General features: G+C 40.8%; 4 protein-coding genes across 7 annotated transcripts in view; 3 read left to right on the forward strand and 1 right to left on the reverse strand.

The window, feature by feature from the left end:
• The first annotated feature begins 590 nt into the window (after window positions 1-590).
• Window positions 591-10,723, forward strand: LOC118556620 (striatin-interacting protein 1 homolog). Its single transcript, XM_036152046.1, has 20 exons — window positions 591-728; window positions 2,411-2,480; window positions 2,592-2,666; window positions 2,743-2,877; window positions 3,048-3,168; window positions 3,469-3,644; window positions 3,737-3,864; window positions 3,950-4,132; window positions 4,493-4,713; window positions 4,891-4,956; window positions 5,043-5,106; window positions 5,186-5,257; window positions 5,360-5,434; window positions 6,492-6,589; window positions 6,859-6,985; window positions 7,082-7,182; window positions 7,261-7,327; window positions 7,714-7,818; window positions 7,897-8,101; window positions 9,562-10,723. The coding sequence occupies exons 1-20, from the start codon at window positions 615-617 to the stop codon at window positions 9,807-9,809; spliced, it is 2,451 nt and encodes an 816-aa protein (XP_036007939.1). The 5' UTR covers window positions 591-614; the 3' UTR covers window positions 9,810-10,723.
• Window positions 10,724-13,720: 2,997 nt separating this feature from the next.
• On the forward strand, window positions 13,721-20,605 carry LOC105927088 (tripartite motif-containing protein 16). Of its 2 annotated transcripts, none has more exons than XM_012863691.3 (7): window positions 13,721-14,244; window positions 16,927-17,022; window positions 17,101-17,334; window positions 17,407-17,575; window positions 17,651-17,725; window positions 19,371-19,436; window positions 19,522-20,605. In XM_012863691.3, the coding sequence occupies exons 1-7, from the start codon at window positions 13,789-13,791 to the stop codon at window positions 20,067-20,069; spliced, it is 1,644 nt and encodes a 547-aa protein (XP_012719145.2). In that variant the 5' UTR covers window positions 13,721-13,788; the 3' UTR covers window positions 20,070-20,605. The 2 variants fall into 2 exon arrangements, with proteins under 2 accessions (XP_012719145.2, XP_036007935.1); XM_036152042.1 differs by having other exon boundaries at window positions 17,651-17,710.
• A 3,220-nt stretch (window positions 20,606-23,825) lies between these two features.
• Window positions 23,826-54,329, reverse strand: LOC105927211 (sodium-dependent neutral amino acid transporter SLC6A17). Of its 3 annotated transcripts, XM_012863854.3 has the most exons (12): window positions 54,036-54,303; window positions 47,440-47,924; window positions 41,626-41,783; window positions 38,038-38,164; window positions 36,001-36,182; window positions 35,813-35,923; window positions 35,481-35,722; window positions 32,985-33,177; window positions 32,711-32,903; window positions 32,291-32,450; window positions 31,312-31,474; window positions 23,826-27,703 (listed from the first exon to the last, which is right to left on the reverse strand). In XM_012863854.3, the coding sequence occupies exons 2-12, from the start codon at window positions 47,720-47,722 to the stop codon at window positions 27,287-27,289; spliced, it is 2,229 nt and encodes a 742-aa protein (XP_012719308.2). In that variant the 5' UTR covers window positions 47,723-47,924; window positions 54,036-54,303; the 3' UTR covers window positions 23,826-27,286. The 3 variants fall into 3 exon arrangements, with proteins under 3 accessions (XP_012719308.2, XP_036007936.1, XP_036007937.1); XM_036152043.1 differs by lacking the exon at window positions 31,312-31,474 and having other exon boundaries at window positions 27,496-27,703; window positions 54,036-54,311; XM_036152044.1 differs by lacking the exons at window positions 23,826-27,703; window positions 31,312-31,474; window positions 32,291-32,450; window positions 32,711-32,903 and having other exon boundaries at window positions 32,990-33,082; window positions 54,036-54,329.
• A 14,299-nt stretch (window positions 54,330-68,628) lies between these two features.
• LOC105927198 (RNA-binding protein 15-like) overlaps window positions 68,629-71,101 on the forward strand; it is a 3,147-nt gene continuing 674 nt past the window's right edge. The window contains exon 1 of the mRNA XM_036151377.1: window positions 68,629-71,101. This exon is cut by the window's right edge and continues 674 nt beyond it. Coding sequence (XP_036007270.1) covers window positions 69,066-71,101 — 2,036 coding nt within the window. The 5' untranslated portion in view covers window positions 68,629-69,065.

Below are 71,101 nucleotides of genomic sequence, written 5' to 3' on the forward strand. Positions count from 1 at the left end.
CATTTATTTTACAAGAATTGTAAGAGTGCGTCTAAAATCAATGTTTCATGTAGTGGCTGCATCTCTGAACCGAACACATTAAAAGTGGTGTTTCCATGTGGAAAGAACGGCTTTAAAGGATGTTTATAAGACAACCTTCCTGGCCATCGCCATATTGGAATCCTATTTATTTTGTTTTTATTTTAGAATCCCGGCTTCTCCAACTGTGTTAACTGGAATGCTTTTTTTTTTTACTTGCGTTTACCTCATTTTCAGTCCCTGTTTTTGATTTCCGAGGTAAATGGAATGCAACAATGGAAATTCCTTGCAGGAAGGTATCACGCCAGGGTTTGACTTGACCCAGGACCTTTGTTGCAACGCAATGTACATCCGACAACTTCTTTATTTCATCATATGCAGAAAGAGCTTTTAATTTTTTGATTAAATGTATTATTTATGAAACGAATAAATACATTTATGTCATTGGGTGTCACCAGGTAACGCGTTTTTACTGGAAATAAGGTGCTGTACATGATTCCAAAACATTCTTTACAAAAAAAAAAATTGTAAGATTGTGACGTCAGAAGCAACTTCTCGCAGGTCAATTGCCATCTCGCGAGAGTACACGGCGAATAATGGAGGTCGGTGGGAATGGTAGTGGGCTTCCTGTAAACAATAAACAGAAAGCGATGCTGCCAAATAAAGGAGGCAGAGGCGAATTCCCTCGAACTCAGAGGAAAGACTCAGAGGTACGAGGGGGATGAACAAATGTTTGTAGTCGTCATTGTTTTTCAGAGAATAACAAGCGGCGGCCTTTCCTCCCGTTGCTGCCCCTGTAACGACAGCTAGCTCGGTCCGTGTGGATTAACTGATCATGTTAGCGCGAATGTTTTAATGTCAGAACAGAGTAACTAATTAATGTAAATGTGTGGAGGCTGTGTGTCGTTACAGCCGTTACAAGTTAAGTAATTGTTTATGTTTAACATCGTGTTTCTGATATTAAACGCTAGCTAGCATACGTTAGCTAGCTACTCACAAGAGGCCATAGCTGTCACGGGATTGGTTAACTTCATGTTTTACATCTTTTTTTTCCTACTTTCTGACAGCTAACTGGGCAGCGCAACTTCATATGTATTAGGACTGATAGCATTTTAACAGAAAACATTTTGGGTTGTCCTTATGTGAAATCATAGGATATAACAGGATTACTGTTACATCATGTTTGAATGAATCAGGAGCTACCTTATTAGCATGCCACTAATCGGTGACTTGTTATTACTAGTTTAATTCAGGGAGGTGACAAAACATCACTGATCCTCAGAGCCCACTGTCTTACATGCCCAGATGCAGATGATGAGGGGTTAGCAGTTGTGTTTCTCTGGGTACCTGCTCATATACGAGGGAAAGGAACTGAAATAGCAGATAAGAAAGCCCAAGGATCTACAACCCGGGGTCACAATGGTGTAAGAGTCACACGCAGTCGGAGGTTTAAAGCAATTATAAAAGAGGAAAATTTAGGGAATCGGGATTTGGAGTGAAGGCATGCTTGTATACAACAATGATCAGTGATTTACCATTCAATAATTAGCAGCATTGAGAAGAGTATAGAAAAGAAGTCCCAGGGAAATCTACATAACACAGATAATGAGTTTCATAAAATATGGGTCGAGCCACATATTTTCTAGAAGTCGCAGTTTGGGACATCCAAAAAACACAGATTGGCCAATTTAAATTGAGGAATACTCTAAAACGCTATATAACTAAAGCTGAATGCAGATTTTGGAGCCAACCTCTACTAACTCAGCAGGGTCTGATAAATTAACTTAATTGGTGTCTTACTGCATTTTCTTGCTCTGATCTATCCCTTGATTGTTAATAATAATAACATTTTATTTAACAGTGTCTTTCTTGACACTCAAGGTCACTTTACAGACAAAAAAATACAAATACAAATACAGGGAACATAAAAACAGTTGTGAAGAGGGACAAGAACAGTGTACAAGAATGTTGACTAGAATCAGGATGTAGTCGTTTTGGCATCGAAGTAAGAGTCTGGCATCTTTCTTTCCAAGCGGTTTTCACGATGCGGTATTGGGTTGCAACATAACACAGATGATTGTGTTTATGAAGGACAGGGAAGCTGAAAAGGTTATTGGCGCGTCCGGATCCTCTGTCCAGGATCTGTGCCTGATCCACAGCAGGAAGATGGCTCTGAACAATGTTAGAGGCTTTCCATGAATATTTGGAACTGCTGCCGTCATTATGAACGTCACAGCTTCATCAAAAGCAGAACCTCCAAACTGCTACACAGCTTCATGCCTCTTGTTGAACGCCTGTTAAGATTTGGTAGTTTAATAAAAAAGACAAAGAGCTGATTGGTTGTGACTGCAGCCAGCGGTCAAATTGATGCAAGCTGTCATGTCGCTCACAGGGCCTGTCTGAGTCTCCAGATCTTGAGTTTGAGTATTCTGATACAGATAAGTGGGCTGCAGAGCTGTCAGGTGTGTATGTTTAAGATTTCTAAATGCCTCATTTTTTCAGACTCAAAACTTTGTTTGACATACATTTAAAGGTTATTTTTTTATTGTGCTAATTATTTGCACATCTTTCAGAGCTTTACAGTTACACTGAAGGACCTGAGTTTGCCCTGAACAGGAAGTGCTTTGAGGAGGAGTTCAGAGCTCATGGTGTGTATTTATTCCTTAAAACTACAATTTAAAGTATTTTTTATAAAACTGTATTCTCCGTTTCGCTGGCCCTCAGTGTCGGATAAGAAGTGGACGGACCTCGATGCAGCTCAACACAGAGCCCACGCCATGCGTCTCCTGGATGGTCTGGAAGTCATCGCCCGTGAGAAGAGGCTAAAGGTTGCCAGAGCCATTCTGTACATGGCTCAGGGTCAGTGCAAGTCATGTTCACCTTGATATATGTTGTTTTCCTCCACATGTTTCTCACATATATATATATATATATATATATATATATATATATATATATATATATATATATATGTGTGTATATATTTTATTTATTTATTTATTTATTTATTTATTTATTTATTTTCTCAGGGACGTTTGCTGACTGCAGCTGTGAGGCTGAGGTGCAGTACTGGATGAGATACAACATCTTTCTGCTGCTTGATGTAGGGACCTTCTCCGCTCTGGTGGAACTTCTCAACATGGAGATTGAGTATGATAAACGTTTGTTAAGCTAACTTATGATTTTCCATCCATCCGTACATCTGTCCTTCTTTACCCGATGTACTTAAGACCTGATCTCAGATAAACAGAAGACTATAAATAAATGAATGGATGGATTTTAGATCTTACCACTGTAGTAAACCCAAACCAGTTTTTTTTATTTATATTTTGAATGGAAACTTTAGTCAGGCAAAGTTTGGGATTTGGACATCAGCAATGTTTCAGAGTCGTTAAAGCAAAAAAATGGCGGCTTCGAGTGAACAATACTGATCTGTTCTTTGTTGTTCAGTAACAGCGCTGCCTGCAGTAGTGCGGTAAGGAAGCCAGCCATCTCCCTCGCTGACAGCACAGATCTCAGAGTGCTGCTCAACATAATGTACCTGATGGTGGAGACCATCCAGCAGGACGACCCCGCCGACAAGCCGGAATGGAAAATCATGAAGGAAACCTTCAGAGCAGAAATGGGTAAGCAGCTTCAGAAAGGCTGCCGTCATTTTTAAGGTTGTGTTGAAAGTTTCATGTGGAAGCTGATTACAACTTGGTGATTTAACTCCCAGGTTCCCCTCTGTTCAACAACGAGCCCATTTCTTTCATGCTCTTTGGGATGGTTACCAAGTTCTGCAGCGGCCATGCCCCGCACTTTCCCATGAAGAAGGTGTTGCTGCTGCTGTGGAAGAGCATACTGGTGAGGGAGGAAGTCCATTCATACTGCGTCTGGTGCGTCCTTTACTGCGTTGTGTTGCAAAATCCTCTTTTCACGTCTGTTTCAGTTCACGCTGGGAGGGTTTGAGCAGCTTCAGAGCATAAAGATCCAGAAACGCGGGGAGGTGGGTCTCCCCCCTCTCCCAGAGGACAGCATTCGAGTCATCCGCAGCATGAGGGCGGCGTCTCCTCCGGCGTCGGCGTCCGATCTCATTGAGCAGCAGCAGAAACGGGCTCGTCGGGAACACAAGGTATCTCAGGCAACGTTAAACCGTCTGGACCAGAGGTTCTCAAAACTTTTATTCAAAGGTCCAAATCTGACTTCTAGATGAGATCAAAGGTCCGGAGCAACTAGTGATGAGCAAATCTTTTTTCTTTCATTTCGTTTACAGCTTACAACCCTGCAGATGTCCTTTTATTACCCTAAATTACGAACATTTTATTAAGTTTAATAAAAAGGAATCTTAACTTAAACTGGATCAACTTAATTGTCAATCCTCAACAAATACGAAGCCTTTCTTAGCACATGAGAATAAAAAAAAATAAACTAGATTTTGTACCATCAGAACAACTCTGATGGTTGTAATATATTTTTTTCTCTTTTTGCTCAGGCGCTGATTAAACAGGACAACCTGGATGCCTTCAATGAGAAGGATCCCTACAAGGCGGATGACTCTCGTGAGGATGAGGACGATAACGACGACAACGACAACTCTTTGGAGGCGGAGACTTTCCCTCTGGAGCGAGACGAGGTGATGCCTCCACCCATTCCTCATCCTCCGTCGGAGAGGGTTTCCTTCCCTAAGGGATTGCCCTGGGCTCCCAAAGTCAGGTAACACCACCGGCATGGCAGCTTTAGCTAATACTTCTAGTAAAAACATTGTAATTAGTCTCTAATTAAGTACAACTCATGTGTATATTTGTTGTTATCCCTCAAGTTTGCAGCTTCCACACTCAGCATGCATTTAACGAGACGTTACTGATGGCATTTATGTCTTTGCTCCAACAGGGAAAAAGATATCGAGAACTTCCTGGAGTCCAGCAGAAGTAAATTCATCGGTTACACGCTGGGAAGGTAAGTTTGGGTCCGTTTGAGTGAGAAACTACTGAAAACTGTACATGCAGGCGTCATAAAGCTCCCCCGTTGTTCACTTCTTGCAGCGATACGGATACAGTGGTCGGTTTACCCAGGCCCATTCACGAGAGCATCAAGACGCTAAAGCAGGTACTGCAACACCAGGAGCAGCACATTGTTTATGTGCTTAGCGCTGTCTGTGGTTTTCATTTTCATCTCATTTTTCCAGCATAAGTATATTTCTCTAGCGGAGATACAGATGGCGAAGGAGGAGGAATATCAGAAAACACCTCTGTCTGTGGTAGGTGGGAACCAAATGTGTAATAAATTGTCCTGAAAAATAGTCTATTAGAGGTAAAAGTTGTTGTTTTGCACTTCTCTGTTCCTGTTTCCTCGTGTTTAGGGTGAGGAGGAGGTGGAGATGTGTGCCACCGAGCTGCTCTATCAGGGAATCCTGCCCAGTTTGCCTCAGTACATGGTGAGCACTGCCTGTGGCTTTAAGCACACGTTATATTTGGGGGGCGGCTCACGTCACAACCTTGTGTTACAGTTAAACTCCCAAAAATTCTCATCCCCCCTGCATTTTCAAAGAGGGGGGCCAACATTTCCAATCCACCATGTTTGGTAGCAGTAGGATATTTTAGAAGGAGTAGGTTTCCAAAGGAAGCATTGCAGCTTGGCTGTAATGGGTTCAGCTGTACTTCCTGTTTAAAGCTAACAGGAATCAATAACCAACGTTCTTACACAGACAAAAACAGAAGTGTGTTGGCTTTTAAATAGCTGGCAAGTGTCCCTTTAAGTAGCCTACCTGAAAGATGTCATTTAAACCTATTTTAATTCCTTTTTGTATCTGTTTTCTTTACTCTGGGTTAATTTTTAAATAACAATTTAAAAAACTGCTAACAGTGTAACTCAGTAACAATGTCCACACCAAACAGTGTTGATGTTTGTATAATCTTAATCTTATAGCTGATATAATTGTTCAGTTTCCTGCTGGTCTGTCACTGATCAGAGCTGAAAAATATGAAAATGACCTGATTCTGGTCAGTGGAAGATTTCTCTGTGCATTTGTTTTGTTTGTTCTGTTAAAGCCCCAAAAGGTTCTCTCACATGATCCAAATCAAACAAATATGGTTTCTGGGATTTTTTTATGTTATTTTTTTCCCCCTCTGTCCTTGAAAAAATAATATTATATTTTTAAAGAAATTTAAGTATAAACGGGAAACAGAATAATTTTCTTTGTGACCACCAGGGGGTGCTGTGACCTTTGAATGGCCTATAGGTTTTAATATTGAAAAATCTATGGTGGTACAATATTTACAACACAGACGGCACAAACCATTCACTTCCTTTCTGTTTGTGAAGGAGACAACTTCCCTTTAGTCGGCGCTTGAAAACATAATTTCAGTTTTATTTTTTTCCCTTGTAATAAATATGTTATATTTAAATTGGTTGTGATCACTTTAAATCATGTTGACGGTCACATTTGACCTCCTCGCCACTCTGACGGCGTGCTTTGCCTCTCTGACCGGTAGATTGCGCTGCTGAAGATCCTGCTCGCTGCCGCGCCGACATCCAAAGCCAAAACAGACTCCATTAACATCCTGGCAGATGTGCTGCCGGAGGAGATGCCGTAAGTGACCTAATTGACAAAAACACAAATATCAGAGGCTTTCTGCAGACGTACGGGTAGTTAAATTTGTCTCTAACATTATCCAATGACGAGCTAGTTTGTTTCCTATCTCTGTGCGTCTGTAGAAATGAACCTCCGCAGTGTAGTTTGCCAAGGTGTCATAGATAAAACATGCAAAACAAAGCTAAAGTAATGATTTTAGATCTGGGGGCTTTGAGCAAACGTGGGTTTTTCTGCGGCTTCCTGATGTCTCGCCGGTCTGTGTGCAGGACAACGGTTCTGCAGAGCATGAAGCTCGGCGTCGACGTGAATCGCCACAAGGAGATAATTGTGAAAGCCATCTCTGCCATCCTGCTGCTGCTGCTGAAACACTTCAAACTGAACCACGTCTACCAGGTGGCAACGCGTCGAGTTTAGCTTCTAACCGTCTGAAAATGTGGATTTGCTGTGCAAAGAAGTCATTATATTGTGTTTTTCTTTTTTTTTTTATAGTTTGAGTACATGGCTCAGCACTTGGTGTTTGCCAACTGCATCCCGCTCATCCTGAAGTTTTTCAACCAGAACATCATGTCTTACATCACAGCAAAAAATAGGTACTTTGATCCGATCATTTCTGTCTTTTCTTTTTTTAACATAAAGCAGCCGAGCTTTAATGGTGTTTTTTTCATCAGCATTTCAGTGCTCGACTTTCCACACTGTGTGGTCCATGAACTCCCGGAGCTGACGGCAGAGAGTTTGGTGAGTTTTCTGACTTCAGTCGTAGTTCTGCACTGCAAAAAGAGAACTAAAAATAGGTAAAATTTTCTTGAAATTAATGTATTTCTCCTTGATTTGAGCAGTTAAATAAAATTATATGCCAATGGGATGAGTATTTTTACCCCTATAATAAGATAATTAGATATTGTGCACTTGAAATAGGATGATGGAGATGAATTGTTCTTATTTTAAGTGAAAAAAATCTTATTCCATTGGCGAATAACCTTGTTTACCCGCTCAAATCAAAGAAAAATACTCTCATTTCAAGAAATATTTTCTTATTTTTAGTTCTATTTTTGCAGTGTGACTGCTGGTTTCAGAACTATGTCGGCACTTATTTTTTTTACTTTGGCCGATTTCTGTCTCAGGAAGCGGGAGACAACACTCAGTTTTGCTGGAGGAACCTGTTCTCGTGTATCAACCTGCTGAGGATCCTGAACAAATTAACCAAATGGAAGCACTCCAGAACAATGGTGAGCCGGCGTCACGTTGAGCTTGTTCAGACGTTCCTGTGACGATACGCCCTTTATTATGATGCCGTTCGCCACCAGATGTTAGTCGTGTTTAAGTCGGCTCCCATCCTGAAGAGGGCGCTGAAGGTCAAGCAGGCCATGATGCAGCTCTACGTCCTCAAACTGCTCAAAGTGCAGACCAAATACTTGGGGCGGCAGTGGAGGAAGAGCAACATGAAGACCATGTCTGCCATCTACCAGAAGGTGCGACATCGCCTCAATGACGACTGGGCGTATGGAAACGGTGAGCTTACCGGCCTGAAGTTATCTAACTGAACCAAATTTACAGTTTTGTTAACGCTTTACCTCCTACATCATTTGGTTATTTCGTACTTACTTTTACACTGCAAAAACGAAACTAGAAATAGGTAAAATATTCTTTAAAATTAGTGTATTTGTCCTTGATTTGAGCAGGTAAATAAGATAATTTGCTAATGGAATAAGGTTTTTGCACTTAAAATACGAACAATTCATCTCCATCTGCTTATTTTAAGTGCTGGATATCTAATTATCTTATTTTAGGGGTCAAAATACTCATTCCGTTAGCAGATAATCTTATTTACCTGCTCAAATCAAGGATTAAAACACTAACTTTAAGAACATTTTACTTATTTTTAGATCCGTTTTTGCAGTGTGTGCAGTGCTTCTCAAATAGTGAGGCGCTCCCGCTATTAATAAACTCCTAAAAATGTACAAAATCATCTCTTGAATGTAAATAGTTTGATATTATTTTGCCATATGAGGTTCATTGCTTGTTAAAAGTTGAAAGCAGATGTAATTGAAACTAAAAGGCATGTAAATTGTTGTTAATATTACATAATTAGTGTGGCTATGTTGAAACATTCTAGTTGTTAGAAACCACCATGTTATATATTTTAGAAGCATGTACAGGACTGACTCAGAAAATTAGAATATTGTGATAAAGTTCTTTATTTTCTGTAATGCAATTAAAAAACATGAAATGTCATACATTCTGGATTCATTACAAATCAACTAAAATATCGCAAGCCTTTTATTGTTTTAATATTGCTGATTATGGCGTACAGCTGAAGAAAACTCAAATATCCTAAACTTAAAATATTAGAATATTTCCTCAGACCAAGTAAAAAAAAAAATTATAACAGCAAAACAAAATCAAACATTTGAAAATGTCCATTAATGCACTCAGTACATGGTTGGGAATCCTTTTGCACAGATTACTGCATCAAACCCTGCAGTGTTTCGAGTTAATTAGACGATTCAAGTGATTAGTTAAATAGCCTACTAGTATAGATTTTCACAATATTCTAATATTTTGAGATTGGATATTTGGGTTTCTTAAGCTGTAAGCCATAATCAGCGATATTAAAACAATAAAAGGCTTGCGATATTTCAGTTGATTTGTAATGAATCCAGAATGTATGACATTTCATGTTTTTTAATTGCATTACAGAAAATAAAGAACTTTATCACAATATTCTAATTTTCTGAGACAGTCCTGTATATATATAGTATGTTATACATTTTAAAAGGGATTCTGGGTAATTTTCAGAACGATGATTTCCTTTTTTGGCCCATTTTGTCTGAAGGGGGTCTGAAAATGTTTCCTCCTTCGCAAAGGGCGTGACAGAAAACATTTAAGAACTACTGCTTTAAGGGAATATTTAAATATTGCTGTTGTTTTCTGAGCTGTATTGAGTATAATCAGTTTGTCTGTGGGAACAGACCTGGACGCTCGTCCCTGGGACTTCCAGGCCGAGGAGTGCGCCCTACGGGCCAGCATCGAGCGCTTCAACAGCCGGCGCTACGACAAGAGCCACAGTAATCCAGACTTCCTCCCCGTGGACAACTGCCTGCAGAGCGTCCTGGGGCAGCGGGTGGACCTGCCCGAGGACTTCCAGATGAACTACGACCTTTGGCTGGAGCGCGAGGTCTTCTCCAAGCCCATTTCCTGGGAGGAGCTGCTACAGTGAGGCTCAGCCGCGGCGAAACGTCTTTTTTTTTTCGTGAACAGTGTCGGTCTGGAGCTCAGAAAAGACGTTTTTTGTCCCTGATCGAACTCTTAACGCAGCGTTAGTCACACGTTCTGACGTTTGCATTTCCTTCTCAGAGGTTGACCATCAGCTGGGATCTGTGTGGTTTTACAGGTCGCTCAAGCCTTTCGACCAAGTGCTTTCTGACGTAAACTTTAGCCTTTAAGACATTTAGTATTAACGTAAATCAACGTAAAAAGGGAAAAAAAGACAAATATGATCTTTTTTTGTATTAAGGTTCCCCAGAGCCTTCCCTCCGCTGCTCCGACTTTATAGATGAGTGATAATGGTTCAGACCCTCAGTCTTAGAGTTACATATTTCTCTGTGTGCCTCTCGCCTAAGTAGGTCAGAGAATCGTCTGGAAGCGCTACAGCTTAGGTTTAAAGTAACTTTTCTGTGTTTATGCTTCAGTTTGATTTGATCTGAAACAGTCAGTTGCCTAATCCTCTGGGTAAGAATTCATGCATCCTGTAGTCGTCGTCTGAAGCTTGGTTACGTTTTTTTATTTGTTTCACCTGAGCGCTGACTTCCTGCCTCCGGTGTGGGGACCATCGATCGTCGTGCAGACCGAACGAGAAGAAGCTGTAAACTTTTACACGTTTGTTACTGTCTGTGAGTGAGAAGCATCGGTGGTTTCCGATTTCTCGTCGCACTCATCAAAGCAGCTTATTCAAAATCAAACGGCAAGTTAATTAGATGTTATCAAGCTTCAATCTTTTAGCAGTTTGGTTTATTTTTCTTTTTGTTAAAAGGGTGGTGAAGAAAGTATAAATACGTGTGTATCTATTTATCATGACTGTCTTTGTTTTTACATGGACTCAATGTAATAAAATCCTACCATCGTTTATTTAAATCTTTTTTTTTATATATTTTCTGACTGTAAGAGAGGAATTTAGCATGCAACCACTCTCAAGGCTGCATAATTGATGTAAACTGCTGAATATTTCAGCCGCTGTTCATGCGAGGCAACTCAGATGGCTGCACAGAGGGGAGAAATAATCTACAGTCATGGCCAAAAGTATTGAGAATGATTCAAATGTTAATATTTACAAAGTCTACTGCTTCAGTTTTTATAACTGCAATTTGCATATACTCCAGAATGTTATAAAGAGTGATCAGTGTAACAGCAATTAATTGCAAAGTCAATATTTGCCTAGAAAATGAACTTTATCCCCCAAAACACATTTCAACGTCATTGCAGCCATGCCTTTAAAAGGAGCAGCTAACATGGTTTCAGTGATTGCTCCATTAACACAGGTGTGGGTGGTGATGAGGACAGGGCAGGAGATAAATCTGTCATGATTAAGTAAGAATGACACTGGACACTTTAAAAAGAGGCTGGTGCTTGGCATCATTGTTTCTCTTCTGTGAACCATGGTCATTTCTAAAGTAACACGTGCAGTCGTCATGGCACTGCACAAAAATGGCCTAACAAAGAGAATCGCAGCTAGAAAGATTGCACCTCAGTCAACAATCTATCGCATCATCGAAACTTCAAGGAGAGACGTTCCATTGTTGCCAAAAAGGCTCCAGGGCGCCCAAGAAAAACCAGCAAGCGCCAGGACCGTCTCTTAAAAGTGTTTCAGCTGCGGGATCGGGCTACCACCAGTGCAGAGCTTGCTCAGGAATGGCAGCAGGCAGGTGTGAGTGCATCTGCACGCACTGTGAGACGGAGACTCTTGGAGCAAGGCCTGGTCTAAAGGAAGGCAGCAAAGAAGCCACTTCTCTCCAGGAAAAACATCAGGGACAGACTGATGTTCTGCAAAAGGTACAGGGAGTGGACTGCTGAGGACTGGGGTAAAGTCAATTTCTCTGATGAATCCCCTTTCCGATTGTTTGGAAAACAGCTTGTTCTGAGAAGACGAGGTGAGCGCTACCAGCAGTCTTGTCTCATGCAAACTGTAAAGCATCCTGAAACCATTCATGTGTGGGGTTGCTTCTCAGCCAAGGGAGTCGGCTCTCTCACAGTCTTACCTGAAAACACAGCCATGAATAAAGAACGGTACCAGAATATCCTTCGAGAGCAACTTCTCCCAACCGTCCAAGAGCAGTTTGGTGATGAACAATGCCTTTTCCAGCATGATGGAGCACCTTGCCATAAAGAAAAGGTGATATCTAACTGGCTCAGGGAACAAAACATAGAGATTTTAGGTCCATGGCCTGGAAACTCCCCTCATCTTAATCCCATTGAAAACTTGTGGCCAATCATCAAGAGACGGGTGGAAAAACGAAAACCTAGGAATTCTGACAATTCATTGATTGTGCAAGAATTAACTGCTATCAGTCAGGATTTGGTCCAGAAGTTGATTGAGAGCATGCCAGGGAGAAGTGCAGAGGTCCTGAAGACGAGGGGTCAACACTGCAAATATTGACTTGATGCATTAACTCATTCTAAATGTCATTAAAAGCTTTTGTTACTCATAATTTGATTGCAATTGTGTTTCTGTACGTATGTGATGACAACATCTGACATACACACAAAACCAGAGGGCAGCAGAACATGTGAAAATATAATATTTGTGTCATTCGCAATACTTTTGGCCATGACTGTAAATATATGTAGCATTAGAAAATGCAGCTAAACTAATCTTTACACACAGATATCACACTCCAAGACTGTTCAACAAGCATTTCTCATGATTATACATTGACCTAAAATCTCCCAGACTTTGCTCCTGAGATCAAGCGAAATGCAAAATTTATGACTTTAAAGTTATTCTGATAAACTAGAGGCATTATCAAATACCAAATACTGCTCTTTAAAAGGGTCTTTTTCTACTTGTTTTAACTGGAAATAAACAACCAGGGCCCGTATTCACAAAGAATCCCAAGACTAAATGTAGATCTTTGTGAATTTAGGAGAAATCGTAGAAATTCACGAATTGTAAGATTTGTCTTACAAGCGGATACAAGCGGCTGAAATGAGTTTTCTCCGTAGTGTGTCTGGGCTCTCCCTTAGAGATAGGGTGAGGAGCTCAGTCATCCGGGGAGGACTCAGAGTAGAGCCGCTGCTCCTCCACGTCGAGAGGAGTCAGTTGAGGTGGCTCGGACATCTGGTCAGGATGCCTCCTGGACGCCTCCCTGGTGAGGTGTTCCGGGCATGTCCCACCGGGAGGAGGCCCAGAGGGAAGACCCAGGACACGCTGGAGGGACTATGTCTCTCAGCTGGCCAGGGAACGCCTTGGGATTCCTCCTGAGGAGCTGGCCCAAGTGGCTGGGGAGAGGGACGTCTGGGCCTCCCTACTGAAGCTGCTACCCCCGCGACCCGACCCCGGATAAGCAGAAGACGACGGATGGATGGATGGATGGATGGATGGATGGATCTCAAGCAACCAGCTCTTTATTGTGAAATAGAGTTTAAAAGCTTACAAGGAGAGGACAAAATACTGTGTGACATTCCACAAGTCAGCTTTTTGGTACTTTGTTGAAACTATGTGCAAAAAAAAGTGATACTTTGGAAAAAGTTATTGTGTTGTTTGAAGTTTTCACATCTTTTCACTACCAGTAACTTCTTCCCAATTTCAACACAAAGTAGTGCATGGTTAAGAAAAAAAAATGCAGATAATAATCCAAAGAGTGTGATGTGCATGTGTATTCAGACTCCTTTTCTCTGATGCCCCTCATTAACATTCTGTACATGTGACTTCAGAAGTTAGATAGACGGAAAACTGTAAATCCAGCGGCTCCTTCAAGGCCTCAGAGGCTTGTTGGAGACAATTGCCGACATTACAGGCCCCCCCGCCACCCTCACATTAAGTTAACTCCTCTGTTTGGAAGCGATTCAAATATTTCAGTCACACCCACTTGCACTTTGAAACAGATGAATCAAAAACAAAACTGCTCTGAGTCATTTTTCACAGGAAACGAAACCAAGCGCTTGAATAACAAAGCGCGCCGTTTTCCCTCCACGCAAAAAACATGGAGGAGCCTCACATTCCTGTCAGCGTGAACCGCCTCTCCTGTCGGATCTGCAGAAACCTTCTCAGGAATCCTGCAACCATCCCCTGCGGACACAACTTCTGCCTGGACTGCATCGAGGGCCGCTGGGACGGGGAGCAGAGCGACCTCGGCTGCCCTGAATGTGGGCAGAGGTTTCCCTCCAGACCCGGTCTGATCAGGAACACGACTCTGGCCCAGATGATCGGAGACATGGAGAGGAGCAGGAAGAGAAAAGAGGAGGCGGCAGCCGAGTGCCTGCCGAAGAGAGGCCGGAGCAGTGGGGACACACCGGGGAGCGCTTTGTGCTGGCGTCACGACAGCCCGCTGGATTACTACTGCTCCACAGACGGGAAGATCATATGTGCTGAGTGTGCTTTGGACAAACACAACGGGCACGTAGTCGCTTTGGTGAACGAAGAGCGGAGAAGGAAACAGGTAATGCACGTGAAAATCAAGGAGTCTTCCCCTATTGTGAACCTGCTAAGCCGTTCATCTTAAACTCTAGAAAGGTTTCTGGTGCTGATTTGATGGGAGTCATATACAGTGAGGAGTCAGCAGTGGCGGTTCTAGACCAAATTTACCAGGGGGGCCAAGGAGGGGCCAGTGTTTTTTCACAGGGGCACAGAACAAAAAAAATTAAAAACAATAAAATGGCAATATTTAACTGTGTAATAATATTAAGTGAGCCACTTGTGGCTCTGGAACTGCAGGTTTCAGACCCCTGATCTAGCAGTTGTAAACTTTGGTCCCTGCTCAATACGGCTAAAGCTAAACGTAAAACATCTTAAGTTTTAAATTCTTTTTAGAGTAAAGCTGTATAGGTAACAAATAATATTGGTCAAAGTGACCAATCTGTTATGGTTTCTTTGCCATTGCAAATAATTATGAGAAGTTTATTTAACATCATGCTTTTAGTACAGGGGCCATAACAGGGGCCAGGGCCATTTCTACAGGGGCATGGGCCCCTGTTGGCCCCTGTCTAGAACCGCCCCTGGGAGTCAGGACTTTAGTACAGCTGCAAACAAAAATTAATTTTTTTTTCTAGCAATGTGGCAATAGGAATTGATGTCTTAATGCCAGATAGAGCTCGACAGATTTTGCTTTTACAAGTGGAGCGAACAGCTTTCGCCATAGTGCTCCGCTTGATTTATGCTTGCAAATAGCTTTATTGTGCTTCCTGCAGGGAGAAATTCAAATTATATGGACACTACAATGGGAGAGTAATGGAAGAACAAGAAGAGAGAGAGAAAAAAAAGAGAAGAAAGAGGTGAAAGAAAGAAGAGATAAAAGGGAGAGAGTGATAAAACAAACAATGCAAACAAAAATTCAAGTAACAACACTTAAAGCAGCAAAGCAAATAATTCACTAGCTTGAGGTGTGGCCCTGTAACTTAATTTGTCACAGATTACATACCTTGTTGCTAACCGAATGAGCTCCTAAAGATATCCAAGATGCTACTACTCTCAAAAGTTTAAAAGCACAACTTTTATTTCAATGAGAAATATATAAGATGCTCTGCTCACTAAACACAGACTTCTCTTCAATCTGTACTTATAGCTTGTATAATTTGGAAATGTGGGTCTGATCTGCTTCTTGCAGCAGTGGCGCTCCAGAGTGAATTTGCCTGTCAAAATAGCTAAAGGTAGTACTCCAGCACTGCCTGAAGGAGAAGAGGACACTCACAGAACGATCTTACCCTACTTGGCCATCCTATGATGGACAGAAAAAACACACCAAGATCTCCCAATTTTTCGGCGCAGGCATAAAAGTAACATAAAACCTGGACACAACTAGATAAACAGACTCTATTTTTGATATGGTGTTTGTAGGCAAGGTAAGGTAAGTTTATTTATTTAGCACTTTTCTGCAACAAGATGATTCAAAGTGCTGTACATGAACAGAAAAACATTACAAAGGGAAATATTACACAGGAAAAGATAAACATTAAATTAACAAAGGAATAAGCTAAGCAAATCCTTGACTTCTTTAGTTTCACTGGAACAAGCTGCATCAGTAATATTCAAAGCTTAATTGTTTCTATTCATGAATTAACAAACATACAGAAAGCATAAAATCACAGGACTTAATTGTTTTTATTAATTATAAGAAATAAACAATGTAAAACCTTGGGTTTTATCCAACTTATCTAAAGCCACAACTAGAATAACTTGTTCTGTTTAAGTGAATTAAGAATAAGTTAAGTAAATCCTTGACTAAACTTCTTTAGTTTCACTGAAACAAGCTTCGCCATTAATTGTTTTGATCCATAAGAAATAAACTAAGTAAACCCTTGAGGGGGAAGGGGTTCTGATCTAAAGTAGCTAACTTTTCTAAGAGCTACAATTAACTAGATTTACTTTGTTTCATTGTAATAAAAATTAACCTATGTAATCCTAAACTACACTTTATGGTCTCTGATTTGACCCTTCTGACGCCACAGCTCATACGCCCTTCCTTTCTAATGCCGCCCTGCATGGTGTGGAATGTATTAACTTTGATTCGTTTTTTTAGTACACATTTATGAAGGTATAACATGCTTTTAATATGCAATATATTTGCTGTGAGGCCGTGTCTGTTCGTCAGAAGAATAGAATGTGAATAGATTAAGGTTAAACGAGCTGTTTACGAGCAAAAGTATCCAGGAGAGAGTTTCAAGGCCAGTTCCTAGGCAGTGGGAGAGAACAGAAACTCCGGTTCACATGCAGCAGGAGAAAGCAACAAGAGAAGCTAGTTATTAGGGAGTAAGATAGGGATAAGATGTGCGCATCATTCATTGTGTGACTCTGTATAATCTATGTTCTAACTTTAATAAAGTTGGAGAGAGTGAGAGTTGCTGCCCGTGGAGGCTGGCTGGTGCATCTCTCCCCTTTGCAAAGGTGAAATGTAATTCTGCGTCCATTGGCTGAGTTATTATTTTAAAGTCCTGCACACGAATTAACGAACCCGGGGAAGCAGACGGCTTCAACACTGGGCAACTGCCCATGTGACTTATTTGGCCCCTGGGCTGACTCTTTTCAACAAAACAGAGGCGGCTCCATTATGGTGGAAAAAGAGCCTTATTATTAAAGTATTTCTGATTGTGATTCTGATTATTAGTTGTGTTCGGTATATTCTCAGGAGGAGCTGAGGGTCGTGCAGACCAAACTGAAGGAGACGCTTCAGGAGCAGCAGAAACAGCAGGAGAACTTGAAGAGGACGTTTGATCAGACTGAGGTGAGGAAACTCTATCGGATCACACCGTTTACCAGCTCTGAGCTTGGGAGGGAAGCTGATCCTGTTCTCCTAAAACAGAGGCAAGCCGACAAAACCAAGGATGACTGTGAAACGGCTATAGTTAGAGTCATTGATGGCCTTCAGAGACATTACCTGTCTGTGAGGAAGCTGATTGAAGCGCAGGTAGAGGCAGCAGAAGCTCAGATCTGCGCCTCGCTCCAGAGACTCGAGACGAAGATAGAGGAGGTGAAGAAGATGTGTTCTGAGCTGGATCTGCTGGCGGAGAGCGACAACAGCGTGCTTTTTCTGCAGGTAGATCACTGACATCAGAGAAACGCTCACCTGTATCACATCCCCTCCGCATTGACGTGTTTCTTCTCGCAGGAATGGCCCAGTATGCAGAGTGTCTGTGAAAAAGACCTTCTTCTTTCCTTCAGCGAGGCTCCAGAAGATCCTCTCCTCCCCATCGAAGTTACGAAGAGAGCTATAGATCAGCTGGGGAGGCAGCTGGAGGACTTCTGTGACCAACAATTTGCCTCGATCGCTCAAACTTGTATGTGCAGCTAATGTGGAAATGTTTACTAAAATCAATTAATTACAAAAAACACATCTTTTTTGTCTGTTAAAGGTAATGTTGATCAGGATGAATCAGTCGGAGAAAGAGGTGTGGAGGATCAGCAGCAAAGAGGTGAATCGAGCGTTGGTTTGTAAAGATTTTATTTTTTGTCCTTTAAAAATATTTTGTTTATCGGTCACAACAATCCTTTGCTGGCTGTTTTTAGGCCACTTCACAAAAAGGCTCCTCTTATAGATGGCAAATAAATAGTTTATAGATATGTTATTAATCAATCTGTAAACACTTTATAACCCATTCTAAAGTGTTTATTATGCATAAATCAAGAGACAAAACTGAGTGAGTCTTATGTGTTCAACTATATATTTCATCTTGCTTATATTAAACATTTCAGACAAGGTTGTGAGCGCAAACCTAAGCAGTCAGTTTTATCTCCTACTCCCCCTTAATTAATGAACAATAAACACTTATGAATGAGTTATAAAGGGTTTACAGATTAATTAATAGCATATTTATAAATTAGAAATAACGAATGCACGTAGATTACACATAACACGAGACAAGATGTAATGTTTTCACTTTCTTATGAATGCACCGACCACACCTCCTGAGAAGCTTATAAAAGCTGCTAATAGTCCGTAGCATTCGATAAGATTCATGTTCGAGTCAAAAGACAAAAAAACAAAAAGTATTCCCTTTGCAGACGATGCAGATTATCGTGGAGTTGCATGAGCGCATCAGACGAACGCTCACTGAGAAGTTAAAAAGTGTGCAAATAGTCATTGTCAGCAATTGAAACGTCCAAGTTCAATTGTTCAAATGAATTGATGCCCGACACAAAAACCCCGGTAGCAGTCAGTTTACAGGATGGTGTAAAATACTGTGCGACTCGTTTAAATCTTCAAGTTACAGAACTGTGCACTTTGCATGTATGCCCAAACAAACGCTCCCCGACAAACTAAAGTGGTCAAATAGACACTGGCATGTGAGAGACGGTGTAAATAACTCTTATCGGATCAAGAACCTGTGGAACCAGCTGCATGTCTGTTAACATGTTTGTCAGCAGGGGGCGATAGCCCTCACACGTGTGTGTACTGTGCTGTTCTGTGTAATTTAAAGCATTTGGTTCATTTTTTTATCTGCGTGTCCAACGCACTTATATAACCGAATGGTGGGTTGTCAAGATAACTTACTTCTTTAGCTCATGTAAAGGTTTATATAATTTCATGTCCCCCGTTCCATGTCTTCATTCAAAACTCTGATTGGATAAAGAGGGACCAACTTTATGATTGGGGTAAATATTTGAGGTATTACCAAATTGTTCCATTGTGGGACATTAAATGTCTAACTAACAGTTGTGCATTCAGCAAATCTTGGCCCCAGTGGGAGAATGGAGAGACTGTTGTAGTTCAAAAAGAAACAAGAAGCCTTGTTTGCACACAAGCCGTGTGAGGGACAAAGAAAATACGTGGAAGAAGTTGCTCTGGTCAGATAAGACCAAAATTCAACTTTGTGGTCCACATGAAAAAAATAAAATAAAATAAAAAGTGTGTCAAAACCTTCACCGTTAACACACGGTCCAAACCATGATGTACGGTAGTGGCAGCGTCATGCTGTGGTGGGGGATGCTTTCCTTGAGCAGGGACAGAAAACCTGATCAGATGTTATGAGAGTTAAATGCTAGAGAACCTTGTTAGCGGCTGCAGAAGACATTATTTTAAATATAAAAAAACCTATTTACCCAGTAACGATGTGGTCTGATATCTCCTCATAGGTTTTATTGGAGGCAACGTGAGCAAGAAGGTCGAGGAGCCGATAACCAGAGACGACTTTCTGCAGTGTGAGTTGATCTTCAGCTCTTAATGTCCTCAGCTCACATCCTGCCTCTGAAAAGCTACTCCTTCTCCTCTCTCTCATCATACCAGACGCTTGTGACCTCTCTCTGGACCCCACAACAGCTCATAAGGACCTGATCATCTCCCCTGGAGACAAGGAGGTGAAGCTGTCCGACATCAGATGCCAAACGCCGGCCTCGCGTCACTCAGAGAGGTTCACCCATCGGCACCAGGTGCTGTGCAGGGAGGGGCTGCAGGCCGAGCGCTGCTACTATGAGGTGGAGGTGAGAGGAGACAAGGCGGAGATTGCCCTCGCTTACAAAGGGATGGATAGGAGGAGCAGCCTGAGCAAGTCGGGCTTCGGGGCCAATGCAAAATCCTGGAGTCTGGATCGCAACAATTTCTACTCTGTGAGCCACAAATCAGAGAGCGTCCAGCTCACGCAGCGGCCCAGTGCTAAAAAGATTGGAGTGTATCTTAAATTCAAGGAGGGGACTCTGTCTTTCTACGAGGTGTCGGACAGCATGAGGTTTCTGTACAAGGTGGAGGCCGAGTTCACGGAGCCGCTGTATCCAGGATTCTGGCTCGACGACAAATGCTGCATCAGGATCTGTGACTTGAAACGACGGCAGCAGTAGACGTTTCCAGATGTTCAGATACGTCAGATCAGACCGTGGTTTCTGCAGCAGCACAGCTTCCTGGGTTTGGTTTCTGTTGCTCAGATGACTTTTAGCCACGGTAAAATTCAATGGACCCAAGGAATGAGGAAACAGTGAAACATTTCTATGTTTTAGAAAGGTTCTGCCTTACTGTAAAACAATGCACTGAAAGCAATACCGCCACTGACTTTTGTCTTTTTCTTGTGTTTTATGAAAACTTTTTGGTTCTGTTTTTTTTTTTTTTGTTTCCTGTATGGCTTTGTTTGGTGCACATCTGAAATCAGCTGCAGAGTTACCTGAGTTACATCTGAATGGACCCTCATCACAGGTGGACAAGTCTGAATAATTTCCTTCAGTATCAAACTAAAAAAAACAACACAAACAATAATATATGCATTTAAAGCATTTACATTGCCCACTTGCAGCTGTCCAGTACTAATGAAGCACATCCTATCCGACAGAGAGTTTGTATAGTATGAGAGAAAAAAATAAAATCATGGTTGTCTACGCTTGTATTTAATTCTTGTTTTCATTGAGAACATATTTTCTCCCCTTACAGATTTCTGGCAATCCAAACCTAGCAGATTCCCGTGTGAGTCCCCAAAGCCTTACAAATAGCTTTGTACTAATTAAAAAGGCAGATGCTTACTTTCTAAGCAGCTGACAAAAGCCCCATTTCAGAACTTGAAGTGACTTTTTATTTCTCTACTGTTTATTTCTATTTATTTTAAATGTTGTTGAATTTCTTTTGCATGATGTGTTACTTTTTGAAATATTTTAGCCTACTTCCTGTTGTCAGACAGGTTCTATTAAAGGTGTTTTTATATTCTGCTGTTGAGGTAGTAATCGACATTGGGTATGAAAAATTAAGCAAAACCAAAACATGGGTTAATTACGTTTAATTCATGATATTACAAGGTGGGGAATTATATTTTCGCTTAAAGCTATGCTGGTTTAAATAGCTTTTTTTTTAAACTTATGAATGAAATCATCATTTGATAACTGCTTGTTATATTCATTTAGATTATCTTTTGTCTCATATTATCATTTTTTTGATGAATAAACCAGCCTTCTGAGGCCTTTGGAGCATCCTGGGGAACAAAATACAAACCAATAATGTTCGCATCAGCGCAAAGCAACACGAACCTCGTGTTTCTGCTGGTTGAACACTTCAGGCGAAAGAGTTGGAGGTAAAACCGACACAGACGGTACCTGACAACATCTGCGCATGCAAAACGGGACCTTTGAGCAGAAGGCAAGACCATTTAGCTTGGATTTTCCTTTACCTGTTTTTCTTTATTCTCAATAAAAGCTTAAGCTCAGTGCACCAGATAAACGTCACATGACCTAAAAACAAATTATCTTGTCTAATCAAGTGACTAAACATGCTTTCTCATCCTGTGGGCAAGAAATTTTTCAAAATCTTTTCAAATTTAGACAAACTGAAAGTCGAGGAATGTTGGGTGTTCTTCCCACAATCGCTCCAGACCCATAATGACATCAGTTTTGAGGCAAAAAGAAACAAGCACAGAAGCAGTTTGTTTACTCTTTATTTACATTTATATAACTACATTTATACGTTTTACAATACTTGTGAATCACTCGTTCGTATGACTGAGGAGAAACAGAGAGATAGACTGCAAAGGGACGTTTCCAAATGTGTCTCCAGTACAGCTAACACTGGAGATGTGTGCTCAGTAAGGCCCTGCACACTCAAGTCTAACTCTACACACTCACACACACACATCAATAAATATAAACACACACACATTCAAGTCATAATCATTTCTTACAGTGTGAAGATGTCCTCTCAGCCAACAGGATATTGCTTTTACATTGACCTTTAATTTACTGCTATAGTTAAGAAAACTTAATAAACACCAACTTTATTTGCTTTCAGGTGAACAAAGTGCATAAGTCACATTCATTTTTACTTTTTGTCTCTTGTTAAAGACATTGCTATACTTGACAGGAATGAAAACTATAGCTACAAAACAGTTTGGTGACTCAGATGGTTACATGATGCGCAGACAGACGCAGAAATCACGGAAAATAGAGCGACACAACGAAAACGAGACGCAGGGTTTACAGCCACGGCAGCAGTCGCATTTATCCATCATCATAAACCGCAAAACATGTTTGACAAGATCAAAAATCACAATTGCTGCTGCTTCTCAAGGTACATCCACCAATCAGGATGGGAGGCAAACCTTTCTCACATTTTGATCCATGTCAGGCGATTTTCAATACGCCAGCACACACGGCAAGATAGGAAATATATATATATATATATATATATATATATATATATATATATATATATATATATATATATATATTAATAGGCTCCTCTATTGGGACACCTAGTGGATTATCAATGTATTGCATGTAGATTATTTACAACTTTACTTTTTTCTTTAGACTCACCAAATGTTTCTGATTAGACTTAAACCGTTCACAGTGATTGTTATCGCCATGAGTATGTTTCTTCATATTGTTTTATCAGTTTTTCCGCCCTCAAACTAAATAATCCACTGGTCCGTCTGGGAATGAAACATCCGTGCTCCAGCAGTTCCCAAAGTGGTGAGAAAATGATGAGTGGAACGAGTGAGTGATGCCATAAGCCAGAATCAAAAGGTGAATAAAGCATTTGCATAGTGTGGTGTGAGATTAAGTGATTTATTGATTGAGTCTTTGCTGCGACATTTATGCATTTGGCAGATACTTTTAACCACATAGACTTAAAAAAAGAGGAAAAAACAGTGCAGTTAACATCAAAGCTAACAATAAGCTACTAAGAAGGAAGACCAGTAGTCAAAGCCCTCTGCTGCTGTCTAGTGGTGTTAGTTGTGCATAATTATTGGTAATTGTTGCTAATAAGCATGGGTGCAAAACACATGATTTGTACCAATTGTTTGTGCTACAATCATTTTAACAGTCTCTACTTGAGTTTGAATGTGTTTGTTTAGATGATTGTAAATAAATTTAGACAGTTTGGGGGTTTGGGAACTAAACAGTTTAAATCAAAGTCTGCAGGAACATCTGCCGGCATGCTCCCTCACTCCTTCTATATTTCTTCAGCTCCAAAAACTCCCTCTCCCCGATGAGTAAAATCGGGTTAGTATTTAGAAATGGCTTGACATGAAACTTTGGGAGTATTTGCCTGCCGGTGTTGCTGAAACCTCCCTCCCCGTCACGTGAAACAACCTCAGCAGCGTTACCGTCCAGCAGCATTTTCAGAGCTAACAACAGGAACAAGCGACACAAAAAGAAAACACACACAAATGTTTACATACACTAAAGCCTCAAATAAAATGAAAATATATATTCTACGTTCTTATCTCTGCTAATTATCGCTCTTATGGAACAGCAAATATACAATATAATAAAATAAATACTCAATTTATAATTCAATACCAATGCTTTGAATACTGTAATAGAAAAATAAATAAATGTGTAACATGAACTAAAATGTGCTCCATTTGATATCAGTGTGTAGAAAAAAATTAAACCTTTCACTTTGTACATTGTTCCACAACTGTACCTGTCTTCAGTGATATTTAATAACTTTATTAATCTACAAATATACAGACGACTGTGTGTTTACTGCTGTAGTGGTTGTGCAGGTGAACCGTCTAAGGCTTTTCTGGAGTGCGTACTATCAGCTGATAGTTTCATGTTATTTGGGCTTTTACATCTCGCCGTCCTCCTTCCTTTGGTCCGTTCGTCTTATTTTGTCACAGAGGACCAACTTTGTGCATTTTTCGCTTGTGCTCTTATATTTTTCACTCGCCGGCTCTGACGTACAGCACCCTCCACGTTTATCGGCATGCCTGGCAAACGTGTTACGGAGGCTTAAAATAAATCCCTGATGTCTTTCTTTGCTACAATTGTCTAATGGTGCTTTTTATTTAAATTATTTTGTAACTCACTGGTCGTCTCACTCCATCTGTAGTGTTGATTTGACAGTAACCATGCAAAAAAAAGGTATTTTTTTGTTTTTTTAAAACTTCCACACTAACTGTGTTTCCATTACAAATGTGCTCAAAACTTTGCAGATATTCTGCTAATGTAGAAATGTAAAAAAAACAACTAACACAATTTTTGCAATTGCGGTGTTTCCATTAAATCATTTATGCAATTGAAATCCCACATGAATAAGTTGCTCACATGATAACTCATTAAAAAACATGGCGGTGAAGGATGCAAACATTCGTATTTCAGCCACGGCACTGGCGCTCATCATCAGCCATCAGAGGAAACGTTGCCGTCTCATTGAGGTGTTGGAGCAACAAGCCCACCGTACTTGGGAGCGGCTACATATGCGGCTTTTTTGGGTCATTGCATTCTGCGATTTTATGGAAGAGTTATGGATTCAACATTTCCTGTCGTCTTCTTCTGCCTTTTTCACCGGTGATAATATTCGGTTATTTATCATGTGACTCGTGTGAAGCAAAAAAAAACATTGTTTCCATTGCAGTTTTGCGAAACACCAGTTTTGATCTGGCCAAAAAAAAAAGCACCTCATCCTAGTGCAAAAACATTTTGATTGAAAACCGTAAGGTTTTTCAAAATTGGCATTTCCATTAAGCAAATGTATTTTCGTAAGTACAATTTGCGTAATTTGATGGTCAATAGAAACGCGGCTATTGTGTGCCTTTCTTTATAGGCATGTTGTCTTGTCTTTCCGGGTGTGAAGAATGGCAAAGAGAAATTAACTTCTTGACAGGATATATATGTTTTTACTTGGGTTTAGATTCTTATTTTGGTGTCAGGCCTTTTCCTTTCCTTAGTAGATCATTTTGTTCTCTTGTTCACCTCTCTGTGTTCATTACTGCGTTTGTTAATGAAGCGTTCTCCATTTCTCTCATCGTAATCTTTCCCAGCTGCACTGCATTCTGGGTCTTACTTCACTAATCAACCCTCCCAGTGGTTAAAAGCCTGGCTCCATCTGAAATGTTTTAATTATATTATTCATGTATTAATTTATGGGGTCAACAGTGAGAACACTATCGTTGGTAAGAAAAGAGCTTCGGACTGCCGTGTCAATTTCGGACAGCCTTTAACTCTGAGTTCATTACGCGACGGAAACACATGGATGATGCGAGTCAAATGTGGACCAACAGCCCAGATTGACCTAAGAACTAAAAAACACACAAGTTATGACAAATGTGTCGAACGGCTGTAGCTCTCCATTACATTACTACCAAAACTCAAGAAGCCGCGTAAAGTTATGCAGACTTTCTAGTTCTAACAGTAACCAGTCCAATTGTTTGTTATTGTCTTCTTAAACAGTGCTGACATACTGCCGATGATTTTGTAGTATTTATTTTAGTTGTTTTAATTTTATGAATAGGTTTTGTTTTAAACCCGAAAAGTGGTGTACGTATACACATTATATGCAAAATAAACGATGTGTACAACATAAACAAATAATCAGAGTTTCCTTTTTTAGTTTAACGTTTTTATATGTACATTATACTTTGTCACCTCACAACCGCAGATCTTATTGCTTCCTTTAATTTAAAACTTACGTCACGCTCTTAGACCATCTATCGGCTCTTATTTGCTGTAGACAGCAAAGGTGAAAATGGCCAAAGGCCTTTTATCCACATGGGTGACCGACAAGTCGTGTAATGCGTGAAAGGGTAAATGGTTCTACTTACAAGTGTGCGCTCTCTTCTCACCGGACGTTTTCGTAAATTTCTGTGGGGTGGGCTGTGCTTATACGTCATGCAAAGGATTGTGGGATTTCTTATAGCTCCCTAGTGCCGGTAATAGACATGGCGAGGTCCCTATGCTAAAGGAACTATGATAGGGAGCATACAGGCTCCTTTTCCTACCTCCTTCCTTACTGACTGCACTATTCAGACAGCACTTATCATGGCGAACGCTGACGTACGGCCGCTTTGGATGAAGAGTCCTTATTAGACATTTTGGGATGCAGCCCCGGTTAATTTCCTCACCTCCTCACCACTTTCTTCTTCTCTTATGTATTTGATGATTCCAGTTAGTTATTTTCCCCCGGTTCCCCTGTGCCAATGAAATAAAGGTCCCAACTTTGATGTCTGCACCTGGGTCCAACTCAACCACAAATTCTGACACCTCTGTGTCAACTCATGTTTTTACTGAAATTAACTTTTCTAGACTTTTTCATCAACTTAAAAAAAGTCAAGAGGGGGAACAGTAAACAGGTCAGTTAAAGTTTAGAAGAATTGCTAGGGGTGCCAATAATGAGGGCATCTATGATTTTGGCTAAAACAAATATTTTCTAATGGGAATGTTTTTCACCCAATGAATAAGTGTTCTCCAATTAAGGGATTGTTCTCTTAAATTTGTTTTGAAATCAAGCTGCTACAGAAAAGGATTTCATTATTTTTTTTAAGCTCCTCACACATCTTTACCAGGAGAACCAATAAGCGGAAAGGGCGTTATTTTTAATTTATTTTAATTCTGCCCTTTGGAACAATAAGAATCTGTGACTTACTTGTGCTCATACACTTTTAAAAAATAGACTAGTGTGCTTATGTGCCATCATTTGAAACCAACTAGACTTCGGATTAGCACGAGTAGATTAGGCCTTCCATCACACGTCCAAGGAATACAATAGAGGCTTGTGTTTCTTATTATGAGTTTAACGTAAAATGACTAAACTTGACTTTTACTCCAACTCAACAAACATTCTTTGCTTGAATTCAAGCGTTTTGTTTTTACTCTTTGGTGAAGAAACTAAAAAGTTTGACCTCTACAGAAGATGTGACATGTATGTGACGGAACATGACGTTTCTTAATTTAATCTCCGCGTAGGAAAATCTACAGTATTTTATTAACTACACTGTACATTGATATTTACAGAATGAACTCGGGTGGTTAACTTTGGGTCTGAATGAAACAGATCTGTGTGTCTTTAGAGCAGCCTCGTTTAAATATCACACAGAAACACCTTCACAGACTAAATGTAGCTTTTTCTTAGATGTTTTTTTTGTGTGTGTGTGTTCATTTCAGACTCACTGCATAATGATAGCCTGTGTTACCCTGTGTGTGGCTTTGACAGTCTGTAGGATCAAGAAAATCGGGTTTTACTCCACTGAAAAACTAGGTGACTACTGAAGGTTTTGCGAGATTAGCTGGACAAAGGGTTGAAAACTAAACTGATGGGAGGACTGCATGTTGGAGGGGTGTTGGTAAGGGGAAAGTCAAGAGTCTGACTCTGGTGTAAGAGGTGTAAGGGGCGTAGGCGGCGTTGTTGGTGTCGTGGGGCTTATTGCAGCGTTTTGGTAGCTCGTGCCGTAGCAGACATTTGGAGACAGAGAGTTGGGATCCACGGATTTGTTCCCCGTCGGGGTCACGTAGGGTTTGCGGGCCAAACCCGACAGCGGCACGTCGCCAGGCTTGGCACCGAGGATGAATCTGGCCTCGTCCTGCTCCTCGAGGTTGGAGATGTCTTTCATCATGGTTTTACGATAGGAGACGGACAGCTTGTTGGAGCCGTCCGACATCAGGTTGAAGTGGCGCGCGATGAAGACGATCGGGAGGGGAAGCATGGCCACAACGATGAGAGCGAAGCACATGGCCAGAGCCCAGGGCGGGTAGCTTTGGAAGCGTTCCTGAGCCTGAAGTGAAAGACGTGTACAGCTCAAAAATAGACACAAGGAGAAATATTTACATTTCTAACCCTGTCAACTCTTTCGCATTTTGTTACTTCACAGCCACTAACTGCGATGTTTATGTAGATCTTTGAGACTGACCAACACACAATCACAATGTAGCGTATAACTGGTATCTGGCAGAAAAATTATCATTTTCAAAATCCTTTCCAAATGGAAATCTGGAAAGTGTAGCAGGCATATGTATTCAGCTCAGCGGTCTACCTAAACCACAGGTGTCAAACTCAAGGCCCGCGGGCCAAATCTGGCCCTTCAAGGTAAATTATCCGGCCCTCGAGAGCCAAAAAAAAGGCATATATCCTTTTATAGTGTATAATGTGGCTAAAACTGTGCCTCCTGTAAGTGTAACTCACCCCAATATCAACTTTTTTTGCAGATAAACTGTATAAACTGGGCCTAAGAGTGCTGCTTTTATGTTACTGTGCATTTTTATACTACTGTGTGAACTGGAGTGAAATTATGAAATGAAAAGTATCGTCTCTACACATGCAAGCGGCCCTTTTAATGACTTCATGATGCCAAAGTGGCCCCATATAGAAATTAGTTTGACACCTCTGACCTAAAGTGACAGGCTGGGCAAGGAGACAATTCATCAGAGAAACTGTGGCAACTCTGGAGCAGCTGCAGCAAATCTGTTATCAGAATAACTTTGAGCTATGCATTCCTCAAATTAAAGCAAACATGGGGAAAAAAGCCAGTATGTAAAACAAAATGCAGCACATCGCCCTGAACACGATAGCTTCGCCATAAAGCATGGGATCACAGTATTGTGCTGTAGTGATACTTTTCTTTAGCAGGGATGGGGAAGCTGGTCAGTGTTGATGGGAAGTTGGGTGGAGATAACTACATGACAATCCTGGAGGAATAAAATGTCAGAAGCTGCAAATTTGTATATAAGTCACCTAAATGTACATAGGTCATCCTAAATATCTGCTTTATTTCCTTTGTATTTTTATTTTCTTTTATTTCTTATTTTTTGATACACTGTATATATTTGGACACACTCTATATACCTTATGCACCCTCTCCTCCTTTTGGCACCTTCTTTGTTTATTAAGCCGATGTGTGACAAGTGAATTTCTCTACTGTGAGATCAATAAAACCCATCTTATCTTATCTTATCTTATCTTATCTTATCTTATCTTATCTTATCTTATCTTATCTTATCTCATCTTAAAGGTTTCAAGACTGCAGCAGAGATTCCTCTTTAAGCAATAGATTAAGGAAAAATTGGTCTGTTGTTAAAAAAGGAAATGTAAATTGTAGAGTTCAAGTCTAATAAGAGTATTGCATGTTTGCATCATTGAAAAATCGGTAGACAATGTGTTGTACTTTTCTTATTTTGAAAAAAAAAGAGTCTTCTTAGCAAGAGGAGCAGGATATGGGTGAAACCTTCTCAGAAAATGTCAAGTTTAATAGAGCAAGTCTGCCTTTGAATTAAGGTGGCTAGGTGTTTGTGGTCCAGTTTACTATAAAATTAAAATGAAAACAAGAAGATGGGTTTATTAAAAGACAAATCCTGTGTTGTACCTAACAAGATTTTCAATTTAAAAAAAGATGCCGTCAAACTCTCTCCCTAAAATATTTTTTGGTCCATCTGCACCATTCACCTGTGCTTCAATTTGTGGCCATTCTTGAACTGTGGTCACGGGTTGCACAAAATCAATCAGAGGGCTGCAAATGGCCTACTAGTTTATATCTAAATATATTGCTTTGTTAGAATGGCCCAGTCAAAGTTCAGACCTAAATCCAGGTAATTTGAAGTGCTTACAAAGACTTTCCCACCAATCTGAATGAACTTGAGCTATTTTTCAGAGAGGAATGGACAAAAACAACTGGATTGGTGGATGAATCAGCCCGGCATCCAATTAAAGAATGATGTCAGCACTAAGTCTTGTATCGCTAGTGCATTGGATGTACTGCATTTCATTATCTTTTGCCTAAATTTGTCCCCATTTCATTTCAGTTTGCTTATTTCACACTGATATTTAATGAGGCTCCTTCAGACTGCTGCAGAAAGTACACTCAGGGCAGATCCATATCGCAGATTCAACTCAGCTGCACTCTAACAACAGATCAATCCAGTGTGTCATCAGCCTTTATCGTTCTCCTCTATTATCCTTTGTCTCATCCTTACCCTAAAATCAATTTCATTAATACTTTCTTGCTCCTTTTTCTTAAATTAAACATATTTGCAGATTCTTAAAGCAGCACCATGCATCTTTTAGCCACTAGGTGACACTAGACTTGTAAGTTTAAGGTTTAGCTCCCCTAAAAGGCCAGTGGCAACACAATACTGGTGCATAATTAAACAGCCTCCGTGTTTTGAAATCTGATTGTAGACAAGTTTGGACAAGCAGGTTGAGAAGTCATGGAGGCCCCATACACCCCTCTGGATTATCCTCAGAGTCTCCCACTGAAATGGAGAGGGAGCGGTAGAGGCATAGTCAGGGAGAGAGGGAGCGGGAGGGGGAGCTCCAGGAGCCATGGAAGAGAAGGACGGAGCAGACAACAGGCTCAATCTTCTCATTATGAAAAGCTGCAGGAACTTCAACATGTTGTTGAACTATATGTACTGTATTTTGTAATATTAACCATGGTCATGACAAGCTTTGACTCAACGATGAGAAAAGCAGAAGCATGTAAGGTTAGATCCCATGTTTAGGGAGAGATCAGACTGCCGTAAAGCAGCGCTCTAGGTCACATGACCGCTTCAGAGCCACATCCGCACCTCTCAAGTTACATAGGCCAGTTTTTGAGAAGAGCGGTACTGTATATTGACCTGAAAAATCTTTCATTTTTTTCTCAAATTCATTTAATACTTGGGTCAAAACTTACATGGTACTGCTTTCATTAGCAGTGATTACAAATGCTGCCGAACTTGTAGTTTCTAAATGCATTTTTGCACAAATGCCTTTTTGCTCCATACTTTCTGCACATACAAATGGTCTTAAATATTCTCCTGTACACTGTGATCGCACACTGTTCTTTCTCCTGCATTGTTTACATTTCAATTTATACTGTAATTTACAAGCTGTATGCAACGAAATTTCGTTCTGCATGCACTCTGTACATACAAAATGACAAATAAAGATGTCTAAGTCTAAGTCTAAATCTAAGTCTAAGTCTATTTAGTTGCCAAGACAGCCCACCCCTCCCTGAGTCCTCTTCTTAAAGTTTCCAAGCAGGAGACTAGACTGATTGGCTTGAAAACATTTGGACATTTGCCCTGATATCTCTTTTGACTCAACCTCGCACACAAGGACTATACAACAACAACCAGGTAGAAACAGCTTGAGGAACCTCTCTCACCTAATTGCTAAGCCACTCACCCAAAAGCCAAATTATAGGAGTCCTGACAGCAACCTACCAGAACAAAATGTCTCTGCAGTGGTCTAAAACTTCTCTAGAAGCATAACTTGAGCCTAATTAGTAACATGCCAATGGTTTACTAACTGTTGGGTATCTATGGAGCGGTGTTGAGCAGTAAATTATGTTTAGATAATGTCAGAACCCTGCTAACTGTGAGACGACAGAAACATATTGAAACTGACCAGCTCTTGGACCCATGCATTGTATCCCGGTGGGCTGATGGCCATCTCTATGACAGTGGCTGAGATGAGGACGATGAGACAAAGAGGGGAGACGTACTTCCACAGGTAGAAATAGATTATAGATGGTCGAAAACCCAGCATGTCCTCCAGGTCTTGCATGAACCTGACGAGACGATGACAGCAGCATTTGTACAAAGCAATAGAAACGAGTAGCAATGAAGCGTCACAATGTCACATCTGAAGTTTGTTGCAAAAATATTATGACCCTTTAAACTTTTCCATGTTTTTTTTTCACTTAATGATAACAATCTTAATGTTCTTAAATTGGAAGTTTATATTGTAGACCAACATAAGTGGTTCATGATTGTTAAAGGTTTTACAAATAAAATGATTTACATGGGCATTTTTACTTGGCCTTTCAAACCTCCTTGCTGCAGGTACAACCACGGTCTACAGCAGTTTTCCACGTCTAGATACTAATTTGTTTGCCTAGTCTTCCTTGTAAAACAGCTCATTATCATACAAATTGGATGGAAAGTGTCTGTCTGCATACATTTTTAAAGCCTTGCTAAACATTCAGATCTCGTTTCAGGTCTGGACTTTGACTAGGCCATTCCAACGCATTCCCCTGTGCTTCTAGCTGTATATTGTTAACCTGCTACCAGGTGAACCTTTTGCTGAAAACAATAGTAAGCTTTAAGAGGTTTTCTTCCAGGACTGTTCTGCATTGAACCCCATCAAATTGAGCTTGATTTTATTTAGAGGTGTCCAAGTAAGGAATCACCACACATTACAGAATTTTATGTCTGAAAAGGAATAGAAATATTTGTCATTTTCTTTCCACAGTCACGCTCTACTTTTGATCAACTCCCAATACAAGACAACAAAGATTGTTTTTAACATAACAGACTGTAAGGCAATCGGTGGGTATAAATTGTTTTGCAGAGAACTTAATTTAACGACAGACTCACAGCCTTACCTTTTAGTGCCGTACACCCAAGCGACAGAGACGTTTTCCAGGATCACTACGACCGTGAGAGGCAGACCGGCAGAGTAATCATCAAACATGGTGACGAAATAATTTCCCGATCGCTGGACAAACAACAGCCCACAGAGGAAAGCCACGATGCAGCAGCACACTGACGAAACACACACAGAGGGGAAACATTAGTGCTATTCTGAGAGAAATATGGAAAAAGTTCAATAGTACTTTCTAGCCCATTACTGGTTACAAAACCTATTACTGCTTTGGCATTCAGTACTCTTCAAGCGTTGATATATAGCTTAATGCAGGCTATTCCCTGATGTGTTTTAATAACTCATAAGTGCTGACTAAAGAGTTTGTGAGAGAGTACGAGAGGAGCTGGGACAGGAAATTGATGGGTAGAGGTGGGAGTACCTGTGAAAAGCTCTTTCTGAACTTTGTAGGCGTCAAGGACGGGTGTGGTGATGCCAGTCATGGTGCCAATCATGCTACCCAAGCCGAGGTTGATTAGCATGAAAAAGAACATCACAGACCAGAAGGGGGATGCTGGGAAATGGGTCATGGCCTCCGTGAAGGCGATGAAGGCCAAGCCAGTGCCCTGAACTGCCTACAGAGAGACAATCCAGGCTGTGAGATGCTGTACATGCTGTAGTTTCAGCAGATTATTTTACGCGCCAGAAATACTTACCTTGTTGAGTTCATCCTCCAGGAGACAGGGCTCCAAGCCCAGCTGGGCAAAGTCGTCCTCCTTCACCGTCTTGATGACGCTGTACACCTCAGCGTAGTCTGATGGGGTGAGATGGGAAAAGTTCACGTGAGGAGGAATGAGATCGTGACTCAGGAGGTTGGAGTTGAGGTATCCCAGGATCTTTTCTCCATTTCTACAGACATAAAAAGCAGAATGTACCTATAACAAACGTACAGCTAATCAAATATATTAGGCTAAACAAGGCACACTTGGACAGAGAACGTCTTTTCTGTTTGAGGTGTACAAGAAATTAGCTCCCATTTACAGTTGCTGAGTGTTTTGTTCTATTGCTGTTGTATCTTAAGGTGCTGCATTTACAATGGATATACTAACTGGGCTTTAGTTTATATATCAAACAAATAATCAGGAATTTATGTGAAATAAAGTGTTAGTGAGACTTAAAAAAATACAGTTGAAAGGATCAATTGCCGATTATAGTATGGGCAATATCTGGATTACAATGCGCTACATGTTTTTTGCTCTGACTCCAGGTAATAATTATAAATAGGTATTTGCCCTGAAAAACCCAACAAAAACCCCGAAAACATTTTGTCCATAGACATTTCACCCAAAAATGCAGACATACCCGTGCTGCACCAGTAGGTGACAATATCATTAAAAAACTCAAGCCTAAAAGGGAGGAACATTTCTAGCTTAGCTTGATATTTTCCTTTGATCCTTGCTGTGTCTTAGAACATCAGGACTCATTATTACTACAAAAAAAAAAAGGTCTTTGGCAAAGAAGTTGTCAGATAAGGAAATAAATAAATTGGGGATTGACATTGGCCTCCCGTTTAAAAGGCTGAGTGAACATCGACAGCAGAAGCAGCTCCAGTTTGACAAAGAGCTAACTTTTCTCCTGGATAGGTGAGTAACAAATGAAGTCAAATGTTTGTTTTCTGTTGGTGTTACAGTCTTATTAGACTTGTGTTGCTATGTTGATTCAATTCAATGTAATGCTACAATTGTGGCAGGTGGGTTAATTGTTGGAGTTTGACCAGCGATGGGCCAGGCGTTACTGTTATGTGAAGCAAGTAGCTGGTAGCCTAGCTAACATGGTTAGCATTGTTTAATACAGCCTGGCTAGCTTGTGAGCTGCCCAATGTGATCCTCGTACACATTCAGGGCATTCTTTTTTTTGAGAAAAAATGTAAAATCGATACGAATAACTGGTCTGGTGCCCTGCGGTAGACTGGGTGTACCCCGCCTCTCGCTCATTGACAGCTGGAGATAGACACCAGAAGCCCTCGTGACCCCACAAGGGATAGGCGTGTTAGAAAATGGATAGATGTATGGAAATTGGTCTGGTGATTAGATTTTGGAGGTAGAGAGAGGCGTGGCTCGCCACACATCAGATCGGCAGTAAAACTGTCTGTCTTGGTCTACGGACAGTGCTCAACAGCCTGCCTAGAGGTGAAATTTTCCTTATAGACCCTTTAAATCAGGTGTTTTGATTAAAGAAAACATAAAAAAACATAGCAGATTGTTTCTATGAGGCCAATTATCGGTACCAATACCAAGGCTTTAAACATATCAGGTTTCAGATTGCTCTACACTTTAAGGTTTATTTGGAAAGATTCAACTGTCTAGTGTCAACAAACTCAGAAAGTCTTGATGTGGAAACTAAAGAGTCACCATCCATCACTCTTAGGTTTTATTTTGATAGCAGTGTGAATAGACTTTTTTTCCTTTTTGAAACAACAGCAATTAGAGAATTTTAATTTTAATGTTAAGAAATACAACAAAAGTGTGTTACGGTTAGCATATCATTAAACTCTCACACATGCCGATGTTTAGACTATATGTGAATATTGGCCCAATAATGTGCAGTATTTTATTTTTTCCTTTACTTATAACTTGTTTTTTAATCTAGAATTTAACAGTAAATTGACTTGCTATTCATATTACTAATTTAGTGTGCAACTCTGTCAATGTGTTTCGTGCCAACTGCTACATCCAAATTTCCCCATTGTGGGACAATAAAGGTATTATCTTGACAGAATAGATAGAGAGCAGTTTAACTTTACATCTAATTTAAAAAAAATACTAGCCTACACTCAAATTTTAACTTTACACACTAGAAAACACTGTTTCAAAATGTTAGTTAGCATGCTAACAAGCTACCAGTAATATTAGCCCTTAGCTTAAAGCATTGTTGTAAACAGAGCTGCTTGGCTTCTTTGGTTAAATAACATATTTCAATTCAGTGTGTAGCACAAACACAGTTCTTTCAAATTTCTTTAGTTTTTGGAAATATTAAGCAGCCCAACAGTATAGGGCTATAAGAGACAAAATTAAGTTTGCTTAAACAACCTGAAAATGGCGGGAAATTAGAACCTACCTTTTTTATGCCACATAAGCGTCATGTAATCAAAATGTTTTCTTCACATTACAGTTTTGTTTCTTACCGAGACCACATGCAGGTGTTGAACTTACTCGGAAATACACTTTTCATTCATGATGTTGGCCTTGAAGCCCAGCACGGCGAACACCACCAGCGTGGCCAAAATGGAAGTCAAGAAATTGATGACGGAGACGAGCACAGCGTCAAAGTGGCAGTTGTTGTCTATTTTGTTGTAACTGGAGAAGGCTATGACCCCTCCAAACCCCAGACCCAGAGCGAAGAAGACCTGAGTGGCTGCTTCCCTCCAAACCTGCGGCTCCAGCATCTTCTCCAGCTAAATCATGGAGGAAGGGTGGGGTGGATTATCAGGGACTATTCAACTCCAGGATAGTTTCTGGGGGCAAAATGATTTCATTGGGCTCACCTTTGGCGTAAACATGTGAGCAATCCCATCTATTGATCCTTTCAGCATCAAACCTCTAACCAGGAAGCAGAAGAGCACCAAGTAAGGGAAAAGAGAGCTGAAGTACATCACCTGCAGGAGCAAAATAAGAAAAAATGTGCTTTCAGAAACAGAAAACACTAAAATACATTCTAACGTTTTCCCATTACCTTCCCAGAAGAGGCGATTCCTTTAATGACAGCGAGGCAGACGATTATCCAAGCCACCAGCAGAGATAAGGTCATTTTGATGTTGAGGCCACCGCTCTCTGCGATGGTGCTGGTCGTGTTCAGAGTCTGCCGGTACCAGAAATACGTTGTGGCCGAGCTTTTGTCACACTCTGGCTCCACAACTGGATGGAGAAAGGGGAAAATGAAAAGTTAGGAAAGCGTATTCAGAAAAGGTAACAGGTGTGACGATACCAGAGGTCTGCTTTGATTTGTTTTTGAAGAAAAGATCTGAGGAGGGCATGCAGAGGAGAACAAATATTGCCACCGGGTATGTTTCCTCACGTTTTCAATTTTCCCTCTTGTATAGTTTATACCTCTCAGGCGTCAGTGAGCTACACAAGGTCATCTGCAGCTTGATATGCAAAGCATGAACCTCCAATTCACACTGACACCAGAGATTGTTTTCATTATACACACAATAGGCCTTCTTGGATAAATGAAAGCAATTCTTTGCTCATAATTTCACAGTATGGTCCAAATATGTCTGTGCAAAAGAAAAATACATAGGTACAGGTGCAGAAATGTGTACTTTACAAATGAATGCAATTTCTAACACGTGTTTTCTAAATTATTGATGTACATGTTGATCACGCTTATGTTTGTTTTTTATGAAATTTTATTATTTCTCGCCCAAGGGGTTATGTTTTTATCGCCACTAATCGACGAAACTTTTGAGTCCTTTCACCTGGACTTTCATCAAATAAGTCCTGACAGAAAGTTACAGAGATGTGAAATTAGTCTTCCTAAATCAGGGGTGTCCAATGCGATTGAAGAGGCCAAAGCTTTTAACACCAACAAGGCCATGGACCAAACGGACCCGAAGTTTATTTATCAAAGTTAAATGGCCATGGTTTAATCTGAAGAGTAAATTTGTTGGTAAGAAGTTCGCTATTTTAAGATTTTAGGTTTTAAGCTGCAGGAACGTTGAATATTTTAGAGTGGTGCACGAGTAGGTTGGGTTCTGTGGGCTGTCTTGTTCATCTTCATCATGGAGAACAGCTGCTCAAGCAGGTCGGAGGTTTTAGGGTATTGTCTCAGGGCTGCAGGCGGAAAGCTGTGTGGAACCCACAGAGTCATGCCATGCCTCAGGTTCAATGTTACACTGCAGCTCTGTTGGATGCAGTTAGATCTTTATGGACACAAAGTCTGGTCACATCTAAGCTTCCTTGCTGGATCTGACGTTCCCACAAATGCAGCTCGTGTGTGCCCATGCCTAAAGATCCAGGTGTCTGTTGTGTTGCAGCATGGGGTCTGTAGTGTGATTAGTTGATCACATTATAGTTCACATTATTAATAGAAAGATGAAATTCCCCCCCGAGGGCTGGGCACAATAGCAACGAATCAAACAGATAAAATGCAGCATATTATAAAATATTGAGAATTCATTGCTATTAGCTTTTGTTGCTAACTGTAGCTCTTCTGGTCACTGAGCACAATTTGCATGTCTCACTGCAACTTGAATACGGTTATGTTGGGTGGGAAGTCATTCTAAAACCCAGTTTCAAAGCTAAATGGAGTGCAGTCTGCATCTATGTTTCTACATTTTAAGAACCACCTGGCCATTGTTTTTACATGTAAATAAAAAAAGAAAAATCACTATCAAATATGAGACAATATTTTGATAGCCGTCTCTTCAGCACTGACTAATTTGATATACTTCTTTAATTGCATCTTTCCCTACAGCAATTTCATTGCAATTGGCTTTACAGAGGTCATTCTGGCTTTCAGTCTTATTTGGTCGACCATACTCATAACATTTTATATGCATTTATTATCCTTGTCAGAGTTTCCTGCCCACCTCGAACAATATTTGCGTCAGAAAATTCAGATTTTGTGCCAAATAGTCCCACATGGAGGTCGTTTGACCTCATGTTTGCTTGTGAATTGTGTTTCTGCAATTTCACTGTGTCTTTCACGCTCTTCAACCCCTTTATATAACACATAACAGTGAAATGTCTGTGATCTCATGTCACTCACAGGCAATTGTCCCGTTCCTTCGAATCGGACAGTCGCTCCATGGCAGAGGGTGCTGGAAGGACTGGAAAAAGTAGAAGATGCTCCAACCAATGATGACGTTGTAGTAGAGACCCACAAATCCACATACCTAGACAGACAGACAGACAGACAGACAGACAGACAGATAATCAGCATTCTCATGCAGAATAACATCTGTGCAGTACTAGAGCAGCATTGAAATGAGGCAGAATGTTTTTTGAATCTCCGATGCTGCTGTCAGTCTTCTTTGCAGTCTTTCCAGCAAGGACATTCAGACTCTAAATAAGGTTGGGGAACGCATGAATAATTAAAGTCTTCTCCTTTCAGCTGTGATCTTCTGTGGGGTATTTATAGCTACTTCTCCACCAGTCGTGCTACTCTGAATAAAGGCTGCCTTATCACTTCTCAAACGCATAAAAGACGTCTGCGAACCGCAGTGCGAGCACATACGTGTACAGACATGTGCAATTCACAGGTACAGTAGACTCTGTCTTTATCAGCTGCGCACACTGTTGGTATTCGGTTTCACGTTTTGATCACCTGTAGTCGTCTAATTTAACTTGTGTAACTTGTCAAGGATTAATTAGCTGAGTTTGCTGCCTTCCTCTTACCGTGCCTTGTAGAGATATTCATACCCCTCACACTTATTTGTCAAGTTGCAGCCACAAATGTCAATGTGATAGAGCAACATAAAGTAAAACATCATTGTGAAGTGGAAAAAACATGATTTTATCCCATTTACCCTGATGGCCCTAAATGAAATAAGATGGGTTTGAAGTCATTCTGAGACTAGATTCAAGTTAACCCAAAACGCAGGGTGTATCTGCATGTCTATCTTTTTAAGAATCACCTAGCTATTGTTTTGACATGTTGGTGAAACAATTAAATAAACTCCAAAGGTATAAATGGCCTTCAGAAGCCATCAAATTAGTAAATAGACAGAGCAAAAATGCAGAAGATGGTAGTCTGCTAAGGGGGAGAAATGTTCCCTTAGCAACCCATTAAAATAATATAAACCCGTTCTTTTGTTTTCTCTGAATGTATTTTCATTAACATAAATATTTAAAATGCTAACTGAGGTTTATGGAGTCGGAGATGTAGCTCCAAAATTGTACTTCCCAAAAGTTGACACATCCATCCATTATCTGTACCGGCAGAGACACACAGGACCAACAGCCAAGCACACACTCACACCTAAGGGCAATTGAGAGAGGCCAATTAACCCAACAGTCTTGTTTTTGGACAGTGGGAGGATGGCGGAGTACCCAGGGAGAACCCATGCTTGCACAGGAAGGACATGCAGAAAGACACCAGGCCAGGATTCAAACCCAGGACTTTCTTGCTGCAAGGCAACAGTGCCAACAACTGCACCGCTGTGAAGTCCAGATTTGATACAGTGTTTGTGTTTTCCCAATCTCATTCTCACTGCAGAGTAAGGGACTTAGGGGTTTTTATTTAAAAATGGCCCTCTAATGCTTCCAGGACTGATGACTTAGCTGTTTGCACCAGATAAGCAAACGGCTGAAACTTCAGCTTTCACTGAGCTACTCACGCGTGCTGGTGATCTGTAATTAAAGCATTTTATTTGCAGTCCACACGACCTCTGCAGACTTTTCTGGTGCTTGGGCTGGGATTTTTGCCTTTGTTCTGCAACGCTGGTTTCCGTGAAAGGGAACACCTGGGGACCTGATGGGTCCCTCGGCTGTTTAAAGCTGGACTCTCAGCTAACTTCTCTTTACTCTCTTGCTGAAATGTTGTTTTGTTTGTCATGGCTTTGTAAGGTATTTTTTCTATGATTAATTTGACTTGAACAAAGACACACTTTTAGATATTTATTGGTGTAATATCAGCCAATACCTGTTTCATCCTTGGCTACCAGATGCCTGATGGTGCCACATTCATCTGTTTAAACAATTTCTCCAAAGCGTGTGCGTCCCTGCACCGTACTATTCAGGAGGGAGACCACTTCCAGGGAGGGGAATGTGGTTTTGAAGAAGCTGCCTGAAGCAGGTAAGAGTCATTATCCACAGTTTAACGAGTTGTTTAAGGACATAGGACGAAAAGCCACTCAGCAGGGAAGAAGCCATTGCTTTAAAAGACACATAAAAGCCAGCTTGCAAATACCGAGAGGGACAAACATAGTTATTTTAGGGGACCTGTCTGGTAGGCCGGTGAAACTAAAATTAAAGCGTTTGGCCTTAATGACCATTCATATATTTGGAGGAAAAAAAAGAGGGATCCCCTGATTTTAGTCTCATGGAAAATTTGTGGACCGGGCTTAAAGAAGCTATATCTGAATTGATTTTTGTCTGGTTACGAAAATTGCTCATAATGCAATGCATTATGAGCTAAAATACATAATTTGATAATAATAAAAATTGAATAATTGATTGTGCGATCGAGTGTGTCCAGGCTTTTTTTCAGTGGGAAGCAATGAACTGGCAGCTTGGGACGACTTTCTCTGCCAATGGCACAACAAGGAGCATTGACCATTCACATAAGAAAATATAATTTACCTAAAGGTAACCATTTATGTCAAAGGAAATGAATAAAAGTCCCTCGATGAACCCTTGTTTGCTTGGATTGTGCATGAACTGAGGCGTGTTTTTAGTCTCATTCATGTTGATTCGGAGTAGAGACCAGCAGGGAGAGGAGGGTTTTTCACTGGGGAAAAAAAAACTGTTGGGTGCGGGGCTTACAGTTCAAAGTAACTCTTCTCCTCAGTCACGGTTTGAATTTGTGCAAAATGAGCTAAAGTTCCTTTAAAAGGAGGTGTGAACATGGTTTTGTGATTTTGCATCTATCTAAATATCAGCTTTTAACTGTACATCCTCCAACCCGCGCACACACGTCACTGACTGAACTGATTTAACCATCAAATTACAGATGCTTTGATTTTTAACCTAATTTGGCTTAATTATAAACAAAGCTCACCACCGTCAGGGTGTGAATGTGTGTATGAATGCGCGAATGACTGAACTGTAGTGTAAACCACTTTGGGTTTGTCAGACTAGTTAAAGCGCTATACAAGTACAAGCCATTTACTATTACCATTTAATTAAGTTCAAATTGAAGATGTTTTAAACACAGAGTGTCTTCTTTTTGGTTGTGGTCTGTAAGTAGGCTCATTAGAGCAACACCAACACCAACCTTCTGCTTTGACTGCAACAGAAGCAGCGATGGAGGGCTTTTCCACCCGCTGCTCTTTACTTTGGTTTAGTTTTTGCCAAATAAATAATCACACTGTAAAATGTTATCAGTTACAGTTTACCTTATTTAATTTCCAAAAGACTAAATATTTCATATCCTACTGCTTGAAGCCTTTAAACTGAAGGAGAGTTTTTTTTTTTTTTTTTTACCATGATTCTAAGTATTATAAATGTTTACTCAGGCAGAAAAGTGACATGTTCATAAATCACGCAGACGAAGCTTTGTCTTATTATAGTTTCAGTGCTGCACATTCAGCATTTTGCTTCTCTGCGGGATCTGGTGCCAAACCATAGACTCCTGAATCCTTATCATAGATGTTTCTGAATTGTTTTCTGTAAAGGGGAAAATGACAGCATGTACCATCAGACTGGACATCCCTATCCCACCAAGACGCGGACAGACGTAGTTCCAAACTCCGATGCTGCCACGCCTTATCTTCTGACCCACAGCCAGCTCCAAGAAGAAGAGAGGGATGCCGATGATGAGGAGGAGGATGAAATAAGGAACCAAATATGCACCTGAAAAACAGCAAGGGCAAATAATGAGGTGTAAATAAAAGCATATTCATTCAGTTTCTTCAATTAATCACTTAAATTAATCCAGATATTTAAAAACTTGCTTTTTTTTTATTTGTGTGGATGTTAAATGGGTGACTAAAAAATAGTAGACTTTCTCTGGATCAGGATAAATGCATTGAAAGGTATTTATTATATTATCTAGAGAATAATGTGAAACTTATTCTGACTGAGAGCTGTTTATTCCAAATGAAAGTTTTTTTTATTGTTTTTGGCAACAAAATGGGTGCAGTATGGAAAGAAAAGAAAAATAAGCTGGTTAAAATGTTAGTTAAACATAGGATTATGCAACCTTCAAAGGTTTGACTGCAGTGTAAACAAGCTGTTCTGGATGCATAAAATAGGCCATCATCTTGGCGAAGACTTTAGATTTGTATTCCCACTTTTTTCAACCTAATATCTTGTTTCTGCCTTAAAGGCCCAGATAGCCGACGTGTTTTTGCTCAAGGCTACATTGAATTCTTGTTTAAGGCTGCATCACGCGGTCCTATTTTGGTTTTTGAACAGGAAAAAAAGATTCAAATGTTATCTCTGACTCATTATACCAAAAATACAAACGGCCATGCTTAAATAAAGCATACCTCCTTAACATTTTACGGTTTTATATACACCAACCAGCCATATTATGACCACTGACAGGGGACCACTGACAGCATTACATGTATAACACTGATTATCCTTTCATTAGGCACAGTTTAGCAGGGCAGACATGGCATGCTGCAGATAAACATTTTGTTGTTATAGCTGATGACTTTGAAGCTGAAAAAAAATGGGTAAGCATCCACATATGAGTGAGTCTGGAGCCTCTGCGAAAATGCATCTCTTGTGGGGGTGCTGCTAGTCTGCAGTGGTTTAAAAATGGGTCCTAAGGAAGAAAAGTGGTGAACCAGCGGCATCGGTGGCCAAGGCTAATTGATGCAGATGGGGTGAGAATGCTGGTCAGGGCGTCCATGCTGCAATCAGTCCAAACTACAAGAACCTGGAGCATGAAGCAATAGAAAGAGGTGTTCTGATGAATCACCAATTACCTGGTCAACACGTGACCCCAGGATGCACCACAAGATGAAGGCAAGCTGGCAGTATGATGCTCTGGACAATGTTCTGCTCGAAAAACCACGGGTCCTGCAGTTCTTGTGCATGTTACTTGGGCACGTACCACTTAGCTCTGCATTGATGCAGAACATGTACACCCATGGCCTCCATAGATCCCTAATTCCCAGTCTACTCATCTTTGGGACGTGCAGGACAAACCCATTCACTTCACAAGTTACGGTACTTAAAGGAGCTGCTGCTGACATCTCGGTGCCAGGTACCTGCCGTTTTGGCAGCAAGAGGGGAACCAACACACTCTTAGAGATCTGGTCGTAATGTTTTGCCTGACTGGTGTATTTATGCTACTTTAACAATGGGAAAAACATAAATCAGACAAACATATATTATCAAACCAGGACTGGTTTCTCTAAAAAGCAACACAGTTTAGATCAAAACGTGAAAAATCAATAAATCCACAATGATAAACTAAGTCTAATTTTAGAAAAACTTTAAAAATGTTCACTTTGGAAGCTTAATTCAACAGGATGAGTCGATGTTTTATATGTTTGTGGGCAAATCCCAGATATTAAGGCATAAAGCCGCCAAACGTGCTATTAATACATCAAAAGCTGAATCTACAGCTGCTGACACACATAACTCCTAGTGGGCGTCGTTTGAAGACAGAGAGAAGGGGGCCGGGATCTTTAATCAGCATCAAGTGAATATACACTTCATCACCCCGGATGTAAAATCGAGCCACCTCCCACAGGTAATGTTTTACACAACAATACAAGTCAAGCATGAAGAGAAGGAAAGAAATATGGAGGGTGCTTTAAAAAGGGATAAACATGACACGGGGCAAAGGAAAAACAAGGTGGGAGCTCACAAAGCAATAACTCTGAGACAACTCGCTCTTTAATGTGTCGGTAATTGGCTGCCAGACAGTAAATTACACGTGAAAAATGGCTGCCGGCCAAGACGCCCAACCGGACCAGTCTGTCCATGGGGGTGTGGGGCCGAAGGGCAATAAACTGTTTGTGTTCGTAGTAAATCAGACACAGGCAGCAGACCTGAAAGCAGAACCATTAGAACATCAACATGCCGCTCCATTATGACAAGACGTTGCTCATGATGGTGAAAATACACAATTCACGCCTTGGATGACATGCATGCGCCCCAGACAGAAATAAAGCTTCATCCCTAACAGAGTTACACCGATACATTTCCTCCAGCTGCTGTGTGCGTACAGGAGGGTGGTGGTTCAGCCCGGCCAGGCCCTGACAGCTGTAGTGATCAATAGTGCGGCTATATTTAGACTTTTCAGCAGCACAATGCAGCGGCTCTCTTGGCAATCGGGTTCTGAATGAAAGAGACGTGCAGCTTTTGATGGCTGAGCTCCGGGGACCACCGAGGTGAACAGCTGAATGACTTTCCTCAGCTTCACAGAGGAACCACAGAACTGGCAGAACGCGTCAGAAAAATATTTACATTTTAACTTTTTCAATTCGATTCAGTTTTATTTTTATAGTGCCAATTCACAACATGTCTTCTCAAGGCACTTTACAAAGTCAAATTCAATCAAATCATGCAGATTGGTCGAAACATTTCCTATCTAAGAAAACCCAGCAGATTGCATCAAATCTTTACAAGCAGCATTCACTCCTCCAGAAAGAGCGTAGAGCCACAGTGGACAGTCGTCTGCACGGTCCATGGCTTTTTAGTGTGGTGGATATTGATAGTTATCAAATAAGCAAGCACTCTACTCATTTAATTAAGATAAAGATGCATCTTTGTATTTGCAAATTTAATTCAAAGGCATAGAGCGTTTGAAAGCCTCTGTCCCCCAACGCAGTTAGGAAACAGAGCGAGAGGAAAAGGGCACACTAAACCTTTATGCATTCTGGGTTAACATAGGAAGTGGGAGTAATCTTCAGAGGAGTGCACCCACTGCTACGATCCAGTTCTTATCTAACACAACTCCTCTCTGTGTCCTTGGTTAAAGAAAATGCATTATTAAATGTGATGTTTCAGACCAAGAACCCATCTAGACGCTGAGGGTTTCTGGCCCTGGTGGACTTAAGTTTGCGACCCCTGATTTAGTCGTAACTTGTGCTCTAAGAGTTATGCCCCTAAAACATTTTTTTCTAGTGGAGAACATCAAAGATGTGTTAAAAGATGATGGTAATGTTCCTGCCTAACAGCTCACATCAAAATTGCTTTGTTGAAAGTTTGGCTAGAATAAATTTTTATCTCAATTTCTGATTTTACTTTAGAACTTCAAACTTTAACTCTTTATGTCAGTACTTTTATTTATTAATAAAAAAAAGTCAAAAAGAGCATCAACTTAAGGCTGTTTGGATCACACCCTCCATAGTGTCAAAAAATACCGCTTCTTGATGCCACACCTATGTCAACAATGGCCTAGATACAACATCAGTGAAGCAGAGTGCTGTCTAAATGTGAATTAAAATGGCTCTCATAATGTCAGAAATCTAAAATAAACTCATTTTCCTACTGATTTACAGGCAGAGAGCAGGAAAACTCAATCAGCAACATACCTTCTACACATTAAGAGCTGCGCTGTTCACTTGCCAGTCTCCGTTTGTTTCCCAGCACGTCTGCAAGCTAATGTTTACGAGTTCAGCTCTACTGAAGTCTCAACTACGCCCTCATGTTGGTAATTAGAGCATTCTGCTCTGATGTCTCACTCTAATTGACTTGTATACTCATTTACAGCAGTCTGATCGTTTCACTTCATTTCTGTTCTGGATTGAATATCATACCACATAACGTCTTGTCTGCTACGGTTCTATAGCAGTTGTATGTATATATATATATATATATATATATATATATATATATATATATATATATATATACATATATGTATGTATGTATGTATGTATGTATGTATATATATATATATATATACATATATGTATGTATGTATGTATGTATGTATATATATATATATATATATATATATATATATACATATATGTATACATATATGCAGCAGCTTTGTCTTTATGAGGCTCACCTGCTGACATACATACGTACACAAAAGGCAACCAGATCGGTTGTGCCCAGTTACTCTTTGTCTTCAAACCAGCATAAATTCTTATAGCTGCATATGCAAAAAGTCAGGGACTGTGTGGGATTGTAGTCCGGTGTATGATCAACCAGTTATACCAAACTGCTGCTAATGCTCATCAATGTCTCGTGTAGGTTGAAACAGTCACTAAGGGAAACATAAACAACTTGTGTGTGTGTGTGTGTGTGTGTGGGGGGGGGGGGGGGGGCAGTCAAGCTACCCAGGGGAGGTTGTGGAAGATAGTTTCATGTCACAGTTTATACACCATGTCATTTAAAACTGAATTAAATAGAACTGGGCAGAATTGAAATTAACTAAATTAAATTGAAAAATAATCATGATCATTTTTAAAGTCATTTCAACATACATTGCAATGAAATTTGTCCTCTGCATTAACCCATTGCTTAGGGAGCATTCTGGGGCAAAGGGTCTTGCTCAGGGACCCAGAGCGGTGGTTTGTGGGAGTTGAACCAGGAACCTTGCAGCCTCTCCAGGATGCAAGCTCTCTAAGCCACTAGGCTACCACTCCCCTAGTTGAATTAAATGAAATTGACCTGAATGCTACCGGACTGAACTGAACTGAATTTAGATAAAAGTAATTGAACTGAATTGAAATAAAATGAAATAAAAAACATATTAAAACTAATTGAATTAAATGAAACATAATAAAATCGAACTGAATTGAACTAAACCAGGGGCCTGCAACCTTTACAGTATAAAGAGCCATTTTGCCTACAGTCCACTTGAATTAAACTCGTTCAGAGCTGCAAATGTTGCCTGGCCTTTTGAAAAAAGACAAGTTATAATTTGTGATAAAGATCTACGGTAGGAAATATGTTGTCATTGTTAAAGAAATGCCCTTTTATGTCTATTTTGAGATTAAAAAAACTGGATGGATGGGATGTTGATATTTGTGGATAATGATGTAAGAAAATAATCATAGTTTCCCGCATAATGAACATTAAATATTACTGGCACTTTTAGCATCATTCTGTTGTGAAAATTAAAAGCAATTATTCCCAGAAAAACCTGCTAAAACCTGCATTATTTATCATTATTACATTTAAATACCATAATAAAAGTATAATTTGTTGCCAAAATTATCAAGAGCCACTGTGGAAGGTCCAAAGAGCCACTTGTGGCTCCAGAGCCACTGGTTGCAGACCCCTGAACTAAACTGACTTGAATTGAGTTAAACTGAATGCAAATAAAGTGGCTTTGTTTAAAATAAATGTAATCAAACTGAACCAACCTTAATTAAGTTGCACTGAAATAAAGTTCAATGAATGATAAAATTCAAACTCAACTGAGTTAACTCCAAATATGAATACAAATAAACACACCATAAACCAAATTTCAACTATTTTCAACTGTGTATCAGTGATTTACTCTGTTCATGGATAAAAGTGTATTAAATGGAAGATTCCTCAGGGCTACCTGCAGCTCAGATTTCAACATTTTCACTCTGCTCACCTCCTCCATTCTTCTGGCACAGGTACGGGAAGCGCCACACGTTTCCGAGCCCAACAGAGAAGCCCACCTGGGCCAGGATGTACTGCAGCTTGCTGTTCCACGCGGGCCGGCCGTCGTTCTCGGGCACTTCGATCTGAGGAACCTTCTTTCCAGCGGCCGCTCCCACATTCAGAGAGCTGCTCTTGTAATCGAGAGGCTCCTCGTGGGCGAGCAGGTCGGCCACCGACTCTGTGACGTGCTCATGACTCTGCTCGCGCTGTATCACCTTGCTGTTCTTAGGCATCAGGGAGGCTGGGGGGGTCCGGGAAAGCGGGGATGGGGATGGAGAGAAAAAAAAAAGCAACGAAGGAGAAAGAGAGAGAGGGAGCGGCTGAGAGGAGGAGAAAAATTACTGATGGAAGAGGAGTGAGGAGAAGAGATGAATGGATGCAGCTATGAGGAAGATCCAGAGGAGTGACGCCTGGACTCCAGGTTTTGCTTCAGATCTGCAAAAAGCAAAAAAACAGAAAACATGTTTCAAAACTATAATTAAATTAGGCAATGTAGTGGACAGATATTCAAAATTTGACAAAAACCTTCTTCAATTATAAGCTCTTTGCTTACTATGAAGACAGAATGTGAACTCAATTTACAAAGATCCTCCATCACTTACGTAACATTTTTGCTCCCAAAGTTTCCAATCCTGAAAATTGTTCTGTTTAATTTCCCTGCTTTGGTAAGCTTAGCTGCGGCGATGCTTTTTCTCCCTGCAAATCCTCTAATCCTCTAAAGCATTGCACTAACATCCATCCCGACCCCTTTTTTCAGGGAACCGCTGCTCTCACACAAACGTAATGGAGGAGGTAAACATGATGCTTTGGATGCAGAAGCACTGCGTGTGTTTTCCTGATCCACATCACATGCTCCTCTGCTGGCTCAACTTTTTTTCACATTATATAAGCAGCTTCTCAAAAGTGTAACGGTTGTAGGATGTTTCATCAGATGAACGCACTGTGGATAAATATATGCTGTACGTGAATGTTCCAGTACTGGAAGCATTTGTAAAAACAGAACTGAACGTGAATGCCATATCCGACTTACCAAAATTAAAAAATAAATTCAGAAATAGAAACATGATTCAGTAACAGTGGTGGTGGTTGCAGAAACGAGGCCCTCGGTGAGACCCTCTCCTCTCAATATGAAATGAAAAACTCACCCAGCCCCTCAAACAAAGCCAGTTCTGTAAAACTACTTTTCACTATAATATATATATATAATCCTTTGTGGCATAGATTCAACAAGGCACTGAAAACATTCCTTAGAGAGTTCTGTAAAACTACTTTTCACTATTATATCTATCTATCTATCTATCTATCTATCTATCTATCTATCTATCTATCTATCTATCTATCTATCTATCTATCTATCTATCTATCTATCTATCTATCTATCTATCTATCTATCTATCTATATCTATATCTAGCTATATATATATATATATATATATAGAGAGAGAGAGAGAGAGAGAGAGCGAGATACTGCTAAAAAAACAAAGGGAACACTTCACTTAAACAACACAATGTAACCCTAAGTGTTCCCTTTATATTTTTAGCAATATATATATATATATATATATATATATATATATATATATATATATATATATATATATATATATATATATATATATATTCACTGGCCACGTTATTAGGTAGACCTTGCTAGCACCGCGTTGGACCCCCTCATACCTTCAGAACTGCCTTAATCCTTTGTGGTATAGATTATATAGATATATATATATATATATTCTATTATTTTTTTGCGCAGTATATATATATATATATATATATATATATATATATATATATATATATATATATATATATATATATATATATATACATACATACATACATACATACATACATACATACATATATATATATATATATACTGCGCAAAAAAATAAAGGGAAAACTTAAACAACACAATGTAACCCCAAGTGTTTCCTTTATTTTTTTGAGCAGTATATATATATATATATATTTATATATATGTATGTATGTATATATATTCTGGTGGGCTTGGTCCTCCATAGGTTTAAGAGACAGACCTGAAATGCCCCACAAACTCTCTCAGCAGAGAGGAAGCTACGTATTAAGTGAGTTATTCTTTATAAAAACAGATTTTCTTTTGCCTCATGTGAAGATGAGCTGCTGATGCAATAATCCACGGGTCATGGTAATCCGACTTGCATTAACTATACCCCCCCATGCTGCTTTTCTGACTTGTCATTCGTTCCCCATTCTACAGTATATAAGACACGTAATATGAGCCTCCGCTGCATCATCCCTCCAGCTCCAGGAACGCATCAGCTCACAAAGGCAATAATCCTGCTGGAAAATAAAATAAATCGACCCTGTCTATAGATGAACTCAGACGATGATGAGAGTCAATGCCTTTGAGTTGTTCTCCTCGGTCCATCATCACTTTGCTCTTGAAATACATTAACTTTTTGGTGTTTTTTTTTCATGTTAAAATCAAAAAGTGTATGTTACTGGGATTTTATAAAATAGGGCAACACAAAGCAGTAAATGACTGTGAAGGGGTTTGAAAGTGATCCATGGTTTTAAAAAACTTTTTATGCTTTGATCTAAACCATTCCACTGTTTCTGCTGGAAGGTGACCCTAAGCTTCAAGTCTTTTATAGCCTCCAACAAACTTTCCTCCAAGATTACTCTTGCATTTAGCTCCATCAATTTTCAGAAAAAAATCTGACCAGCTTCCCCACCTTGAAGAAAAGCATCCCAATGTCATGATTCTGCCACCACCACATTCCTCCATGGGTTGGTGTGTTTCTACCACAAAGGCCAAATCTGTAGAGCGGATGGCTGACAGTTGTCCCGTCAGCCGGCTCTACCACCCGAGCTGTGGATTACTGTAACTCCTCCAGAGTTATCATGGGCCCCTCTGCAATTTTCTATGTTTAAATGATCGACTGAAGAATGAAAAAATTGTAATAACTGAACCTTTATTTTTCCAGGAAAGAATTGCATTGAGGTTATTAATCTGTTTTACAAGGACCCTAACAACAAGGCATCAAGCAATAAAACAGAAAAGTATAACACTTAGTTGTTGCAGGTGCAGGATTTGACTAGTTTAAACCTGGAAAACATTGCTGTATAATCTAAACCTCTCGTGATCCATGGGTCTCACTGTTATTTACTTTGGTTTTGTGTTTGGATCATTTGGGGTTGTTTTTAGTATACTTAAAGTGTTTCATACCAGGTTTACTCTTTGTTTTAACATTCTTAGTTCTTTCTTCTGCCAACTTCCTTGTATGTTGTTTAGGTTTCTTAATTCAAAGTAAGTCTGGCTACTGGTTTATTAGTTTAAATCTGGGCCCTGTTAGATCCTTCTAACTTAATTTCTCCGTTAATTAGTCACTTTCCTTCAGCTCCTCCGCTTGTTCCCCCCTCTCATCCGCTCGGCAGTAACCTAATTAGTATCACCTAGTCCCTCGTGTCACTCGGCACCTCCCTAGCAGTTAAGAGCCAGCCCATTTCATCTTCTCTTCAGATCTCTCTGTTGCTTGTTGTCGTCTATGCCAATTTGCTTGTCAGTCCAATTAGATGCGCTCCAGTCGCTCTGGTCCTCCTCTTTGTAAATTTTCCAAGAACTCTCATCACCTGTAATATGAGGCTGTCATTCCCTTCTCCACATTTGGTTCCACTTCCACTGGAAAACTGGACGTACTTAGCCTTAACCTACTTTGAAGCTTCTTCCCTGAACTGTGTGCTGGGTCCCTCGGTCTCCATGATGCTGTTTGTTCTCTGATGTTCTCCAGAAGCCTGATGTTCTTCAGAGAACAGCTGGATTTCTACTGAGATGAAATCCAACACAGCTGAACTACATTTACTCATTGCAGAGGCTTCTGAATGCAAATGGCTGCACAGGACTTTATTTAGAGGAAACGGATTCATATTTGTAAAGGTTTTGCCTTTGTCTTCACAATTAGGCTCTACTTTGTGATACTTTATCAAGTAAAATCCAAGCAAAATACATCAAAGTGAGATATATGATCAAATGGTGAAAGGGTAAGCATTGTTTAGCAAGACATTTTGAATCTATATCTTCTAAATTTGCTTTAAATTATGATAAAAATGACAAAGCCGAATGTCCAACATGTCCAACCTCATGTTTCCTTTAAGTAAATAGACCTTTTGATGAACACACTGCAAAAATATAACTAAAAATAAGAAAAATCTTCATGAAATGAGAGTATTTTTCCTTGATTTGAGCATGTAAATAAGATTATTTGCCAATGGAATAAGATTTTTGCACTTAAAATAGGAACAATTCATCTCCATCATCTTATTTCAAGTGCTGTATATCTAATTATCTTATTTTAGGGGTAAAATACTCATTCCACTGGCAGATAATCTTATTTACCTGCTCAAATTAAGTGCAAATACATTCATTTAAAGAAAATTCTACTTATTTTTAGTTCTCTTTTTGCAGTGCAAGAAGTTAGAGTGTGTTGCTTACTGGGATGTTATCTCAGTTCATTTCTTTTTTTTAGCTCCCTTTCTCAAAAGACAATCAAACCTCCTTAATTGGAGTTCATCATAGCATGACGCCATCTGCTGTTATGATTGTTTCTGTACACTATAAAATGAAAGTGTTCATTCCTCATCATTAAACACTACATGATTATATCAAAACTACAATAGTGTCGGTCACCAAAGCTTTCAGGCAGTTCCATAGAGAAATCTTCATCTCATCCAAATGAAATTCTGCTATCACGTATCAATAACATGCTGTAAGATGAGTGATAATTCGAGCTTTCAGATAGGATTGTGAAACCTGAGCTGTTGTTTTGACAAATACGATGTAAAGGCAAGCAGATGTGGCTGTATGACGTTTGGCTGAAATATGCACGGGTCACATTCGGCCATGTCTGATAAATGTTCATGTGTATCTCCAGGGCTGGACCAAGGTGGCCTGCCTCCTGTTAGGCCTGACAGCCACCACAGCACCAATGATTTCCCACTTATATTATCCATGTATGATATATTTTTTAAATATTTCTTCGCCTTCAGGCTTTTTCCTCTCTAAACGTACCACTGGAAGTTAAGCAGGGGAATTTAGGAAGCATTAAAAATTGGCAGGTTTATATAGAATATAAAGGAATCTTTGGAAATGAATTGCCAATTAACTGGAAAATGGGGGGGGGGGGGGGGGTAAATAAAACAAACCAAATCATTTCCAAATACACGCAAATATAAACAGACATCCATGTCTTTTGTTTTGATCACTGCAGAGTTCTTTATGATTGTTTAAGAGTAATCAGTTAGTTTCTTTGTGTGCATTATTGCTAGAAAGGTGTTGCCCTATAAGGTGCGATTAGTTTCATAGTTTATTCTTGCATTCTGTTCTTTGTACATTTTAATTTGTTGTATTTATGTTGTATCTCTGCCTCTGCAATTCTCCTTTGCAACTCCAAGCTTTCTGTTGTTATTATTCAAAATCTTCACTATGCTCATCCCACATTCTTGTCTGCACTTGGATCTTTCATCACATCCACGCAACATGACAATCCATGCCAAAAAACAAAAACAAAAACAAACTCTATTTACAGATCTATCCAATAATTTAACCAAACTAGCTTGGCTATATTTAGCCAACAGACAGAAATGCGTGGCCTCAATTGTACAGGTTTTGTGAAATAATCAGTGCATGTGACGCACAGTGCATGTTGGGGGCGTGGCCTCCATTCCCCTGCAGTGAGCAGTTTGCTAGGTGCCTGTGAATGAAGAATTAAATTGATACGCTGAAGTGTACGGCTGCATGAAGTCTAGTTGTTTTAGTTAAGATTATGCAAAATACAATTCCATATTTAAGATTCCTCTGTTTTGCAGCCAGGTTTCAATATTTTAAATTCTACGTTTTTTCCCCCTGTTTATTCCAAACTTCCTGTTAATTGCTTTGGATTCTTGTTAATTCCCAATTAAAGTTTCCCAATTTGAATCTTCGATAAATTATGCATCTCTCCTGTGTGAGCACGGCAAAGTCTCTAAACTGGTTTTCATCAAATATTGACCCATTTCATAATAGCAAGTGCTCTTTCAAGCAGAGAAACTCTGGATTAATAGTCTGAAACACGGCGTTGAATCTTGCTACATAAAGGCATCCTCACTGAAATTATACCGAATCTGCAACATGGCAAAAACTACCCAGAATCCGAGCAGATCAGACTCCTGAATGACCTTAAGAGCACCACCCAGGGACCACTCCGAGCAGAGCAGCTGACACATGTCCTGCTGATGGTGAGATGTTCGCCTCTGCTCCCCATGAGGGACGAAGCGGCATCCAAACACATCCAAGGTCAAGCGCGGTTGTCTCCTGACCTCTGCCCAAAACAGGGGACACGTTTTAACCCCTTAACGCGCACGGATCTAAACAACTCCGTGAGAATTAAAATAAAACCAAAACTTCCCTGCTGTTTTCGAGATAGGACACAAGAAGGACTCAACTAGGCTGAAAAAGGGTATCGCAACTTCTGCAGCAAAAATCAGTCAACATTACGCGTTTTTTGTCGAGCCAGCCCCGCTTACCGTGGGTCTTTTGCGGCGATGTCCTCCCCGTTTAAAGTGACGTGGCGTGAGGAGAGGTGAATAAATGAGCATGTCCACCGAGCAGCTTGCGTGCGTGGCTGTGGTCCAGATTAAGCGCTCACCGGACTCTGAGGACGGACGGAGCGTCACATGCTGAGCATCCGAACATCTGAGGCAGGGAGGAGAGTCCGGAGCGCGCCGTGACGCACAGAGAGCCGCGCTCTCAGCATCTGCGCCGACGGGTCGTCACCTGCCGCTCGTTATCCGGAGACTGGACTCCGTCCCCATCCATACCAGCAGCTGTGGAAAATAAAGGGAGGAAGTGGGAGCTTTGCTTTGCTGAAATGATCACTTTGGTTGGAAAATTAACTTTCACTTGTGTCGTAAAGATCGCCTAATCATCATCATCAAGGGGTTGCATGCAAGGGATCCTTGGTATGCCTTCTAAAATGGATAGAGCAATGTGTGACCCTTCTAAAGTTGCTGTATCAATGTTTTTAAAACGGCATTTCTTGTTTCCTTTTTGACTGCTGTTGCTGTTTTCCACTAGGTGTAGATATCTTAAATCTACAAGTTTGCCTTGTGAGTTAAATTTCACCAGCAAATACCCAGCTATGGTTACTGTCTCGCCTGTGGCATCAAGACATTGCTTAAATAGAACCCATCAGTCACGAAGCAGGTTCAAAGATCCAAACCTGGTTCTAAGAAGTGTGAGAGCGTATGAGAAACAAATTTGTTGACATCTATTAGTCTGGCAAGGGAAACCATTTCTAAGGCTTTGAGATCACAGCAGAACTGTCTCTCTACCAAATCGCACAATAGCAGCACATGGAAGTCTCGTCAAGATGGCCATAAATGAACCAAAAACATCCAAAGCATCTCAGGCCTCAGTTCGATCACGATTCAACGGAAACAAAGGGAGAAGAAAGGGACGGTCCACGAAATGCATTTAAAAGCCTTCAGCTGATCCAAAAACATCTGAAAAGAGAGATCACATTTCTCATATTTTAGCTTCCCTTCATTGGCTCCCTGTTTAATGTAGAAAATAGTCTTAAGATCTGTTCTTCTCACATATAAAAGCCCTTAGCGTTTGTAGCAGGACATTAAACAGACCATTAATGCTCGCAAACCTGTGGCGTGTCTGATTTAAAACCATTGTGGAAAGACAACCGGGCCAAAATTCCCTCACAAAGACTCAATTGAAGTTATCGCATATGACTGAAGGCAGTTATTGGGTACAAAGGGTAATATGTATGACCCAGCTAGTTTAGATAGATTTTTTTCCCCTCATGATAAATTAGATCATCTTTTAAAATTATTTAATTTAGCACACAAGGTTATACATTTTAGTAAAGTTTAATTTTGTTTTGTGAGGATTTCTTTTTTTTGGTGGGACGCAGTCCGAACAAAAGAAAGAAGAAGAAGAAGAAAAAAAAAGACCTGGCCTCATTTGAAATGTTGCCCTGACAAAAGAAACCAGGAAAAAAGTCAGATCAACTGAGCTGCAGCTGCACTCTGTCTCTAAATGGTCCGGTTTCTTGATCGAGCCGTGGTGGTCTGTGCTCTATTAAGACCCTGGCACGTAAGCAGCAGACACAGCCACCCAGGGGATCATAAATCACGCCCCATCCAGCACAATGTTTTTTAACACCAGAGATCGAGGAGGAAGATAGTATACAGTAGCCATTTTTCATCCTCACCTAATAGATTCATGTTGTTCCCCCCTGGCTGTTAGAGTAAGACTTAATCAACTAAGGTTTATGCTCCGCCCTGTGTGAATCTGTAATAAATACACCGGGTTAATTTTCATTTATGCTTAAACAGGCTTATGTACAGATTAAGATGTGCGTTTCTGTGCTCTAGTGTGTTACTAGAAACACTTCAGGCCGAACGAGAACACACTAAAACCTTCTTCCTGACTCCACCTGGTTATTTCCACAGCCGTATTTTGCTCTGTGACACTGTCGATGCTCGTTGTTGAACCTGACCACCAGCCAGGGGCCACAGCAGCATCCCGAGGATCGTATCTCTCATCTCTGCATTGTCTTCCCCTCGGCATGTCTCGTGGATAAATTACTTCGTTGTGATTGGCTGCTGAGGCCTCCGAGGTTTCAGTGGCACCCGGTGGAGGGAGATTGTTTTACATCTTTTAAGAAGCAAATGTCACGAAGACTTCTCCTCTTTCTAATGCAGCGCGTCTCTTCGATCTGTTGTTGCATAGACTTCTCCTCACAAAGAGAGCTCTGCAGCGCTACGGTTATGCACGGAGATTTCAGCACTGGTGCATGTGTTTTTCTTTAACCGTCACCGTTTAACAATGAGTGGAAATGCAGAGCTCCCTCAAACATTTGTTTAAGTCCATCAAATTTATGCAATATTTATCGCGCGTTCTGCTGTTCTCTCCAGCACGCTGGGCATCTTCTGGCTCAAACCCGGACTAATGGTGACACGTTGCTGCCTCATCGGTGCTGGAAGGTGATCTTCACCTACTTCCTGAAAATGAACTGCAGGTTCTCAATAGGGTTGAGATCTGGGGCCTTTTCTGTGCACAAGTCAAGAATTAAAATGCGCTTCATTGTGCAGGAAAGTAGATTGCTCACCTTTTGACGTAGCCGTTCCCCAACAGCCTTGGTCTCGCTGTGGACAACCATCTGTGTGCAGCGTTGACCAAGCTTTGCACCGGTGGCAGCACCACACTGACCTCGTGGGACCACACTTGGCTGTCCCGATGCTTTCTGAACCTCTTACCCTGAAGACCTTGATGATCCGCTACAATATTCTGTGCAGCAGTTTCCTTTTCACACAAAGACGCAAACCTTTTTCCGAGGTAACCCCGGCTGGCAAAAGAAGGCAATGATTTCAAGAACACGAATCCTGCAGTCTTGACTTCAACGCTGAAGTGTTCTTCAGATGTATTTACATCCCTTATCATTTTCCTTGTTAGGTTCTACAACCTTCATTTTTGGACGATTTGAATGGAGCAGATTTGAAATAAAAGTAAAAATAGCTCTTGCTCACGCAGGTTAGATGCGTTTTGCAGATGAACTACGTTCAGAGTACAATTTAAAGACGTCTAAATGTTTCTCGTTCATTTCTAGAATGTTTTAGTTATGGTAAAATGAGTTTGAATGGTGATCTCTGGTCCAATCAGATGAACAGAAGGACCCTAAACACATTTTGGACATTATATACCACTCTGTTTAGAAATGTATCCACAGCATGATGCTGCCATCTCTGTGCATTAATGTGTAAAAAGGTGTACTTGAAGTGAGTCCTTTGTAATTCTACTTCGGTGGCTTAAGTTGTTTCTATTTTTTCCTATCTGAGCACAGATCCTTCCTATACAGTCTCAGACTCCCGCCCTCCAGAGCAACTTTTAAGTGCATTTAAGTTCCAGCACACCTGAATCAGGTGAATGGCTTCAACCGGGCTGATAAGCAGACATTTCAGGTAAGTGTGTTGGAGCAGGGATGCAGCTAGGTGTTGCAGGACAGTGGCTTTTGACGACTGCTGTCATGAATCCCTGTTGCAGAACTCTTGGTTGCTGTTGCTAAAAAGCCCAACATTATTTTCTATGCTTGACTTTCATTGAATCAATAGATTTGTGCACCGTAAACATCACTGCTGCTGAGGGCACAATGTACTGTACAGTGGCTCTAGAGAAAAACATTCACTGTGGACCTTTACAGCTCATTCAGAGTGACCTCCAGCTTCAATGTGCTTCATCAGTTTGGCGACACATTTCTTGGCTGACTTTGGATTTTTCGAGGTTTCTAAAGATTTATTGTTAGTGACATTTTATCATAACAGATTGAAAGTTGCACTGAGAGAGCTGGGATTATGTTTTGCACAATGGGCTGTTTGGTTGGGAAGACTTATAGATTCCGGAGTCTTTCACAGTACGTGAAAATATACTAAAATGACCTTTAATATTTTCATTGCTGTCATGTGGGCTTAAATGAACCAGTAATGGGACTTCTAAGGTCAACTGGAAGGTTTAGATATTATACATAAGTAAGGACTCAGCAATGAGGGGTTCTGATAAGTTCTCAAATGTCAGAGGTAAACTTTATTAAGAAATGCATTTAGAGTTAAATAATGCTCATTCTTTCCTGTAAAGCACCCTTGACAAAGAGCACTTTCATAGCTGCTGCTGCTCCAGGGCATCTGCTAATTGGACAGCAGTGATATGTTGACTCAGTAAATCTGCAGGCTTCCCTCGCTGATTAGCAAAAATCACACTTACACATGGTTAAAAACTATGCAGCATTATTTATTATCCATTGCTGTCATGTCTGGCTGAGAATGTTTTATTATTATTATTATTATTATTATTATTATTATTATTATTATTATTATTATTATTATTATTAAGTACCAGAAGATGATTATTAGGACTTATGATGTTTTTTTTTACCCATTATGAACACATTATCCCTATTTTAAAGGAACATTTCTAAGATGTTTCCGTATCTGTTTGTTTGTTCCGAATAGCACCGTTGGCAGAAGAGGAATGAATGAAGTTAAGACTTTTAAGCTGTGCTAGCAAAGTCTACTTCACACTGACTTTGGGACATCATAGAAGGTCACAGCTCACCTTTCTGCTAAAGCGATGGCAGATAACTTCAAACTGGCATTATAACTGCAGCTGACTTTGGTTTTAACTCAGACGTGGTTCGTCTAGCACTGTGATAACAGTTCCTCTCTACATGTGGTCTGAAGGGGTTGCATTAAAGGTGCATAGCCGAGTTATTTGACTTTGTTTAAAAATGTATACATCAGTAGCTCACTATGGTTGCATACAAAGGTTTATGAAAGAGTATTTCGTGTTTATTTACGATTTTAACGGAAGTTCGTACTGCGCAGCAGGGGTTAAAACAAGGAAGCGGCTAACGGCTATTAGCATCTCCCAGCGAAACAATGAAGAAAGGTCCAACATCCAGTGAAAAAAATGCACAAAAAATATAAATCCAAGAGGGAAAAGACTGGAATATCGCTAGGAATACAATATGAACTTTGGTGTTCACTGAAGCGGACGCTAAACCTGCAGAGGCTCAGATGTGACCGCAGAGTTGATTGACGTGAGTAAATGTTCTGATTTGAGGCTGTTAAAGTTTTTTGTAGATCAGTGTATTTCGTTATTGATGGTCGGGCTTTATTGCGAGGCATTGCAGAGGGTCCGGCATTAATTACAAGTGATTTATTAATTAAGCAAACCAGCATTATGATGAGTTCTGCGATACAGTCGCTAGATGTCGCCACGTCTGTTTATATTTGTTAATTTATAATTGCGCCCGAGAGCGAATCATTTTTCGGCTCAAAAAGGACTGTCAAAAAATTACCAGGATGGAGGCTTGGTGTATATGACCTTATTTTATCATGATTAAATGTTGTTTGTTCTCTTTTTAATAAGCATAATACATGGCTATATACCTTTAAATTCTTTTTTTTTGTTTTTTTTACGATCCAGACTTAAACATTCAATAAATTAGGTGTGGAGTTTGTTTGTTTTTAAGAAACTGTGCCTTGCAAAATCAGATAAGTTTAACTCCTCATTAAATTGATTAAATTGTCCAACATAACTACTGGAATATAACTGGCCAAGTTCAAAATCTGAATTTTTGTTGCTCAAATGTAGTAATCAGCACTAAACAACAAGAGACTGATAGAAATGCTATAGGTTTGCAGAAATTTGTTCATAAAACCGAAATATAAAGTATATAAAAAAAGACAGAAGAGTTGCCAGGAGGCTTTGCTTTGTAACCCACGGCTCCCTGCGCAAAATGTCACTCCCACCCTCTCATCGGTGCACATGATTTAACGTGACCTTTCCATCAGAAAGGATCACGCTGCTTGCATGTCAAGCAAAGCCGGCATAAAAATCTGAACCAATCAACTGCAAAGTTTGTGTTGCAGAATGTGAAGTTTTGATTTTATTTGCGGCTCTTTAAGCTTTTATGTGAGATTTTTGTCGTATGATCTTTGCTGCCAACAGGAATATTTCTTGCCTCTGTCACATTTTCCTTCTTGCTAAAATCCCCCTGTCCTTCTCCCTGATGTTTTTTTCCATCAAACCTCCCTTTTCAGATCTTGTTTTATCTCGTGGTTCTTGCAGCCTGACGTCAGCAGTGTGACGTTCCTCCTCCTCCTCCACCGTTCACCTTCAGTCGCCTCCAACTTCACATTGTCTCCTTGCTGGTTTGCAGCCCCTACTTTCTGTTCCTGCTCCCCTCCTCACACATTGTGCACTCTGTATCTGCACCACATGCACCCAGTACTTTTCCCTTACTCCAGTCTCATTTATATTCCTCCCTCCCCATCCTGTCCCATCCCATCCCTCCCTCCCTCCTCTGTGCTGTTTGCGTTGTCTGGGTCACTCTCAGCAGCTAAAAAAAGCCTCACCCAGCACTGGGCTCTCTGGTATCATTTATCTAGTACGTTATTCATCATGCAAGCAGTTGAACAAAACATCTTTGCATGGGCGCTGCAATTCTACTCCGAGCCAACGCTGATGTTTTTGGACCGATTTGAACAGATGACTCAAAGCAGATGATGTTTGCTGGACAACGTGTCTGATTTGGCTCTAATTTTCACTGAAAGGCTTGGCTCTATCAAGGCTAAAATCAATTATATTGTCAGAAATATGCATTTTTTTCTTATTTAAGGGACTCTCAGTTGCATGTTTTGACACACTTTTCTTTTTATTTTTGCTCAAGCATCCTCTTGAGTTCTGGTGTTCTGCAGGTGTTCAATGGGGGAAAGTGGGTTAAGCTGAACTCTTGACAGGCTGACATATCGCATGTTAGCTCACACAGCATTCGAACGACACCTGCTCCACGATACGTTTGTCGTCAACCCATTGTTTGAGGATTTACAGACACAGGATGAGCCATTTTCCACAAATATGACCGGAAACACATCGAGATCACATGCCAGGTGAAACCACACAGGTGGCAGGTTTGCGACAGAACCTCACAAACACATCTGTTCCTGAACATCTGGCATGCAAAGTGTCAATACGTGCTGTCTACCTAAGCGCAGCAAATTAAAATAGAATTTCAATAAAAGCCCCCTATAATCCCTTCCAGATTTCCCCTTTGATGGATCCACAAGAAAAATATTCAGATGCTTTTTTTTGCTGACAATAATAGCGTTACCATAAATGAATAATATTTATGTATTTAAACAGTACCTTTCATGATTGTAGGTGGTTGAATGACCCCCAAATTATATTCTTTCTAGGACCTCATACCGCCTCAGACTGACTCTGTTAGTAAGGAAGAAATGGCTCTGTGAAACATTTCTATTCAATTGAATAAATATTTATTTATATAGTGCTAATTCACAACACACGTGAAGCCACTTTAAAAAGTCAATTCAATCAAATCATACAGACAGATTGGTCAAAAAGCTTTCTATTTAAGGAAACACTGTAGATTGCATCAAGTCTTGATAAGCAGCATTCAGTCCACCGGAAAGAACGTAGAGCCACAGTCGGCAGTCGTCTGCATTGTTGATGGCTTTGCAACAATCCCTCATACTGAGCCTGCATGGAGCGACAGTGGAGAGGAAAACTCCCCTTTAACAGGAAGGAAAACCTCAGCAGAACCGGGCTCAGTGTGAACGGTTATCTGCCTCGACCGACTGGGGTTAGAGAAGACAGAGCAGAGACAACAAAGCACAGAAGTGCACATTGATCCAGGAATCTTTTCCATATTAAAGCATATAGCAGCATAACTATAGAGGTAGCTTAGGGTAACATGAACCACTCTAACTATAAGCTTTGTCTAAAAGGAAAGTTTTAAGATTAATCTTAAAAGTAGACAGGGTGTCTGCCTCACGGACCAAAACTGGGAGTTGGTTCCACAGGAGAGGAGCCTGATAGCTAAAGGATCTGCCTCCCATTCTACATTTAGAGACTCTAGGAACCACCAGCAGACCTGCAGTCTGAGAGCGAAGTGCTCTGTTAGGAACATACGGGGTAATCAGAGCTCTGATATATGATGGAGCTTGATTATTAAGGGCTTTATACGTTAGAAGGAGAATTTTAAATTCTATTCTTGATTTAACAGGAAGCCAATGAAGGGAAGCTAAGATTGGAGAAATCTGATCCCTCTTGTTGATTTTCATCAGAACTCTTGCTGCAGCATTTTGGATCAGGCTTTCCAAAGCAGCCATATGTTGTGGACTGGTAATAAAAAAATTATAATAGTCCAGCCTTGAAGTAACAAATGCATGGAGTAGTTTTTCATTGTCGTTCCAGGACAGAATATTTATAATTTTGTGCAATATTCTGGATTTGAACAAAGGAAACCTTAGAAACCTGTTTAATATGTGATTTAAATGACATGTCTTGGTCAAAAAGAACACCAAGATTTGTTTTGTTTTTTTACTTTACCAGAGGCCAATTAATGCCATCCTGATTAAATCATTGATTAAGTTTCTTTTTGAGGCCTCTGTTTCAGAGATGACAACTTCTTTGTGGTCAGAATTTAAAAGCAGAAAATTTAAATTCATTCAGGTTTTGATGTCATCAAGACATGCCTGAAGTCGAAGTAATTGATTGGATTCATCGGGATTTATAGATAAATATAGCTGTGGAAACTGTGGAAATTAATTACAGATAGGTCATTACTTTGTAAATGTTCACATAGTTGATCAGCAACTACTTTCTCTAGCATTTTGGATAGGAAAGGAAGATTAGATATAGGTCTGTAATTTATTAATATTGATCAAGAGAGGGGTTCTTAAGTAAAGGTTTAATAACAGCTACTTTAAAAGCCTGTGGTACATATCCATTTACTAAGGATAGATTGTCTAAAATTAATAAAAGGGAATACTTCCTTAAATAATTTGATTGGGTCTAATGTACAGGTTGAAAGTTTAGATGAAGCTAAAATTTTAGATAGCTCAGAAAGCTCTACTGGGTCTAAGCAGTTCAAACACGATCAGGTTTTAAAGATTCATTCAATGCTGCCTCACTTACTGAGGACGAGGTGATCATGTTTGGAAGGATGCCACTTATTTAATTTTTAATAGAATCAATAAAGAATCCCATTAAAGTCATTACAGCTGAGAGCTGAGGGAATGGATGGATCAGCAGAGCTATGACTAAGTTTGGCAACTGTACTGAAGAGAAACCTATGATTATTTTTATTCTCCTCTATTAATGATGAAAAATATGCTGCTCTAACTTTGCAAAGGGTCTTTTTTTTTTACAACAGTAGACCGTTTTTCCAGATTAGGTAGGATTCCTCTAGATGCGTAGAGCACCATTTTCTCTCCAATTTCCTAACATTGTGCTTCAAGGAACGCAGCTCTGAATTAAACTAGGGAGTCAGCTTCCTGTGAATAATCACCTTCTTTTTCAAGGGAGCTACGTTGTCTAGTACAAAATGCAACGAGGACGTGACGCCATCAACAAAAACATCAATTTGTGAAGAAATAACATTGCTGAGTTCTGTTGTGTTTTTCTGTGATACTGAAGGAATTAAAAAAATAAGAGGGAGACAGACTCTTTAAAGTTTGATACACATTGTCTGATAAAGGTCTACTATAACCTTATTTTGGGGGTGGAGGACTCCGTTAAATTGAACCCAAAGATTATTAAAATTGGTCAGATACGACAGAGTTGTGAGGACATACTGTTAATTCTTCACAATCAATGCCATATGTCAGCACAAGGTCAAAAGTATGAAGGTAAGAGTGCATAGGTTTGTGCACATTTTGAGAAAAAACAATTTAATCTAGGATAGTTTTAAAGGCTCCATTAAAGTTATCACATTCAGATCCAAAAACTGAGATTACACAGCATTTCTGCTGTGTAATCATAATTTGGTCTGTAGGGTGCAATAATATCTAGTTGTTTCATTCCAGACAAATAAATGACCTCAATGTCACTCAGAGATTTAAAGCAGGAACACATTTACCCCTTCATACTATCTTTTTAACAAAGATAAGCTCATTTTAATGCCGTGTGCAGCAGATTGCCCCGCTGCGCCATTACTGGGACATGTGTCCGTCTGTGGAGGACTATCACCAGATGGGCTTTCTCAGAGGGAGCTTGGTCCAAAACTCCTGTCCCCATTTTCAGGGACATTTTAAGCCTTTTAAAAAAGGCAATCGGTAAAGTACACACATTTGTCATTTCTACTGATGCAACAACGTTGGTGTAACAAATAACATGATCTCACACAGTTTTCAATGAAACCAATGAGGACATTTTGTTTTTCTATTTTGAAAAATTAGAACATTTTAATTATTAAGCCTAAATAGTAAGGGGATAAAGTGACAAGGCTAACCTTCATGTGCAAATGTGCAAGCATGTTCTGAAACACGAACAAAATGGAGAGAAACATTTCTGAACTGACAGCAAAGGAAGACCCCTCTGCCCCCGTTCCTGATGTACCGTCTGTAATCCTTTGCGTGGGAGTGCCCTATATAGTACGTGCAACACTCAGTGTCTTAACAATCATATTAATAAGCTCTACAACTAAACACATAACACAAGTAATGACTCATACAATGTTTTGGTGACCCAAAATATGATGGAAATTTGAAAAGCAATAACATCTTTGCACATACAAACACATGTGAGTTTTGAACAACAGGTTTCCCCCAAGGGTTACCCCGTATTTAGCTCCATCCACTCTAATCAGCTTTCCACTCGCACATTCACACATTGGACAAAATCTCAGTTTCATCCGATCTCACCAACAAATAGATTTGCAGTTGTGATTGCTGTAATAGTTGGTTTAAAACACGGGGGGGATCAAATGGACAGCACAGTTTTTAGATTTCTATCTTTAAATAAACAAAGATGAATGGGTAAAACATTCACAAAGAGGGAATTAATGTATGATTTTAATGGTCAAATAGTCATACAAAAATAATAACAGAGGGTTTCCATTTTAAACACTATTGGATAAATTGTTGAACAACTAAGATCAAACATAAATTATTCTCTTCATCAAATCCCAGATCTCCATTTTTTCTAAATTTGCTTAACTGGACATGCTTGCCATCCAAGTTACTGTGTATAAAATGTATATATCATTTAATATAAACGAAGCCTTGATGCTTAAGAACGTTTAAATACGTTCAGTTATTTGTTTATTTATTTATTTATTTTGGTGGCTTCATTCCGTTTTTATCAGCTCCCATCGACGGGGTTGTTAAAAAAACAGGTCTGCCCTCTTGTGGTAATCATATAGTATTACATGTATTACACAGAATCCGAAGGTTGAACAGTTTGTATTTGTTTTATAATTAGAGTATTTAAATTAGCTAAAGGAAATTTTTTTTAGACTTAGTAAATAAAAAAGTAAATGCATACACCTATCACTGTATGTCTATACTAGAAAGCTATTTTATGTCATAAAACTATGACAAAATATCAAAAAGTTACAGCAACAGAGACAGATTTTTGTTGGACATCAGATGAAAATGAAGGATGTCATAGGAAAAGTTAAAAACGAAGAATACGGTAGCAGAATTAGCTAACTATAGAAACTGTTATGAGTGACACCCATTTATTATTTAATATTAAATTAATATTTGCTTTAACGAATGTTTGGAGAAATTTCTTTTGGCAGATTGTTCCTCAGCAACATGCTTTTTGTAGGCATCAACTAACTTCTGGCACAATTCTGACTGGATGTTTGATGACTCTTCTTGTCATAATTGAACAAAACTGCTTTGTTTCCTGGCAAAGACTTAGCCTGCATCCGAAAACGTTCTAATTATAGCCCCTATTTCCTGTTCCTTAATCCTTCATGAGGTCAACAGCAACAACTCCATCGTGGGTAGGAAAGGAGCTTCGGACTGCTGTGCCAATTTCGGACAACCTTTAACACATACTTCATTACGTGTTGGAAATGCACATAGATGATCTAGTCCAGGGGTCAGCAACCTTTACAACACGCAGAGCCGTTTCTGCCCTCGGTCCAGCTAAACACATTTTGTGTAGAGCCACAAAGTTACACATCTCCCTGAAACAAGAGCTTGTTTCTATAGTGTACAACAAGAGATTTGTTTATTTGTATTTTTTTAAATTAAAGATGAAGTTTTTATTATTTAACCAACAGTATTTTTGCATTTAGGTTTAATGCATTTTCTTCAATTGGACAATTCAATTTGATTTTTATAGCAAATGGCATCAAAATGATGAAAAAGCAAGTCGTTTGCAACCTATTGACAAAAAGATACTTAATTTATCTATAGTACAATATTCTATACACCATTAGTTTCTTTCTTTCTGGAAATGTTATGCATATTTTGCAGAACTAAATAAATCCAAACGCTAGCCATTTTAAAATACCTTTAAATTACCGCATTTTTGGTCCAAGTTTTTAAGAGCCAAAGCTGAAGGTGTAAAGAGCCACTTGCGGCTCTGGAGCCACAGGTTGCAGACCCCTGATCTAGTCAAATCAGAGCCTACAGCCTTCCAAAAAAGAAATACAAAGCAAGTGTTCTCTCCGGACATTTTTGTTTATTTATGTGAGTTGGGCTGTGCTCATATGTCATGTCACGCAAAGGATTGTGGGGTTCCTAATTGCTCCCTAGAGCCTGTAAGGGACATTGCTGGCTCCCTATGCTAAAGGAGCTATTGTAGGAAGTATACAAGCTCCTTTTCCTACCTCCTTCCTTACTGACTGCACTATTCAGACAGCACTTGGATAACATGGTGAATTCGGACACATTTCCTCTTTGGCTTATCCATTAGACCCTTTCGGATGCAGCCTTGGCTTTCTCAAAATTTCCAAGGTTAAGATCCTGAGGTAATCCAGTGGGTCCAAGGTTGAAAAGGGTAACTCTCATCTAGTTGTTGATCTGGGATGAAATTGAAGAATTTTGAGGTACTCGTGTTTCTCCATTATTCCCTAAACTTTTTGCAAAGCCCAATTAGCACCGGCAGCAATACAACCCCCATAGCCTGACGCTGCCACCGCCATGCTAGACAGCAGGTATAGCATTTTCTTGAGTTTGAAAGCCTGTTCCAAATACACCCCTTTGGTGTCTTTTCTAAATCTCAAGAAAGGTATGTGGATAGTCCCAGTGGACAAATACATTTTTCAATCAGGCATAATATTTCCATTTAATCCCAAATGATGAAAAAAAAAGAACAATTTTTTGTTCATGGTTGGCTTGAGTGTTTGTGGTTCCAGTTGAACCTTGATTAGAAGTAGGTGTTCTAACAGAGCAAACTCATCGAATCCACAACAAATAATATGGTGAAGACAAATCAGGCTTCATAAAGTTACTGATAACATGTACTGTATGCTTACAACCAGGCTGCACAAGGAAGCCAACCAATCTAAATACCCTTCACTGGTTTGTTCTGAGTGGTCAAATATTTAGCCAGAATTATATCAGGAGCTTGTTAATGGCTACAAAAAGGAAGAGTTTGACATGCTATAGTCTGAGGCACATTTATCAAAAATATTTGTAGCAGATGTATGTATTTGTAGGGATGTACGTGTTTGAGTCTGTTTTTTGACTTTTGGCCATGTGTGCACAAGAGGAAATGTACAACAAATTCAAACGTGTGCACTAAAATCTTTATTTTAAACAGAACTTTAATGTTTACAGTGTGACAATTTCATCTTGAAATGAGACTGCTCCATGTGTTTTCCAGAAACAGCAACATTTACTACGTCATTCGTGACAAAAGTGAGGTTCTGTCACCTTCAATCTAACCGAAAATACAGTCAAATTTAATCAATTAGATTATGTTATTCGATGAGACTCATTTGCCTGATTAAAAGGACCCTTTGAAAAAACAAACAACACAACAACAACAAATGCATTTAGGCAGGTTTTAAATATACATTTTATTAAGCCCACTTTTTGTGTACTTCTAACCTTCAGCAGATTGAATGAAATTCTTTTTTCAACTTTCTTAATGTGTAACCACGTTAATAATACACCTATATTTATTGCTATGCTTGACACGTGTATCAGGTGCATTTGTTCTGTCAGAGAGCAGTTCAATGGTACCATACTTTCCCACCCCAGCCATGTGATGATATAATAAGTAGATAATAAGTATGAACTTTTTTTTATGTGTATTGCTCAATACACTCTCAAGACAAGTTATGAAGTTATGTAACCCTACAAAGAAACAAATCCTCACCCAGTTGATGTTTTGTTTTGTATGCTTTCTAAAACCTGCACCTCTTTGTGGCACTTTGAAAATATAGCTATATAATGCACTATACGGCTAAAACACTCTTATCTAAAGCCCTAAAACTGGTCAACATCTCTATATTATCATATGAAATGAAATATTACCTCCTTCCAATGGAACTGTACTCTGACCCCGGCAGAACAACACATAGAAATAGAAGAGCAGAAGCCACATGCGCGCCTGGATAAAGCGTCAATGCCCCCGCCACGTTGTGAGGGGCTGTTTTTGTCGTCCTTTACAAAGAAGAACAAAAAAAGCCATGCAAGCTAGGAGTTTTGACTCTTTGTGGAAAACAAAACAAGATATAAAACGACTCACTACATTTCCCTCAATTCGGTTCCCTCAGTCACCCTTTATACTTGATTATACTGTAAACATCTTTTTTAACATCAGTAATGAGTTGATAGAATCAAATATACAATAAATGCTTATATATAAATTAAAATATGCTGAATTTAAATTAGGTAATTCGTTTGCTTCAATTTCCAAGCACACCTGTTGTTATTTTCAAGGCTAACTTGCCACTCCCAATATGGCGCATGCGCCGGCGTAACTTCCCAACTCGCGTCTGCTCTTCAAACATCTACGGCACCACAGACGCGCCCTGCTTTACGTGCTTGGTTTTGTCGTGCGACTGACAGGCTCTCGCAGCCAATCAGCTGCTTTCACCCACAGAAGGCGGGGCTTCTATTACAGTACAGTTTATCCAACATGGCGGTGACGTCGTTCGCCTGATAAAGCGTTCCTAAGTTCCGTCAGTTGTAAGTGGAGACTGCTGTAACAAGAGAGCGTACATTTAGGCACATCACCGAAATTGGAGTGGCTGCCGTTTGCGTCTGGAAATGAAAGGGAAGGAGCGATCGCCGGTGAAAAAACGCAGCCGCGGGTCCGACGACGGCAGAGACCGAGGAGGAAGCTACCCGAGCAGCAAGAAGTCCGCAGCCCTCTCTGCCAGCAACGGCTCCGCGCAGAGCGGCGCGTCCTCCAGGAGATCTTTGCCCGGCGACAAGCGAGACTCGGACGGCCACAGCTCGTCCAGCCGGGCCGGTAGCGGCTACGACTACGGCGCTTCGTCGGGGAACAAGGACACCGCGGCGGAGGCGTCCAGCAGGCCCGGCGCCCGCAGCGAGCCGCGGCCTACGTCGGCCCCAGGAAGTGAGTACAAGTCTCTGAAAATCAGCGAGCTGGGCTCGGAGCTGAACGACGAGGAGATCGAGGACGGCCTCTTCCACGAGTTCAAGAAGTTCGGCGACGTGAGCGTGAAGATAGGCCGCGAGAACCACGAGCGGGTGGCGTTCGTGAACTTTCGGAGGCCCGAAGACGCCCGCGCGGCCAAGCACGCCCGCGGGAAGCTGGTGCTGTACGACAGGCCGCTGAAGATAGAGACCGTGTACCTGAGCAAGCGCAAGAGCCGCTCCCCGGTGGGCAAGGACGGCTTCTCCGCCGGACACAGACCCCTCCACCCCCACAGGACCCAGTCTCCCCCGGTCCAGGCGTACAGGGACTACCGGCTGCAGCAGCTGGCTATGGGGCGCCTCCCCGCGCCTCCTCCCCTTCCCCTGCCTCCTCACCTCAGGGAGCTGGAAAGAGACAGAGACGTGCCGCTGTACGAGGCCCCCCGCTGCAGGCCCCCGTTCATCCCCCCCGAGTGCTCCGTGTTCCGCGACGAGGAGCTGCTGAGCCCCGAGGACGAGCAGCGGGCCAACAGGACGTTGTTTCTGGGCAACCTGGAGGCCGGGCTGACGGAGAGCGAGGTCCGGAGGGCCTTCGAGCGGTTCGGGCCCATCACAGAGGTGGACATAAAGCGCGCCGTCAGGGGCCAGAGCACCACCTTCGGCTTCATCAAGTTCGAGAACCTGGACATGGCCCACCGAGCCAAGGTGGCCATGTCCGGCAAGATGGTGGGCCACAGCTCGGTGAAGATCGGATACGGGAAGCCCAAGCCCACGGCCAGGCTGTGGGTGGGGGGTCTGGGCCCCTGGGTCCCGCCGGCGGCGCTGGCCAAAGAGTTCGACCGCTTCGGCACCATCAGGACTATACACTACAGGAAGGGGGACTCGTGGGCTTACATCCAGTACGAAAGCCTGGACGCCGCCCACGCCGCGTGGACCCACATGAGGGGCTTCCCCCTCGGCGGCCCCGGCAGACGACTCAGGGTGGACTTTGCCGAGTCTGAGGCCCGCTACCCCCAGCAGCAGTTCATGCAGCTTCCTCTGCCCGTGCCCCACTTCGACCTGGAGCCCTTCTCTCACCGCCTGGCCGAGCCCGTGCGAGTGAGAGACCACACCCCGCCGCTCCCCGGGCGCTTCCGGGACCCCTGTTCGTCGGCCGAGTGGGCGGGCCTGAGCGCCCACGACAGGATGAGGGGGTTCAACCCGGTCGACCACCTGGACCGACGCCCCCGGGAGGCCTGGTCCGTGGAGCGGGAGCTGCAGGGCCGAGACCTCAAACGGAGACATTTGGGCGACGGCTGGAGGGCGGAGCGCTCCTCGCCCGACAACGGCGACTTTGGCCCGCGGCGTCACGGCGGCTCGCTGGAGCGCAGCCCCGGGGGGAGCAGCCGGGACGGGGGCCGCTACAGCGACCCCGAGCGCCTGCCCCGCTCCGGCAGACCCAGCCCGGCCAGAGAGCGGCAGAACAACCACGCCGCCGTGGGCTTCGGCGAGAAGAGGAAGCGGACGCGTAGCCCCTCGCAGCCGGGCGCCGCCGCCGCCGCCGAGAGGGAGAGCAAGCGGAGGGCCGGAGACGCGTCCAAGAGCCCGGCGAAGAAGGACCAGCGCCCGGACAACCCAGCCAAGCCCTCGCCGTCCAAGTCCGGCGCCGACGGGCCGAAGCTGAGCCAGGCGTGGGAGGGCGTCCTCCTGCTGAAGAACAGCAG

This window comes from Fundulus heteroclitus, chromosome 20 (assembly GCF_011125445.2).
Source record: "Fundulus heteroclitus isolate FHET01 chromosome 20, MU-UCD_Fhet_4.1, whole genome shotgun sequence".
Lineage (NCBI taxonomy): Eukaryota > Metazoa > Chordata > Actinopteri > Cyprinodontiformes > Fundulidae > Fundulus > Fundulus heteroclitus.

Bases quoted from the DNA above. Each gene is read 5' to 3' on its own strand.
- LOC118556620 (XM_036152046.1), top strand. From the start codon at position 615: ATGGAGGTCGGTGGGAATGGTAGTGGGCTTCCTGTAAACAATAAACAG. The intron at 2,878-3,047 runs GTCAGTGCAAGT...TTATTTTCTCAG, and splicing joins CATTCTGTACATGGCTCAGG to GGACGTTTGCTGACTGCAGC. The intron at 3,645-3,736 runs GTAAGCAGCTTC...TTTAACTCCCAG, and splicing joins AACCTTCAGAGCAGAAATGG to GTTCCCCTCTGTTCAACAAC.
- LOC105927088 (XM_012863691.3), top strand. From the start codon at position 13,789: ATGGAGGAGCCTCACATTCCTGTCAGCGTGAACCGCCTCTCCTGTCGG. The intron at 17,335-17,406 runs GTAGATCACTGA...TTCTTCTCGCAG, and splicing joins ACAGCGTGCTTTTTCTGCAG to GAATGGCCCAGTATGCAGAG. The intron at 17,726-19,370 runs GTTTGTAAAGAT...ATCTCCTCATAG, and splicing joins AAGAGGTGAATCGAGCGTTG to GTTTTATTGGAGGCAACGTG.
- LOC105927211 (XM_012863854.3), bottom strand. From the start codon at position 47,722: ATGCCTAAGAACAGCAAGGTGATACAGCGCGAGCAGAGTCATGAGCAC. The intron at 36,183-38,037 runs GTGAGTGACATG...TTCTCCATCCAG, and splicing joins AAGGAACGGGACAATTGCCT to TTGTGGAGCCAGAGTGTGAC. The intron at 35,924-36,000 runs GTAATGGGAAAA...TTGCTCCTGCAG, and splicing joins GAATCGCCTCTTCTGGGAAG to GTGATGTACTTCAGCTCTCT.